At 39.5% G+C, this 72,089-nt stretch overlaps 2 protein-coding genes and 1 non-coding gene across 4 annotated transcripts in view; 2 read left to right on the top strand and 1 right to left on the bottom strand.

Moving 5' to 3' along the window:
* Positions 1 to 35,219: 35,219 nt before the first annotated feature.
* LOC133092846 (U6 spliceosomal RNA) lies at positions 35,220 to 35,326 on the top strand. Its single transcript, XR_009701197.1, has one exon. It is a non-coding gene; the product is annotated as a U6 spliceosomal RNA (small nuclear RNA).
* A 3,874-nt stretch (positions 35,327 to 39,200) lies between these two features.
* Positions 39,201 to 46,970, bottom strand: NPY1R (neuropeptide Y receptor Y1). 2 transcript variants are annotated; one of them, XM_061191760.1, is made up of 3 exons: positions 46,887 to 46,970; positions 40,346 to 41,195; positions 39,201 to 40,232 (listed from the first exon to the last, which is right to left on the bottom strand). In XM_061191760.1, the coding sequence occupies exons 2-3, from the start codon at positions 41,042 to 41,044 to the stop codon at positions 39,780 to 39,782; spliced, it is 1,152 nt and encodes a 383-aa protein (XP_061047743.1). In that variant the 5' UTR covers positions 41,045 to 41,195; positions 46,887 to 46,970; the 3' UTR covers positions 39,201 to 39,779. The 2 variants fall into 2 exon arrangements, with proteins under 2 accessions (XP_061047743.1, XP_061047742.1); XM_061191759.1 differs by lacking the exon at positions 46,887 to 46,970 and adding an exon at positions 43,142 to 43,219.
* Positions 46,971 to 71,410: 24,440 nt separating this feature from the next.
* Positions 71,411 to 72,089, top strand: part of NPY5R (neuropeptide Y receptor Y5) — a 1,371-nt gene continuing 692 nt past the window's right edge. The window contains exon 1 of the mRNA XM_061191757.1: positions 71,411 to 72,089. This exon is cut by the window's right edge and continues 692 nt beyond it. Coding sequence (XP_061047740.1) covers positions 71,411 to 72,089 — 679 coding nt within the window.

The raw sequence follows: 72,089 nt of genomic DNA, 5'->3' as shown, positions 1-72,089 counted from the left end.
TGTAGTTTTGATTTGCATTTCTCTAATGATTAATGATGTTGAGCATTCTTTCATGTGCTTGTTGGCAATCTGTATATCTTCTTTGGAGAAATGTCTATTTAGGTCTTCTGCAATTTTTGGGTTGGGTTGTTTGCTTTGTTGATACTGAGCTGCATGAGCTGTTGTATATTTTGGAGATTAACCTTCATCAGTTGCTTCGTCTGCAAATATTGCACATGGCCTTTATTATGTTGAGGTAGGTTCCCTCTATGTCTACTTTCTGAAGGGTTTTTATCATAAATGGGTGTTAAATTTTGTCAAAAGTTTTTTTTCTGCATCTATTGAGATGATCATGTGGTTTTTCTGCTTCAGTTTGTTAATATGGTGTATCACATTGATTGATTTGCATATACTGAAGAATCTTTACATTCCTGGGATAAACCACACTTGATCACACTGTATGATCCTTTTAATGTGCTGTTGGATTGTGTTTGCTAGCATTTTGTTGAGGATGTTTGCATCTATGTTCATCAGTGATATCGGCCTGTAGTTTGTGTGTGTGTGTGTGTGTGTGTGTGTGTGTGTGTGTGACATCTTTGTCTGGTTTTGGTATCAGGGTCATCGTGGCCTCATAGGATAAGTTTGGGAGTGTTCCTCCTTCGGCTATATTTTGGAAGAGTTTGAGAAGGATAGGTGTTAGCTCTTCTCTAAATGTTTGATAGAATTTGCCTGTGAAGCCATCTGGTCCTGGGTTTTTTTGGTGGAAGATTTTTAATCACAGTTTCAATTTCAGTGCTTGTGATTGGTCTGTTTATATTTTCTATTTCTTCCTGGTTCAGTCTCAGAAGGTTGTGCCTTTCTAAGAATTTGTCCATTTCTTCCAGGTTGTCCATTTTTTTGGCATATAGTTGCTGGTAGTCATCTCTCATGATCCTTTGTATTTCTACAGTGTCAGTTGTCACTTCTTTTTCATTTCTCATTCTGTTGATTTGAGTCTTCTCCCTTTTTTTTCTTGATGAGTCTGGCTACTGGTTTACCAATTTTGTTTATCTTCTCAAAGAACCAGCTTTTAGTTTTATTGATCTTTGCTATCGTTTCCTTCATTTTTTTTTCATTTATCTCTTATCTGATTTTTATGATTTCTTTCCTTCTGCTAACACTGGAGTTTTTTTGCTCTTCTTTCTCTAATTGATTTAGGTGTAAGTTTAGGTTGTTTATTCGAGATGTTTCCTGTTTCTTGATGTAGGCTTGTATTGCTATAAACTTCCCTCTTAGAACTGCTTGTGCTGCATCCCATAGGTTTTGGGTCAGCGTGTTTTCATTGTCATTTGTTTCTAGGTATTTTTTGATTTCCTCTTTGATTTCTTCAGTGATCTCTGTGTTATTTAGTAGTGTATTGTTTAGCCTGCATGTGTTTGTATTTTTTACAGATTTTTTTCCTGTAATTGATATCTAGTCTCATAGTGTTGTGGTAGGAAAAGATGCTTGATATGATTTCAATTTTCTTAAATTTATCAAGGCTTGATTTGTGACCCAAGATATGATCTATCCTAGAGAATGTTCCATGAGCACTTGAGAAGAAAGTGTATTCTGTTGTTTTTGGATGGAATGTCCTATAAATATCAATTAAGTCCATCTTATTTAATGTGTCATTTAAAGCTTGTGTTTCCTTATTTATTTTCATTTTGGTTGATATGTCCATTGGTGAAAGTGTGGTGTTAAAGTCCCCTACTCTCACTGTGTTACTGTCAACTTCCCCTTTTATGGCTGCTAGCATTTGCCTTATGTATTGAGGTGCTCCTATGTTGGGTGCATAAATGTTTACAGTTGTTATATCTTCTTCTTGGATTGATCCCTTGATCATTATGTAGTGTCCTTCTTTGTCTCTCGTAATAGTCTTTATTTTAAAGTCTATTTTGTCTGATATGAGAATTGCTACTCCAGCTTTCTTTTGATTTCCATTTGCATGGAATATCTTTTTCCATCCTGTCACTTTCAGTCTGTATGTGTCCCTAGGTCTGAAGTGGGTCTCTTGTAGACAGCATATATATGGGTCTTATTTTTGTATCCATTCAGCCAGCCTACGCCTTTTGGTTGGAGCATTTAATCCATTTACATTTAAGGTAACTATCAATATGTGTGTTCCTATTACCATTTTCTTAATTGTTTTGGTTTTTTTATTTAAGTCTTTTCCTTCTCTTGTGTTTCCTGCCTAGAGAAGTTCCTTTAGCATTTGCTGTAAAGCTGGTTTGGTGGTGCTGAATTCTCGTAGCTTTTGCTTGTCTGTAAAGGTTTTAATTTCTCCCTCAAATCTGAATGAAATCCTTGCTGGGTAGAGTAATCTTTGTTGTAGGTTTTTCCCTTTCATCACTTTAAATATGTCCTGTCACTCCCTTCTGGCTTGCAGAGTTTCTGCTGAAATATCAGCTGTTAACCTTATGGGGATTCCCTTGTATTTTATTTGTTGCTTTTTCCTTGCTGCTTTTAATATTTCTTCTTTATATTTAATTTTTGATAGTTTGATTAATATGTGTCTTGGCGTGTTTCTCCTTGGATTTATCCTGTATGGGACTCTCTGCACTTCCTGGACTTGACTGACTATTTCCTTTCCCATATTAGGGAATTTTTCAACTATAATGTCTTCAAATATTTTCTCAGTCTCTTTTTTTTCTCTTCTTCTTCTGGGACCCCAATAATTCGAATGTTGGTGCGTTTAATGTTGTCCCAGACGTCTCTGAGACTGTCCTCTATTCTTTTCATTCTTTTTTCTTTATTCTGCTCTGCCATAGTTATTTCCACTATTTTATCTTCCAGTTCACTTATCTGTTCTTCTGCCTCAGTTATTCTGCTATTGATTCCTTCTAGAGAATTTTAAATTTCATTTATTGTGTTGTTCCTTATTGTTTGAATGCTCTTTAGTTCTTCTTGTTCCTTGTGAAATGTTTCTTGTTTTTTCTCCATTCTATTTCCAAGATTTTGGGTCATGTTTACTATCATTACTCTGAATTCTTTTTCAGGTAGACTGCCTGTTTCCTCTTCATTTGGTCTGGTGGGTTGTTACCTTGCTCCTTCAATTGCTGCATATTTCTGTGTCTTCTCATTTTGTTTAACTTACTGTGTTTGGGGTCTCCTTTTCACAGGCTGCAGGTTCGTAGTTCCTGTTGTTTTTGGTGTCTGCCCCCCATGGGTGAGGTTGGTTCAGTGACTTGTGTAATCTTCCTAGTGGAAGGGTCTGGTGCCTGTGTTCTGGTGGGTGGGTCTGGATCTTGTCTTTCTGGTGGGCAGGGCTGCATCTGGTCGTGTTTTTTTGGGCATCTGTGAACTTGGTATGATTTTAGGCAGCCTCTCTGCTAATGGGTGGGGTTGTCTTCCTGTCTTGCTGTTTGTTTCGCATGGGGCGTCCAGCAGTGGAGTTTGCTGGCTTTGGGTGGAGCTGGGTCTTAGTTTTGAGACAGAGATGTCTGGGAGAGCTCTTGCCGATTGATAATACATGGGGCCCTGTGGTCTCTGGTGGTCCAAAGTCCTGATCTCGGCTCTCCCACCTCAGAGGCTCCAGCCTGACACCAGGCTGGAACACCAAGACCCTGTCAGCCACATGGCTCAGAAGAAAAGGGAGGAAAAAAGAAAGGAAAAATAAGTAAATAAATAAATAATAAATAAAAAATTATTAAAATAAAAAGATTTTTAAAAATCATAATAAAAAAGAAGAGAGCAACCAAACCAATAAACAAATCCAGCAATGATAACAAGCGCTGAACGCTAAACTAAGATAAACATAAATATCAGAAACAAATCAGTTGCAGACAGTAAATCCCAAGTCTACATTTGCTCCCAAAGTACACTGTCACAATTTTGGGACAATTTGTTTTCTATTCAGGTATTCCACAGATGCAGGTACATCAAGTTGATTGTGGGGATTTAATCCACTGCTCCTGAGGCTGCACGGAGAAATTTCCCTTTCTCTTCTTTGTTCACACAGCTCCTGGCCTTCAGCTTTGGTTTTCGCCCCACCTCTGCATGTTGGTCGCCCTCAGGCATCTGTTCCCTGCCCGGACAGGAGGGCGTTAAAGCAGCAGCTGATTAGGGGGCTCCTGCTCATTCAGGCTGGGGGTAGGGAGGGGTATAGTAGTTATAATTGGAATGTGGGATAAGCCTGTGACAGCAGAGGCCAGTGTGACGTTGCAACAGCCTGGGGTGGGCTGTTTGTTCTCCCAGGGAAGTTGTCCCTGGATCACGGGACCCTGGCAGTGGCGGGCTGCACAGGCTCCCGGGAGGGGCGGTGTGGAGAGTGACCTGTGCTCGCACACAGGCTTCTTGGTGGCGGCAGCAGCAGCCTTAGCGTCTCATGCCCGTTTCTGGTGTCACACTGATAGCCGCAGCTCGCGCCCGTCTCTGAAGCTCATTTAGGCGGCGCTCTGAATCCCTTCTCCTCGCGCACCCCGAAACAATGGTCTCTTGCCTCTTCGGCAGCTGCAGACCTTTTCCCGGACTCACTCCCGGCTAGCCGTGGCGCACTAGCCCTTTCAGGCTGTGTTCACACCGCCAACCCCAGTCCTCTCCCTGCGATCTGACCTCCGAAGCCCGAGCCTCAGCTCCCAGCCCCGCCCGCCCCGGCGGGTGAGCAGACAAGCCTCTCGGGCTGGTGAGTGCTGCTCGGCGCCGAGCCTCTGTGCGGGCATCTCTCCGCTTTGCCCTCCGCACCCCTGTGGCTGCGCTCTCCTCCGTGGCTCCGAAGCTTCCCCCCTCTGCCACCCGCAGTCTCTGCCCGCGAAGGGGCTCCTAGCGTGTGGACACCTTTCCTCCTTCACGGCTCCCTCCCACTGGTGCAGGTCCCGTCCCTATTCTTTTGTCTCTGTTTTTCCTTTTTTCTTCTGCCCTACCCAGGTACGTGGGGAGTTTCTTGCCTTTTGGGAGGTCTGAGGTCTTCTGCCAGCGTTCAGTAGGTGTTCTGTAGGAGTTGTTCCACATGTAGATATATTTTTGATGTATTTGTGGGGAGGAAGGTGATCTCCACGTCTTACTCCTCCACCATCTTGAAGGTTCCCCCAGAAAGCTTAATCTTAAGCCAAGGTCGAAGACAGCCAGGATCACTTAGATGACACCGTTTCTTTCACAAGGCCACTGAAAGAGAAAGACAATAGTTTCAAATAAGTATGTTCTTCTTGTGAGTTTTTCTGTGCTTTTCTAAGTATGATGCATGCACACGTGGCCAAAACAAGATTCCATGGTTAGCCTTTTCTGTATCCAGTCTTTCACAGACAAGTGGAACTAAATATAAGGTGCTACCAAAAGTTTACATAATCCTAAATGCTTTGCTCTTAATGGCAGGTCTATCGTAATAATAGCATAAGTTTTGTTTTTAATAAAGATGTTTGCTGCATTTAGTTGCAATATTACCTTCTATTTAATAATAACTATTAAAAAGAAGAAAGGGAATATTTTATGCTTAACCAATACTTTTAAATAAACATTTTCAGCATGTAAAAATCTATAAGAATATAGATAAGCTTATTCTAAAATTTATATTGAATAGTACAGACCTAACACAGCTAACTCAACCTTGAAAAAGAAGAATATTGTGGAATGATGCTCTCTGACTTATACCAAGGCTTACTGATAGCTGCAGTAACCAAGACAGTGTGGTTCTGGTGAAAGGATAAGCATTGAGATCAACGGAACAGAATAGAGAATCCAGAAATGGACTTACACGAATATCCCAACTATCTTTGAAAAATGTGCAAAAGTAATTCAGTGGAGGAAGGATAGCCATTTTTTAAATTAAATTTTATTGGAGTATAGTTGCTTTCCAATGTTTTGTTAGTTCCTACTGTACAGCAAAGTGAATCAGCTATACGTATACATATGTCCCCTCTTTTTTTGGATTTCTTTCCCATTTAGGTCACCACAGAGCATTGAATAGACTTCCCTGTGCTATACAGTAGGTTCTCATTAGTTATCTATTTTATGCATAGTATCAATAGTGTATATATGTCAATCCAGTCTCCCAGTTCATCCCGAGGATAGTCTTTTATAAAAAACAGTGCTGGAACTATAATACATTCATAAGCAAAAAAAGAAAAAAAAATGATATTGACCAAAGCCTCACACTTTATACAAACACTAACTCACAATAGATCACAGACATAAATCTAAAACATAAAGCTATAAATCTTTCAGAAAAAACTAGGAGAAAATCTACAAAGTTTAAGCAAAGAATGCTTAGACTTGACACCAAAAGAACTATCCATAAAAGGAAAAATTGATATATTGGACCTCATCAAACCACACTGTCTTGGTTACTGCAGCTATCAGTAAGCCTTAGTATAAGCTAGAGAGAATCCTTCCACTGTATTCTTCTTTTTCAAGGTGGAATTAGCTATGCTAGGTCTGTACTATTCAATATCCAGAACATGTGAAGAACTCTCAAAACTCAACAGTAAAAAAATGAAATAATCCAATTGGAAAAGGAGCAAAAGACATCAACAGACATTTCACCGAAGAAGATATACAGATGGCAAAGAAGCATGTGAAAAGGCATTTAACTTCATTAGCCATTAGGAAAATACAAATTAAAACCATGATGAGATAATCATTTCACTCATATCAGGACGACTAAAATAAAAATAATGACAACACCAAATGGTGGTGAAGATGTAGAGAAACTGGATCACTCATGCAATGCTGGTGTGACTGTAATATGGAGAACAATTTTCCAATCTGGAAAACAATTTGGCAGTTTCTTATAAAACTAAACATGTAATTACCATGTGACTCACCAATTGCATTTTTGGGTATTTACTCCAGAGAAAGGGAAATTCATGTTCACATGAAAAACCTATACACAAATGTTCATAGTAGTTTTATTTATAATAACCAGAACAAGGAAACAACTCATATCCTAAAATAGATCAATGGTCAAATAAACTGTGATACATTATACTAGAAAATACTGCTCTGTAATAAAAAGCAATAAACCAATGATACACAAAACTCCCTGGATGAATCTCTGAGAAATTACACTCAGTGAAAAACCCAGTCCCAAATGGTTACACACTGTATGCTTGCATTTATGTAATAATCTTGAAATAAACAAATTAAAGAAATGGCGAACAGATTAGTGGTCATCGGGGCTAGGGCTGGAGTTAGGAAGAGTGGGCAAAATGAGTGAAGTTATAAAAGGGCCACACAAGGGATCAAGTGAGGGAAGATTTCTATGTTCTGTGGTGGTGATCACACATGTGATAAAGTTATATAGAATGAAATACACAAAGGCACACAAATGAATGCATGTAAAACTGGTAGAATCTAAGTAAAGTCAATGGGTTCTTGCAATGCCAATTTTCTGGTTGTGATATTGTATTATAGTTATGATACATGCTACAGTAGGGTGAAATTGGATAAAGATTTTCTGGAACACCTCTGTATTATCTCTTATGGCTGCATGTGAATCTCAGTTATCTCAAAAGATGTTAAAAAGAAAAAAGATACCCATTTCCTCAGAGAAAAAATCTATAGCAGTGTTCTAGCAGAACACAGAAATGATTAATTTGCAGATATGTGACTTAAGGCATATTTATATGAAACTCAATTATAGATGTATAAACTAAATGTCTGGTACCTAAAGTAAAAGAAAATTGTATCTTTGGAGAGACTTAAGTTTATTTTATTTTTATTATTATTATTTTGCCACACCACATGGCATGCAGGGATCTTATTTCCCCGATCAGGGATCGAACCCATGCCCCCTGCAGTAGAAACACGGAGTATCAACCACTGGACCGCCAGGGAAGTCCCTTATGTTTTATTTTAATTCAGTAATCTTCCCTACCAAACACTGAATTCTATCTCCATCATTCATCACCACTAGTTTTATTCACAATAAATGGACAGGAACGATGGATACTGGTAAGTCACTCACAGAGTTTCAGAACACACTGGATCAAAGAGTTGGCAATAGAATTATTTGTTCATTGATGCTTCACTTGCCCAGATGCTAACAGGATAGGCTAGGTGGTTTGTAGTTTTTGTTCTTTTAGGTCCTGAAGCATTTCATTAAAAATCTCCTTAGTTGATGCTTCTCTCAAAGCTTCTTCCTAATTATTAGGAAATTATTTTAGTCTAGGTAGGAGGGGGAAAATAACCTGTCTTAAACGCTCCAAATTCTTGGTTCAAAGTGAATGAAAAAAAATAAATGGAGAATTCAAAGCTCAAGGCAGAGATTCATCATTTAATTATTCTACATTAGAAACTGAGGAAACTAGGTGGATGTTCATCCAAGGTATCGTGTCTGAGAAACAGGAATGCAGGAGCCAGTGAAGGAGGGAGGTGGGAAAGGATCAGGCTATGGAGAGCAGTGGGTTTCTGTTGGAGGGTTTCCACCAGGGTCTGACACTATGTATTTTTAAAAGCTCACTCTACCTGAGCTTGGGTAATAAACGGAAGAAGTCCAAGAGTAGATGTGGAGGCTTTGTACGTAGTCCTAGGAAAAAATTAAGGAGAGAGAAATCAAGTGAGCTAGGTCTCTGTACAGTTTTTGAGAATTTAGAGATAAAACTTAACTTTGTTTGCAAATCTAACTCTTTTTATAGTTAATACTCAAATAGAAACGAATCCTTTATTTCACTTCTTTGAAGATTTTTGCAGACTTACCTTTGCTCCTGCTTTTTATAAAGTTGTACTTACAGGGTGCGTTTGGCTTCATTTTAAGGACATTTAAAATAGGCAATCCTTTAGAAGATCATTCTTAAAAATAGAATTTGTGGAATATTTTAAAGCGTGTGCACTTCATTTTTTACTCTAGGTAATCCTTATCCTTGTACACCAGACCGACAAAGAGTTGTGTGCCTGCCTCACAAGATTAAAAGCTTTTGTGAAACTGCCCATATTTACCTGTGCTTTTGCATTGTGCCCATGCCCTACACTGAGGAGCAAATGATCTCATGAAGCTCATTGCTAAATTAATTGTAAGGATGCTGTTACAATTGTTGTTTCTTCTAGTATACAATGTCCCTTTTAAAAGGACCTTAAGAGAAATTCCTCACTGGTCTCAGTACAATAAGTGAGTTTCTCCTAAAAATTGATTGCTTTTATACTTTCTGGACCCTAAATTACAACTCAACTATTTTTACTGCTGGACACTTTCATACCTCTTCTATCAAGTGTACAGAAACTTACGGAATAATTTATAAAAAGTATACAACTGTCTACAAAGAATGCAAACTTTAGTCTGTTTGGGCAGGGATTCCAGGGTCCTGAGTACCCGGAGAGTGGTATAAAAGGAGGGGCATGGACTCCACATGGCCATGGGCATGTCCTGTTGGTCTGTGGCCTCCTTCTACTACAGGTAGAGCAGAACTGAAAGACTTCTCAGCAATGACAAGACTTATCAGCAACCAGCTCCTAGCAGCTGAAGGGTATTCATGATTGAGTCTTGCAGGAGAAATTGTCTGGCTGGCATACCAGAGTATGCCCTACAAGAACAGATCAATACCAACATTTCCAAAATATGTCTTCTGTGAGTGAGAAAACAGGCTTCGTGGCTAATATCCACACCTAGGAAAACCAAAGGAAGATACCATTACTAATTCAAATCCCCTTAGTGGAAAATAAACAATTCCTGAAAATCTACAAGAGCTAAATACACTTCAGAATAGAAATCTGAAGCACTGCACTTCTTTGTTTGTAAACCCGCTGTTTGGATCCATTGACCTAGGTATTAGAAAAATAACCTGGGTGTATGAGTGGAGAACAGGCATTTGTATATGTCCTTTAAGAAGCAGCTTATGTTAGAGGTATGCAATACCTCTAACACGCAATAAATCTCAATAAGGTCAAAGGGAGGTTCGTTTAAAAGGGTGAGGGGGTATATTTAATCCACTGAATGTGAATGCTTAGGCTTAGATTCAAAAGCTAGGATCAGTGAGAAGGAGAAAAATACTCCCTTCTGAATGGAAAAGAATGCATATAAATGATACACCCTGGGACTGCATTCATTGAGTGTCCTTTTTTAATTGTAGCTAATTTGGGTTGAGTGTCTTACTCTATCAAATGATTCAGACAAAGCAGCAAAGACAAATGAAAGCCATGGATAAGTATTTCCAAGTAGCCCCAGAAAAGAAAACTAGGGTAAGCCAGCCTCCTTAAAATTTTCATATTCAAGACTCCGTTGAGATTTCTGATAAGAGTTATGGACTCTCTTTCTTGAAAATTGTGCCTGCGCTAAAATATTTACATATGAAGTGCCAGGGGCTTCTGCATCCCTGGAGATATTTCTGTGGACTTTACCATTTCAAGACCAGCTTGAAACTTCTAGTCATCCATTATTTTCCATTCCCAGTGTCACCATCCTAATTCAAGCCAATTTTATAACACTCCTGTTCTATGTTATTCTCTCCCCTGTGGAGTTCACACTTCCTGTTGAATATATCACTATCCAAAATAAAATTGCAAAGGGTTTTGCCTCAAGTGCAACCCCCTCAGTGTTTTGATCAGAGTTTACCTTATCTCCCTATAAATCCTACTGTTCTACCTGCTTTATTTCTTGTATATACGTAATAGAATTTTTTTCATCTCCATGCTCTTACTTTGAAAGTTATTTTTTGCTTTTAAATGCCTTCATCTGTTTCTCAGCCTTTCAAGCTTAAGGTTCAACTCAAACATCAAACAGTCTTTAAAAAATGTTGCCCTCATAGCTTTCCATAGTCTGTCTATAGTCCCATGACATTTAGTTTATGTCCTTCATATGGTATTTGGTACTTATTTATTTATACTACTATCATTTATATATATATGATTTCTCTCCTTTTCAGAGAGTCAATATTGGAAACTCAGATCAAGATGGTGGGGTAGGGGACGTGGAGATCACCACCCCCCAGCAACGCATCAAACATACATCTACATGTGGAACAATTCTCACTGAAAGCTAACTGGAGACTGGCAGGAAGTCTCCCGTACAACCAAGGCTGTAAGCAAGACACACACACAATCATGTAGGAAGGGAAGAGAAGTGATCAGGTCGGGACCCGTGCCCCTGGGAAGGGACTCAGAGGAAAAGGGAGATCACATGGGCAGAGAGCCTCCCTGGGGAGTGAGTGGTTCAAGCCACACATTGGGTGTCACATCCCTGGGGTCTGACACAAGGCAGATGAACCCCCTCGGCTGGTGGGACTAACAGGAGGGCTGTGGGAAGCCTAGACTCTGCACATGAGGAGCACGGGCTTGCTTGCTTGCTGCTGAGCGAGGGCAAAGGGGGTAGGTGGAAAGCACATAGGTGGCGGGCTGGTTTCCCACAACCACCCCAGCGTGTGTCCCAGCCTGAGCTGAGGGAATGCTCCAGCCCCGCTCACCCCACATCACAGCACCACACTGGGACGAGGGCTGCCGCAGCCGAGGACAGAACCCCGCTGCAAGACACTGAGGTGGCTCAAACCCAAAGTGGAGACTGAGCAGGGTGGTGACAGCCACTATTGGCGCTCACACAGGCGGCACATCCAGGGCAGTCTGCATCTCTGACGGTGGCCAGACTGCCACACCTCACACCCCAGCCCTCGCCAAACACCCACACCAGTCCCTCGTGTTGCAGCACTGCTCCCCTCTAAGGATGAGGCTGGGGGTCCTGGGAGAGGGGAGAGCACACACCTAAAGGGAATGGGCCAGCTTGGACCTGAACCTCAGGGCTTCTGCTTCAACAACTTGGGACCCACCCTCACCCCTGATAGTGTGGTGATGAGCACTGAGCAGAGGAGAAGCCCTGCCTCACAGCTGGCTCCAGCCCCAACCCCTCCATCTCCAGCCTCACCTCCTACCAAGGTGATAGCTGTCAGCACACCCTGGGAAAAACTGTGACTTATGTTCATGTCAGATCCAGCTCTCCCACCAAAGCCACTGGGCACATGCAGTCTGTATAAGGATGCTCCTACAGAAGGACACCCATTTAAGACCACCATGGGAAACTGTTTTACCTAATTTCACAGAGACAGAGAAAGATAAAATGAGAAGACAGAGGAATTTGTCTCAATTGAAAGAGCAAGAGAAAACTCCTTTAAAAAAAAAAAAACTAATGAAATAAAAATAAGCAATTTATCAGGTAAAGAATTCAAAGCATTAGTAATAAGAGTGATAACTAAATCAGGGAAAAGAATAGGTGAATGTAGAATTTTAACAAAGAACTAGAAAATATAAAAAAGAATGAGTCAGAACTGAAGAATGTAATAACTGGAATGAAAAACACACTAGAAGGAATTAATAGCACACAAAGCAATACAGAGGAACACATAAATGGAAGATAGAATAATGGTGATACTCAATCAGAACAATAAAAAGAAAAACAAATTTAAAAATGAGAATAGTTAAAGTGTCCCCTGGGATAACATCAAGCATACCAACATTCCCATTGGAGGGGGTCGCAGAAGAAGAGAGAGAGAAGGGGGTTGCAAATGTATTTAATGAAATTATTGCTGACAGTGAATGCTTTGGGTTTGGTATGTGTCTTCTATATCTTTTTTACCCACATTTACTTATTTAATAAAACTTTATTAATACTAATCTTGTGCTTGGTAGCAAAACATACATGGTACTTGCTATCATAGAACATACAGATAAACAAACAAAACACATACAATAAGCTAACAAAGAAATAAATAATCAGAAAATGTAAAATTCTATGAAAGAAAGAAACAGCTTGGTCAAAAATTAACAGAAAGGGACCAACTTAGAATGACCAGGAAAGGCCTCCCCAGGTAAGAGACATTGAATAGAGAGCTGTGGATGAGCAGGGAGCTGGTATAACCACAGCCTATGGAAGAACATTCCAGAAGGAAGGAACAGTATGAGCAGAAACTCTAAGATGAGAAAAAGAAAACCTTTGGAATGTTCTAGAAACTGATAGGGTTCATGTGAATAAAGCATAGTGAGAGAGAGGAGGAATTGCACCACATGTCCAGATGTAGTTGTAGAGAAGCAGGGGCTAAGTGTGAGCTTTTTACATAAAAATGCACACAAGCTCTTATGTGGAGAATAAACTGAAGGTGCCAGAGCAGCAAAGAATCAGGGAAACTCGTCAGAAGGCTGGTGCTCGAACAAAGTGGTGGAGAGAGACAGTGGCAGAAATGAAGGTAAAGTGCAAGTTTTGAGATGATTTATGAAGGTAAAATAACAGACCATAGGGATGGATTTGAGATGGGGATGAGAAAAAAAGAAGAACGAGGGGTGATTTCTGAGCTTCTGGATGATTAATGATTAAATTCCAGTCTTCTGGAGGAAAAGTGGATTTGAGGAATTAATAATTTAGCCTCTGATTTCTTCAAAAGTCACTAGGAGATTCTGGGACGCTTGTGGCTTGAAGATGACTCTGCTGAATCCCCTGCTACTCCAGTTCAGCTACTAACTCAAACCCTGAGAAGGGCAGTGGCTGGAGCCTGTCTACAGGCCTGGCTGGAGAGTGAGAGCTGGGACCAAGCCCTCGTGGATCCTGATGAGGGTGCTGGTGCAGGCTCCTCCCCTCTTGGTGGACAAGAACATTGAGACTGGAAGTTCTTGGAAGAGACCAAAATGCTGAGGAAAAGCTATGAACTCTCTCCAAAACAAGGGGAAGATTGTTTCTGAGAGGACGTGTGGGTCCACCTGACCTCAGCAGGGAAAAGCAGAAAGTTGGCCAGAGTCCTGCTCTCCTCCGAGTCTGCATGAAGCGTGGGTGTTAGATACAGAAACAAGGTGTCTGCTATAGCAATGAATCCTGCAACACACACACGCAATTTTGAGTTAATAATGTCATATTGTTACCAAACCAAACTTGGGTCCACTTGCCTGCATGCAGTAAAGCCAATCTACTGACACCGGGTTAGGGTGAAGGAAAGTGCAACATTTATTGTAGGGCAGCAAGCAAGGAGTCCAGGTAGCTAGTGCTTAAAAGGCCCCAAATCCCTGAAGGCTTTCAGGGAAAGGTTTTGAAAGAAAGGTTGAGAGGAGAGGATTGTGGGGTGTGTGATAGCTCGTGGACATTCTTCTGATTGGTTGGTGGTGAGGTAATCAGGAGTCAACATCATTAACCTTCTGGTTCCAACAGGTCTGGGTCTATGTTCTTGTGGGCAGCATACAGTTAATTTCTTCCACCTGGTGGAGGTTTCAGTATCTGCAAAACAGCTCAAAGGACATGGCTCAGAATATTATCTATAGCCCTCGAGGAAGAGCTAAAGGTCCTTGACTTTGTTTAATGGTTAAACTTGTCTTGCTTGACTGTTTTCCTTTCTTTCTGCATTTTCTCATTTCTCTGATTAAATTTACTCTTTGGAACTTGGGGAAGGCCCAGAAGGCTAAAGTTTTCCCACAGACAAGAGGCAGGCAGAGGACATGGGGGTGGGGTCTATTCCGGGAAGGCCCCATAGGGTCCTTCTGTATTACAATATGTTAAATAATGGTTCTTAACATAGAAAAGACACATAAGGGAAATACTGATAAAATCAAGACTATCTAGAATTACAAGTATAAAATCATCTCAGCTAAAATCTAGCATATTTAGAATTAAAGTATAAAACCACCTCCGAAAAACCTCGACAACTGCACGGTTAGGATCCCCACGTTACAGATACAGAAACTGAGGGGCAGAGAGTGTAAGTCACTTGCCCGAAGTCATATGGCTATGAGGTGGTGGAGCTGAGTTTTGAACTCAGGAAAACAAATCTGCTTACGAATTGTTTACAGTGATAAGGATGCCCCCGGTTTTTCACTCGTAACTGGTGGCCTTAGCGAGCAAAGCATTCAGTCTTACTTCAATCAATCATCTATAAAGTATGGTGTGTGGATTAGATGATTTTTTTAAATTATTTATTTATTTATTTATTCTTTTTTTTGGCTGTGTTGGGTCTTCGTTTCTGTGCGAGGGCTTTCTCTAGTTGCGGCGAGCGGGGGCCACTCTTCATCGTGGTGCGCGGGCCTCTCACTATCGCGGCCTCTCTTGTAGCGGAGCACAGGCTCCAGACGCGCAGGCTCAGTAGTTGTGGCTCACGGGCCCAGTTGCTCCGCGGCTTGTGGGATCTTCCCAGACCAGGGCTCGAACCCGTGTCTCCTGCGTTGGCAGGCAGATTCTCAACCACTGCGCCACCAGGGAAGCCCCTTAGATGATTCTTATGGTCTTTTCCAACTCCAGCATTCCATGAGAAGCCCACATTTATGTCCTTAAATAAATGAACATTATGGATTTGACGTAAGGATCATGATCAATTTAGTGTAGATTTAATAAACTTATAAATTTCTTAAATCAGGCCTTTTTTCCTTCTCAGTTAAGAACAAAATTTTAATCACAGTCTAGAGCACTGAAAATGATTCTATCAACATTAACAATCTTTAAATGAACCAGTACATGTGTTTCGAATGAATAATATCAGGCAAAGTAAAAGAAGAACCCAATGTGGAGGTTTAGGTACCTAAATGGTACCAAAAATGGCCTGAATTAATGAAAAAAATATATTTGACATTTATTTAATTCACTTGTTTATGATGCCTCTATTGGAAATGAGCCTACATTGGATTCCAGATAGTGCTAAAAAAATAAGAATGTAACAGCAGAAGAAAAAGACCAACTGACACTAACATAAGAGCAATTGATCATGATATCAGTAGGTCATGAAATGATGTGTAATGAGTGTACGTTAGTTAACTTCCTCAAGAGTTAGTTTTATTCTAACTTTTTATTTGGAAATAATTATAGATTCATAGGAAGTTGCCTTTCACCAAGTTTTCTCCAATGGTTACATCTTATATAATTATGATACTATTTCAAAATTAGGAGTTTGATGTTGGTAGAACGTGTGTGTCTAGTTCTACATCATAAAATTTCATTTTAAACCCTAGAAAAGAATGCCTTTACTTCTTCATAATTAAGATGCCTTTCCACCTATGCTGTTGGCTGAAATTTTCACAGGATAAAGCCTGTTTTTGAATAATGGGCTTACTTCATGCCCTTGTTGTCATATTTAGCACCACTTAAGGTATTTCCAGCATTAGCTAAATTATATCCTCATCTGTCCAACAGACAGATTTTCTCCTATTTTTATAGGTAAAGTTGCTACAAAGAAAAGAAGCATTTGAGAAGTCCACTAAAACATTTTTTTTAATGGTAGAATTAGTCCTGGAGAACGTTTCTATCTGAAGTCAGAACAGTTGTTTCAAATTCTATACACTATCAATTCACAATTCTCTTTTCCTCCAGCTGCTTTGAGATCTTATCTGCTGCGGGATTGTTCGTAACACTTTCCTCTGCACCCCCTGCTCTCGTGAAAATTCATTTTATTGTAATTGTTGGAAAAAGCAGTGCCTGAGTTCCTGTCAACACACAGAGAGGGTTACTGACCCTCAGCCCGCCTCCACAGCCTGGTGTGAAGGAAGAGCCCATGGCAGCCCTAAACCCAGCCCAAACCCAACCCAGCCTCCATTTACCCATCTCTAAAGTGTAAGTTATAAGTACAAGATCTTCCAAGATACTTTCTCTCTTTAATTCAATAATTCTGCGATGTCTCCAATTCAGGTGGCACATGCAAATTCAATTCCATAGCCAGCATTCCCTCGTGTAGGGTATTATCAGCAGAAATGCAGTTTCATTTCTTTGAAAGGATACAGTTGATACTCTCGAGGCATCCATGGTAGCTTGGATGATGGGCCAGAGAATCTTTTTGGCTATGACAGCCTGGCTTGGCCATGGCCTTGACTTCTGTACCCTGTAGGCTTCGAGCTGTGCCAGGACACGAGCAGCAACAAACTGAGATTCCACTGCTCAATTGTCGAAAACCTAGGATAATGGTTGATTTGGAGCCAGCCTTTCTATTGAATCCCAGCCCACCTCTCACCAGCTGTGTCTATAGGCAGAGAGTTGGATCAGGAAGGAAGGAGGACCAGGGTAGGCCAACTCTGGACAAGCACAGAGATGGTTTTACCCTCTGCCCCATTTCAAACACCTTCTGGAGAGAGCTGCTCCTGGACCCAGCAGTGTGATTTCCAGCCAGGCAGGAGTCAAAGACCTGAGAGTGGATCCTGCCCTTAAAAGATGAAGTCAAGGGTGGGTAGGAGGACCTCACAGCAGGAGGGCACAAGCTAGGAGTACAAATGAACATAAGAATCATAGAGCTTCAGATTTGGGGAAAGGCTGTAACTATGACCTAGTCCCTGACATCCTGCTATCTCCTGACCAGCGGCAGTTGGTATTCTGCTTCAATATCCCCAGTGGTAAGTAATTCACCACCTACCAATGTAAACGGTTTACTTTTTGCCTGCCTAATTCAATCCTTCCCAGTTAAGGACTATCTTTAATTTTATTCTATTTTTTTGCACGATTGTTTGAATGGGAAGTAAAAGGGAGAATGCAAGGGAAAACAATAGCAGCTCTTGCTGAATCTTGGCCTAGCAGTTTGACAGCATCACAATTTCACTGGTTTTATTTGCAGGAATAATTGCACCTCACAATCCATAAATTGCTATGGATACGCAGTTCTTGGTGAGCATTTCCTTTGGACTGTTTTTGAATTGTATCACTTTAGAGAAAGCTATTTTATATTTCTCAAAATTTCACATTATTGGGACAAATTTTGAAAAAAAAAATTCCAGAACAAGTGGTTTCTTTTTTTGTATCCATTTCACATACGTGGTTTGATGTTTTACCCAAGCTCTTGCTTAAAGTGTGAAATTGTTCCTCCAACTCTGGTAATGCTCCTTAAATTTCTCATTAGTAAAAAGTAGAAAGCATACTGTCTAGAAAAAAATTAACTTTAATAAAAATGGTCAGTCTTAAATGGAACCAGACCACAATGTCTGTACCATATTCCAGATGGTTAATGGGAATGATTTTATTCTTTCCTCAACTTGGAGACATCTTTGCATTATTCTCTATTTCCTTAGATAAGTGGAGATTGTATTGGAGGACAATCAGAACTATTAAAAGCTAAGCGACTGCATTTCAGAAGAATAATTTGTGTTTTCTGTCACCCAGTGCCATTGTATTCTGATATCTCATACGCAGTCAGCAAGGATGTGTATTCACCGTTCAGCTCTTCAATCTTTGCCCTCCAGGAAGGAGAAGCATTACTCATTTCTCTCCACATGCACTTATGGAGCAGGGTTACAGCAAAGTTGAAGGGTCTAACTCTTAAGGAATCATCCATCCAGGAAATTAAAGATATTTCAGGAGGCATTTTTATCAATACTAACCTACACAGTGAAGATTAGCATAAAGTCATATAAAAAAGAGAGCCGACCAATTAGTCAGTTAGTCACCAAAAACATGACTAACTTTTTCTAATAAAACTTATTCATTTTAAGACACGAGAACAGGGCAGTGCAGAGTTTGAGAGGGAAGGCTCCAGAATCAGCCAGTCCTGAGTTTGAATTCTGGTTTCACCGTTACTAACTATACGACCCTGAGCAAGTTATTCTTAGTTAAACCTAAGCCTATAATTATATGCTTAAAGATAAAGCTAACATGAGACCTTCACCCCATTGGATTCTGTGAGGAGTAAATGAGATAACACACAAGAACATCTCCTGTAACACCTACCTACCACACAGTAGTGCCTAATAAGTACAAGCACTGTTACTATATTATTGCTTAATCCGGGTTCTAGAAATATTTATCATGTCTGCTGTATTCCAGATCCTGGGCCAGGTACTGAGGACACAAGAATTTGAAGTTTGTTCTTTAATTGTTTTCAAGATCTAGTAGAGACAAGCAAAAGGTAAACAAATGACAGGGTAACGTGAGAAGTGCAGTGACAGAGGGACATGGGAACACAGCTGGGGGCGGGGTGTGTCAACTGACAAGACAGCATGAAGCTTTTGACGGGTTTACAAAGGAAAGTCTTCCCGTTGGTGCAGAAATGTCTCTGGTTCTTTATCACCCATGCTAGACTCTCCATGGATAAAATTTCTAGGAGTAAATTATGTGCTTCTAAAATCTGCCATCATTACTTGAGGTTGTTAAGGATGCTGTCCGGGCACTATCCTAGTGACAGTCTTCAAGGTGCAGCCTCTGGAATCTTTAAGGTGTGGCCTCTGGAATCAGGCTCCTGGGATTAACTTCCGACTTCCCTGAGCCCTGGTTTGCCGTGTGCAAAATACTCGATCTCTCTAAGTCTCAGTTTCTTCCCCCGTAGAGTGGAACTGTAATGTTGCTTACTTTATGAAATTTTGTGAGGATTAAAGGAAATAATATATATAAGGCACTTGACGGACGTCAAATGACAAGTGGATGTTGACTCCTGCACTTGGTTAAATAAAGAGCTAAAAACTGCTCTCATTTCAGAAAAGTCATCATTTTCTGTTTCGTTTGTTAGGACCATGACCCATGAATCAGAATTAAAAAGGGAGTAGTACATCTCTTGGCAAAAAGGAAAAATCTAGAGATGATGGAAAGAATACCCCTATTTGTTTGTAATTTAGTTCTTTTCTATTTCCCTGGGTGGTGAAGGGTGAAGGATCCTGTTAAGTGTCAAATTAGATAAGGGCTGGTTTCCATTTACATTGCCGTGCTACCTCTATTTTCTGTGTGCGTGTTCATAATATTCTCATTTAATGTGTAAATATGTTTTAGTCCTGACACAGTGTGCTCCTGGTTTTATGACCAAATCTGTTGCCATGCTGCCCATAGTTTTATTTTGTATATTTTAATAAAAATCCATTGGTTTATCCTTTTTATCAGACTCTTGTGGAAAGATTCATGGGAGAATCAGCCGGCGGTAAATCACGACCATTTCCTAAATACCCAGGACAACAAAAAAGAAAGGAAAGGCCTTGGAAGGAAGCTATGTTACCCACAGAAGTATTAATAATACACTCTGGACACAGGAAGTAGTGGGAGTATCATTCATACCAAGGTAAACGTGCTGATTAATTAAAATCTCCCTCACCGTGCCTTGCCTGCAGGAGCCTCATTGTTACTTTCACCAGCAGCAAGGCTGTACTGTCACTTTCTGATTTCTATAGATTATTGTCTAAAATTTGTATTTTAGCTGAAAAAAGCAGCTCCAGAATCCCCAACCACTCCCTACCACATGGCAAAATACAAAGGTAACCCAGTTGATGGGTGCTAACAATTTTACATATACACAACATTTCACCAGTAAACCAAGCATAAGATTTATCCTTACCCCAAATTCTAATTATGCTCAGATTTGATGGTATTTATGTGAGGTTTTTCTGCTTAAGCAGTCTTTTGAAAGCCATTTCAAAATTGCGGAACAGAACACACATACAGCATAATTGCTCGTATAAAGTGTGATTGAAGAACATAATGAATAATTATAAAGAGAACACCAGAATGAGAAATGAAATATGCTGCCCTCCAAGGAGTCCTCTGCCCCACTTTGTGCCTCTTCCAGATCCCGTTCCTTTCCTGCCATTTGAGGTAACAATTGCCCTGATTTTACAGTAACACTTTAGCTATAGTTTTCCCAAATATGTGTGCATCCCTAAAAATGAGGTTTAGTTTTGTGTTTTTTTGAAATTCATATGAGTGAAATCATACAAAAGGTATGATTTCTCGTCTAGTTTCATTTATTAAATATTAGCTGTGGAAGATTTGGAAAGGAGACAGGGTTTATTTAGTTTTGTTGCTAGAAAATATCCTGATCTATGAATATATTATGATTATCCATTCTAATTGGACATTCGGATTGCTTCTAGTTTGGATAATTAAGGGCAGTAATGCTACAGACAGTTTTTACATCAAATGTATTCTGTTCCACATGGGCAAGAGATGTTACAAGTTCTATCCTAGGGTTAAAATTGTAGGATGATCAGATATGCATTTTTTCAACTTTACTAGCCAATCCCAAATTGTTTTCCAAAGTGGTTGTACCCACTTACACTCCCGCCAGCAGTGTAGGCAACTCATACCATTTCCATTTTGGCCAACTTTATGGATGTGCAATGGTATTTTATTGTAATTTTAATTCACCTTTTCCTGACTACTGATGATGTTGAACACCTTTTATATGTTTAGCAACAAACTGAATTTCCTTTTTGTGAAGTTCAAATATTTTGTCAATTTTTCTAGAGTTTTTCCTTTTTCTTAACAGTATTTTAAATAAAATATGGATATCAGTACATTGTTTTCCCCCCAGCTTTATTGCGGTATAATTGAAAAATAAAATTGTAAGATATTTAAAGTGTACAGGATGATGATTTGATACATGTATACATTGTGAAAGGATTCCCCATAGAATTAATTCACACGTCCATCACCTCACATATTTGCCTTTCTTCTTTTTTTCTTGTCAAAACATCGAAGTTCTCCTTTCTTAGCAAATTTCAGTAATTCGCTACAGTGTTATCAACTATAGTCATTAGATCCTCAGACTTAATTCACCTTAGAACTGGAAGTTTGTGCCCCGTTACTGACCTCTTCCTGAATTTCCTCATGTGAGAACTACACTGAAAGACCTCACTCCCTGCTCTGTAGGAACACTTCTGTCAGCAACAACAATAATGATCCTGAATTGGGTGCTCGCTTTATATACCCAAGTATATACTCATTCAGTTAAAAATGTGGACATCTCCATTGGTGTATTGTCTATGTGTTTTACTGACTTATTTCTATACCAATATTGTCTTAACTGTTAAATTTTGTGCTTAAGATGTTTTAAGTCATTATAATATAAAAACATATCTAGGGTATTACAGGCTAGTAAAAAACTGGATATCTTTCAGTCAAGTTTCATAATTATTAATGATCAAATTGATGATCAGAATTCCATGTAAGATGTTTAAATGTAGTTCAATTAAGAAGTCATTTTTAAAAGATGATTAATGATTCTTGATGATCTAAGTCTAGTTTGATCTTGATGATCTAAGTCTAGTTAGATCTTGATGATCTAAGTCTAGTCTAATTTATAATAAAGAAGCAAACGGGGAAGCAGTGGGTCTTAACCAGCGTAGCACATTAGAATAAATTGCAGAAGCTTTCAAAATTCACATATGATTGCTTAGTCCCAAAGAAGTCTGGGATATAAGCTAGACACGTGAATTTTAATTTAAAAATACATGATTCCAATCATCTTTCATGTTGATAATTATTCCAGAGTCAAAAAGTTGATTTCAAGTGCCAGATCCACCATTTACTAGCTTTATGACCATAAATATGTTAACTTAAACTTCTAGTTTTTTCACCTATAAAATGGGGGACAGGTGTCCCCCTAGAACGTAAAAGGGCTTTTAAAGACTGGTAGGCATAAATACATCTTATTTCTCTCCCTCTTTTAATCTCAGTTTCCTGATCTGTAAAGTGGAGCTAATAACAATTATCTAGTATGAAGAGTTGAAAATATCTAAATAAAGCAAACTATGTAGAAATAGTTTATGAACTGCAAAACATTATTTAAATATGAAGTATTTTCATCTAAAAAGTTAACAAGTCAAGGAAGAGCTAGGGAACAAGGGGTAGTGGATTTACTTAATACAAGGTATGAATGCAAATTTTAAGGGATTTAGTGTCAGGCTTTAAGCAACATTGAAAATGGCCTTTCGTGGGTCTTCTGAGGCTTCATCTTCTTTCGTGTGTGGCCGTTTGTCAGTTAATATAACAGCAGTGAGAGCAGTGGGCAATGCTCTTTCTTTAGCCCTAATATCAAGACAGCCATACTACTGGGTCTCCCTGGTGCAACTCACCTACAGGCTCTGCCCCTTGATCTCCACTTAGTTTACTTGGCTGTTATAAAGAGACTTGGACAGCAAATTGGAATGAAATACCTTTGTCACATAAGTCAAGATAATTAGAAATAATAGTAGCCACATAGCCACAGAGAACCCCAAGATTACCCTAACTAGGAAAATTGCTTCTGTTCCCAAAACTGATTGTTTGAATAAAAAAGAATTTCCACTTAAAGCAAGGAACTTCCCTGGCGATCCAGTCCAGTGGTTAAGACTCTGCCCTTCCACTGCAGAGGGCATGGGTTCGAAGGCCAAAAAAAAAGAAAGAAAGAAGCAAATGAACGTGCCCTGAGTGTCACATGTACCTACCCCCTTTGAATTTCCAACTTACACCACAGATACCCAGAATGATACCACATCTTCCTCAATCAACCTAAATGTATTTAACCACCTCCTGACCCTCCGCCACTGTCCTAGTGCTGCTCACGTGACAACAGCTGTATCCGAGGAAGAAACATCCCATCAATGACCGGACTTGGAACCAACATGTTCAAATGAAGCAGCATTCTTGGATGTGTTATTTTTCCAGTACTTTGAACATCAGCTGATGCTTCATTTACATTTGTCTTTTGATTAATGTTAGCTCCTTTCTCCACTAAAATAATTCTTGTTCGTATTAAATGTTTAAAGATAACTTTTGTTTTGAATGCATAAGTTTGTATAACATAGGCAAAGAAAAAAAGCAAAAAAATTCTGATAATTTTGTTTTATGCTCTATTACCCTGGCCAAGTGAAGATCCTCTGTAATTCTTCTCACACAGTAGACAGACTCATGCTAATACTCTTACTCACGTCCAAGGCTTGATTCAGGTGCCTTCAAGAAACTTCCTTCAGTTTTTAGTTAAGTACCTCCCAGAAAACGGTGACTATACATCTGGGGTTACGCTCACCATCTGCTACATGTCAAAAAGATGCATTTCTGTGTAGGTTTCCCATCGAACTTAATGCATGTCAAGAGTGAGGACAGTCTTGTTTTACTGCCAGCATCTTCCACAGAACTTGGCTGGTACCATTTGGGCTACTCATTAAGCGTTGGTTGAATGGAACTGAACTGCTACTACCTTTTGCCGAGATCCATTCTTCTACTTCTCAGATAAACTGATAGTGAGATGAGCATATTCTGCTAAACAAAAGTTGACTATAAATTCTTCACTTTATAGTCTGCTGTTTCTTCCTCACCCAGTCTCCAGCCAAGACTACTGTATCAAATTGTTCAGACAAAGCTAGCTGGAAAGGGAATATTATGTCCAAACTACAGGAAGCATGACAAATAAATAAAAGAAGTGTTAAGATGACTTAGAAACCGGGAGCAATTGAAATATTTCCAAAGTGCCAACTTTGTGATTTCCTCAAAAGGAAAATGTGTGAATAAAGCTCTTAACTGAACCCTAGTATACAGCTTCTAGCATTTTAGCTTACTTTATTTTCCCCCTATTTTTCTTATTTGGGTGACTTTTTTCTAATACACTCTAGTAATACTGAGGTATTTAGAGTCTTAATCATGGCCATTTAATTATAAATTCTAACTTTATTTGAGATGTGATTTTTAAAGTTTTAACACATTATTTAATTATATTCAGGTGCAATTTTCCCTAACGAAACACTTAAATGGGAAGATGATATTTCCTTGAAAGAATTTGCACTTTTTTTTCAAAATTGTCTTGTGTTCTTTTTTTTTTTAATTTATTTTATTGAAGTTTAGTTGATTTACAATGTTGTGTTCATTTCTGGTGCATATAGCAAAGTGATTCAGTTGTACATATATATATATTCTTCTTCCTATTCTTTTCCATTCTGGTTTATTATGGGGTATTGAATATATTTTCCTGCGCTATAGAGTAGGACCTTATTGTTTATCCATTCCATATATAATAGTTCACATCTGCTAATCCCAAACTCCCCGTCCATCCCTCCCCCACCTCCCATCCTGCTTGGCAACCACAAGTCTTTTCTCTGTCTGTGAGTCTGTTTCTGTTTCATAGATAAGTTCATTTGTGTCATATTTTAGATTCCACATATAAGTGATATCATATGGTATTTGTCTTTCTCTTTCTGAATTGTCTTTTGTTCTTATTTAGCATTAAATATAGGCTAACCATAATATCTTGAGATTGAAAAAAATAAGACTTATTGTATACAGGTGCTCAAGCTGAAAGCCAGGTATACAACTTTAAAGACTTCCCTTTGGCTGTGAGTGGGAAGTATAGTAATTCAATGTTTAGGTAGACGTGCTGTGGAGTCACCCAGATGTAGGATTAAATTTGCCTTTTGCAAATTACTGTGACTTTGGGGGAATGCTCTGTAGTCTCTGTGAGCTGCAGCTTTCTCAGCTGTAAAATAATAACATTATCCAATTTATAGCTTATTGTGAGGCACTAAATGCTCAATCGGTAACTATTGGTGTAGCCTCTATGAAACAATTAGTCACTTGATAACCCCTTTACTCCATTCAGAATGAAATGGTTTTATTGCAATTGTTATTGCTGTTTGTTGTCATTTTGCATTAGTACTTTCTAACTGAATGTTTTCAAATTCCAAGCCTTTGATTGGAAAGACAGATCACAGTCTTCCTTTTAATACTCACTGCCGGTGTTCTCGATTTCCCTGAGCCATACCACAAGCCCCGGCCTCTGTGACCCTATGCTTAGTATAACCCACATCAATTCTGAATTCCATTTTGTGTATAGGCTGTTAGTTTGGTCCATTTGCTTTCCTCTCCACAACTTCATTCATACCCAAATATATTTCTAAATATTTTGTTCTGTTCCAAGGTGCAAAATATCCTTTATATGACCTTTAAAAATATTGTCTATTTTGAAAACTAGGTGCATTCTCCTCATCAACCCTTCCACACCCTCCTGCAGTCTACCTCAGCCTTATGTTGGCATCTTCCCCAGTCTGCTCATGTATGGCACAGCCATCTCTCTTACTTTGCTAAACCATGTCTCTATTTTACAGGATACTTCCTCTTACAGGATTTGTTATCAGTAGAATATTGTATTGCAAACAGTCCCTAACTAGGTCTCCGCTTTCTATTAACTCATTCTTAGATTTACTTAAATGGGATCACATCATTTTGGTGCTTATATCTATCTTAGATATTATTTAGTCTAATCTCCTCATTTTGCAAATGAGAGCACTGAGGCCCAGAGAGATGGGTGCACAGAAAGTATTGCCTGTCTTTTCTTTCAATTAAATTAAATTTCATTTAAAATTACCCCTTGAAAGCAAAGATTACATTTTATGCATATCCCATGTGTCTATAGAATCTAAGTTGCTTTGGTGCTAATAAAATAATTCAACACTATAAAAGATTTTGATGTAATTTTCATGCCTAATTATCAAAGCAGTGTGCCTATAACAGGTGATGCTTGTTTCAATGGATAATGGCAACAGCAGAAGGTTACCTGGAACTTTTCCTGAGCCATATTTCTATGGTTGTCCCCTGCCCTCTGTTAAGTCTTTGGATAAACTCTATGCCCATAAAGGGCAGTGTGTTATGTTATAGAACAGAGTTCATGAGCTTTGAAGCTAGACATATCTGAATCAGAATTTACCACTTGCTACCTCACGGCCTTGGTTAAGTCATAGAACCTCTATGAGCCTTAATGGGAACAATAATACAAACCTGAAGTGGGAATTAGAGATAAAGTATAATAAGCACCCAACAGATAAGTGTTCCATACCTGGCAGCTATTATTATTAAAGTTTATTTGATATTACCTAGGCGGAATGCATGCAAAGGATAGATACAGCAGTCTTCAAAATAGTCTTCCAAAAGGAAGTAAGAGACAAAACAAAACTGATGGAACTAGAGAAAATGTTTGATATGGATGCTCATTCATTTCATTAATTTTTTTAAAAGCCATAAAATACTAAGGCTCAGGATGAATACATATATACATACATAAAGGAGTGGGGACCACAACAACCTGTAAAATATAGTTTAGAAATAAAAACAAAAACAAGAAAAACAAGTCAGTCACACCTTTTTTTTTTCCTTGTTATTTGGGAAAAGCACAATATTTTGCTTGATTGCTTTTACTACTCACTTTTCAACCAGTCATATGGATTTTATGGACCATGGGCAAAATAAGTAAACTGTATTATGTTTTTTTAAAAATATATTTATTTATTTATTTTGGCTGCGCTGGGTCTTATTTGCAGCATGCAGGATCTTCGTTGTGGCATGCAGGATCTTTAGTTGCGACATGTGGGATCTTTTAGTTGCAGCATGCAGACTTCTTAGTTGCGGCATGTGGACTTCTTAGTTGCAGCATGCGGACTCTTAGCTGCGGCATGCATGCAGGATCTAGTTCCCTGACCAGAGATCGAACCCAGGTCCCCTGCATTGGGAGCAAGAAGTCTTACCCACTGAACTACCGGGGAAGTCCCTGTATGGTGCCTTTCAATTGTTCACTGGTGTAAAGGTAAAGAAGAACAATCCATTGATGTTGCAATCACATAGATCTAGGTTTGAATCCTATCATCTCTTATGGGCATCAACTTATTCACATAATATCACAAGATAATGTACAAATAAAGCATCTGGCAAAAGACTGAGTCAGATACATATTTTGATGCAATATTCCCAAGAGACAATTTTAAGCAACAAATCTTTCTCTTCTATCTCACTTCAGAGTATAAGAGGCAAATGCAAAGCTTATCTTCAGTACAAGACTGTAGATCTGTGACACTGCCTCTAGGGGATAGTTAGTGCATATCCAGTGAATGCATATGAGCATTAATGCTGAAGCTTTCAGGGGAAGAAGTTGAAGCATTGCACAGAATTTTCTCATTAAGGTCAAATAGTAATCATCTGAATAATATTGTTCTGATCGAGTTTAGAAATGTTTAGAAAATGAGGGAGGTATTCAGATAGACCAGAACTGGCACAAGCCTTAGAGTCAAACATGTGATTAAATCTCTGCTTTGCTCTTTATGAATTCAAGTGTTTGGAATATTATTTAATATGTTTGAGCCTCAGTTTCCTTATCTGTGAAATGAGGATAAAAGAGGCTGCTTTGAAGATATTTTGTGAAGATCAAATGAGATAACATATATCAAATTTCTGGAACATAGTAGGTGCTCAAATATTATTTCTCTTCTGGCTTTCTGTACCTTTTCCTTCCCTTTAGAAATTATCTTAAAAATAAAATGAGATTTTGATGATAATTCTAGTGACTCATGTCAGTTTTCCTCCGAGGAACTTATATTTTAAAATTAAATTAAGAAAGGCAACCCACAGAATGAGAGAAAATATTTGTAAACCATACATCTGATAATGGACTAGTACCTAGAATATATAAAGAACTCTTACAGCTCAAAAATAAAAAAAGAAATAACTCAATTTAAAAATGGGCTAAGGATTTGAATAGGCATTTCTTCAAAAGATATATTCATGCCCATTAAACACATGAAATGATGCTCAACAATGTTAGTCATTAGGGAAATACAAAGCAAAATCACAATGAGATACCACTTTACAACTCTAGCATGAGCATAATCAAAATGACAGGCAAGACTGGAGAAACTGGAAATCTCATATATTGCTGGTAGGAAATGTAAAATGGGCAGCTGCTTTGGAAAACAGTTTGGCAGTTCCTCAAAAAGGTAACCATAGAGTTAACAGATAATCCAGCAATTCACCTTTAGGTATATATCCAAGAGAAATGGAAACATACGTCCACACAAAAACTTATACATGAATGTTCAGAGCAGTATTATTCATAATAACCAAAAAAGTGGGAGTACCCAAATGTCCATCAACTTATGAATGAATAAACAAAATATGGTATATCCAAATATTGGGATATTATTTGCAGTAAAAAAAGAAATGAACTATTGATACATGTTGCAACATGGATGAACCTTGAAAACATTATGCTAAGTGGGTCAACACACAAAAGACCACATATTGGATAATTCCATTTAGTGAAATGCCCAGAATTGGCAAATTCATAGAGACAGAAACTGGACTAGTGTTGCCAAGGAGAGAGAGGATAAAGGCATAAGAAGTGACTATTAATGGGTATGGGATTTTTAACTTCAAATTCCACTTGTTCACTGCTCATATACAGGAAAGCAATTGACTTTTGTATATTTACCTTGTATCCTGCAATCTTGCCATAATTGCTTATTACATTCCAGAGCTTTTTTGATTGATTCTTTTGTATTTCTACATAAATGATAATGTCATCTGTAAACAAAGTTTTATTTCTTCCTTCCCAATCAGTATACCTTATATTTCCTTTTCTTGTCTTATCACTTTAGCTAAGACTTCCAATACTATATTAAAAAGAAATGGTGAGAAGAAACATACTTGTCTTGCTCTAGACCTAAGTGAGAAAGCTTCAAGTTTCTCATCATTAAGTATGATTTTTAACTGTAGGTTTTTATGTAAATATTCTTTATTAACTTGAGGAAATCTTCTCTAGCCCTAGTTTGCTGAGAGTTATTATCATGAATAAGTGTTGGATTTTGTCAAATGCCTTTTTCTAAATCTATTGATATGATATTTGTCTTTTTTAGCCTATTGATGTGATGTGTTACATTAATTGATTTTTGAATGTTGAATCAGCCTTGAATACCTGGGATAAAACACAATTGATTCTGGTGCAATATTCTTTTTACACTTTGTTAGATTCAATTTGTTAATATTTTGAGGAGTTTTTTGTCTATGTTCACAAGTGATATTGATATGTAGTTTTCTTTTCTTGTAATAACTACGTCTCATTTTGATATTAGGGTAATGTTAGTTTCATAGAATTAATTAGGAAGTATTCTCTCTGCTTCTATCTTCTGAAAGACATTGCATAGATTTAGTGTAATTTCTAACTTAAATGTTCAAAAGAATTCACCAGTGAACTCATCTGGGCCTGGTCCTTTTAGTTTTGGAAGGTTATTAACTGTTGATTCACGTTCTTTAATAGACATAGGCATATTCATACTATTTCTTCTTGTGTGTGTTTTGTCTAATTGTGTCTTTTAAAGAATTGGTCCATTTCATCTAGGTTATAAAAGTTGTGGGATAGAGCTATTTATAGTATTCTTTTATTATCCATTTAATGCCCATAAGATCTGTAGTTATTGACCTTCTTTCATTTCTAACATTAGTAATTTGTGTCCTCTCTCTTCTTTTTTAGTTACCCTAGCTATATTCTTATCCGCCTTATTAATCTTTTCAAAGAATAAGCTTTGGGTTTCACTTATTTTTCCTGTTGATTTCCTGTTTTCAATTTCATTGATTTATGCTCTAATTTTTACTTTTTCTTCTTCTGCTTATGTTAGATTTTATTTGCTCTTCTTTTTCTAGTGAATGGGGTGAAAGCTTAGATTATTAATTTTAGATCTTTCTTATTTTTTTAATATATACATTCAATGTTATAAATTTCCCTGTAAACACTGCTTTCACTGCATCCCACAAATTTTGATAAGTTGCATTTTCACTGTCATTTAGTTCAAAACTTATATTTTTTCTTTTGAGATTTCTTTTTTAACTTCTGTGTTACTTTGAATTGTTTTGCTTAATCCCCAAGTATTTGGAGATTTTTTAGCTATGTTTCTGTTATTGACTTCTAGCTTAATTCCATTTGATTTCAGAGCAAACAATGTATGATTTCTGGTTGTTTTAAATTTGTTAAGGTTTTTTGTTGTTGTTTGCTTTTGGTTTTTTCATTTGTTTGTTTGTTTTTTTGTGTAGCCCAGATTGTGGTCTATCTTGGTGAATGTTCCATGTGAGCTTGAAAAGAATGTGTAGTGTACTGTTGTTGGATAGTCAATAGATGTCAATTTAATCCCGTTGATTGATGGTGTTGCTAGTTCATCTATGTCCTTACTGACTTTTTACCTACTGTATCTGTCCCTTCCTGACAGAAGACTCTTGACATATCCAACTATAATAATAGATTTAGTTATTTCTCCTTGGAGTTCTATACATTTTTGCCTCACATATTTTGTTAGGTGCATGCATATTAAGGATTGTTATATCTTCTAGGAGATATTATTATTTATGTAATAATACATATTATATAATTTTTATTATGTAATGCTTTCCCTTAGCCCTCATAACTTTCCTTGCTCTGATGTATGCTCTGCTTGAAATTAATATAGTTATGCCTGCTTTCTTTTGATTAGTGTCAGCATGGTATGTGGTACACACATTTTTCCAACTCTTACTTTTATTCCACTTTTTTATTGTGATAAAATACACGTAATAAAAAGTTTACTATCTTTTAACCATTTTTACATGTACAGTTTAATGGCATTAAGTACATTCATACTGTTGTGCAACCATCACCACCGTCTCCAGAACTCTTTTCATCTTGCAAAACTGAAACTCTATACCCTTTAAACAGTAATTTCCAACTGTCCCCTCCCCCAGCCCAGGCAACCCCCATTTTACTTTCTGTTTCTATGATTTTGACTACTCTCAGTAACTCACATATGTGGAATCACACAGTATCTGTGCTTTAATGACTGGTTTATTTCACCTAGCATGATGTCCTTAAGGTTCATACATGTTGTAGCACATGTCAGAATTTCCTTCCTTTATAAGGCTGAATAATAATTCATTGTGTGTATATATATCACATTTTGATTATCTATTCATCTGTCAACAGACACCTGTGTTGCTTCCATGTTTTAGCTATTGTGAATATTGCTGCTATGAACATGGGAGCACAAATATTTCTTTCAGACCCTGCTTCCAATTCTTTTGAGTATATACCCACTAATGGATTACTGGGTCATATAATAGTTCTATTTTTAATTCTTTTATGAATCACCACACTGTTTTCCACAGCAGCTATTTATATTCCCACCAACAGTGCACAAGGGCTCTAATTTCTTCACATGCTTACCAACACTTTATTTTTATTATTATTATTATTTTATAGTAGCCATCCTGATGGTATGAGATGGTATTTATTGTAGCTTTGATTTGCATTTCCCTAATGGTTAGTAATATTAAGCATCTTTTCAGGTGTTTATTGGTAAATTTTGGGGTAATTGGTAATTTGGTAATTGGTATTTTCTCTTTAGAGAAATGTATATTCAAGTCCTTTGTCCATTTTTGAATTGTGTTTTTTGTTACCATCCCTTTACTTTTAATCTAAATTATCTTTCTATTTAAAGTTAGTTTCTTGTAGACAACATATAAATGGGTCTTCTTTTCTTTTTTGATCAGTTCTGGCTATCTCTGTCTTTTAATGGGTGTATTTAGACCACTGACATTTAAAGTGATTATTGATATAGTTAATACCCACCATAATTGTTTACTGTTTTCTATTTGTTGCTCTCATTCTTTGTTTCTATTTTATTCTTCCACTCTTTTACTGCCATTGCCAGATTTAATTGAGCAATTTATATGACTCCATTTTCTCTCTTTTCTTAGCAGATTAGTTATACTACTGTTTTAAACTTTTTAAAATGATTGCCCTAGAGTTTGTAATATACATTTACAACTAATCCAAGTCCACACTCAATTAACACTTCACAAGTAGTGCAAGTACCTTATGATAACAAAATAATCCCTTTTTTTCTTACTTTCTCTTTTTGATACTTCATCGTTAGTGTAAAGCAATGCAACTGATTTCTGTGTGTTAATCTTGTATCCTGCTACGTTGCGGAGTCTGTTTATCAGTTCTAGTAGTTTTTGTGTGGAGTCTTTAGGGTTTTCTAAAACCTAAAGTCTTTAGAGTATCATGTCATCTGCATATAAGGACAATTTTACCTCTTCCCTTCCAATTTGCATACCTTTTATTTCTTTTTCTTGCCTGATTGCTGTGGCTAGGACTTCCAGTACTATGTTGAATAGAAGTGGGGAGAGTGGGTATCTTGTCTTGTTCCAGATTTTAGTGGGAAAGGTTTCAGCTTTTCACTGTTGAATATTATATTGACTGTGGGTTTGTTATAAACAGCTTTTACTATGTTGAGGTATGTTCCCTCTATACCCACTTTGGTAAGAGTTTTTATTATGAATGGATGTTGAATTTTATCAAATACTTTTTCTGCATCTATGGAGATGATCATGTGGTTTTCTGTCTTTTCTTTTGTTGATGTGGTGATGATAATAACAAAATAATCTTCATTCCTCCCTCCTGTCCCTTGTAAAATTGCTGTCATTCATTTTGCTTATATATGTATATGTTTATGCATAAGCATATATATTGATATGTATTCAATTATGTGTGTTTACATATATAGGTAAAATAATAACTGCAATTGTGTAAATTATTTTGTATTTTTATGTATATATATAAATTGTTGCTATTTTTGTTGCTATTACTATTCTTAACAAACTGTTATTTGTTAGATCAATTGAGAATAAGAAAAATAAAAGTTTTTATTTTATCCTCACTTGTTCTTTCTCTGATGCTTTTCTTTTATTTATGTAGACCTGAGTTTATGACCTATTTTTCTTCTCTAGGAAGAACTTCTTTTAATTTGAATATGCTATGCCTAGGTATAGTTTTGTGTGTGTGTTCCCTTGGCATTTATCCTCTTTGATGTTTTTTATGCTTCCTGGATCTGTGGTTTGGTGTCTGACGTTAATTTGGGGAAATTTTCCCTTATTATTGCTTCAAATATTTCTTCTATTACTGTCTCTCTTTATTCTCTTTTTGGTATTCCCATTACACATAGGTTATACATTTTGTAGTTGTCCCACAGTTCCCGGATATTCTGTTCTGTTTTTTGTTTTGTTTTGTTTTCAGTATTTTTTCTCTTTGTTTTTCAATTTTAGACATTTCTATTGACATACCCTCAAGCTCAGAGACGCTTTGGTAAGCTGTGTCCAGTCTACTAATGAGCCCTTTAAAGGCATTCTTCATTTCTGTTACAGTGTTGTTGATCTCTGGCATTTCTTTTTCACTCTTTCTTATAATTTCCATCTCTCTGCTTACATAGTCTATCTGTTCTTGCATGATGTCTATTTTATTCATTAGAGCCCTTAGCATATTCATCATAGTTATTTTGAATTGCCAGTCTAACAATATCAATATTCTTGCCATGTCTGAGTCTGGTTCTGTTGCCTGCCCTGTCTCTTCAAGCTGATTTTGAGTATGCTTTGTAATTTTTTCTTAATAGCTGGATGTGATGGGTAAAAGGAACTGTGTTAAATAGGTCGTTAGTGACGTAGTGGTAAAGTGTGGGCGGAGAGGATGTATTCTACAGTCCTAAGGTTAGGTCTCAGTCTTTGAGTGAGTCTCTGAACTGTGAACTTTACAAGTGCTTCTCAGTTTGTTCTCCCCCCTTAGGAGGGGTAGGGTGCTTACATTTGGCTGGAGTTGGGTATTTCCCTTCTCTAATATGGAAGGCTAGAGGTAGCTGCAGTTGGGTGTTTTCCTTCCCCCAGGCCAGTTAGACGCTGATAAAAATCCAGCAGGTTAGGCTCTGATAAAATAATTCCCCTCAAGGGCAGGCCTTGTTATGAAGCACAGAATGTTCTGGCATATTTTAAAATGGTTCCTTTTCCCCTCCTCCTGCCAGAAGCACAAGAGGATTTTTTTCCAGTATTCACGGTGGAAATGCAGTCAAGCTCCTGAAGGTAAAAAACATAAAGTGTGCCGCGCCCCTCACCCATAACTGGTTCCCTTGGAGTTTTTAACTCTCACACTTGTCCACTCTAAGTCTCCACCAATTCACCTATTAGAGTTCAAGGTTTTCTGCCCCAGCACTGATTCCCGTGGAAGCTTCTCCTCCAGTAAGTTGTGAGTCTCTGTATCTGCTTGTCTCTCCAATTTGGGGCCAGAGTTAGTTGAAAACACTTCTAAAAAGTGAATTTTATGGTATGTCAATTATATCTCAATAAAACAGTAAAGGAAAAGATTGGCCAGAAATCCAGATGACCCTCATTGTTTTCATTCCTGATGCCAAAGCAGAGAGAACCTTGAGCAAGGCTGCTTTTGACAAAGGTAGTCCTGTAAGAAAATATAGTTGTTGTTGCTTTAAAACTATGTCAAAAACCACAGTTCAAACGTAATGCTGCTAAGTGAAGGGGTAGTTGTGTAATTCCATCAAAAAACTTTGCTTCAGTATGTTTTTTGGTTTAATGAAATACTGTTCACCCTTGGTCAACAATTTTAATTGATGGTCCTTCATGTTCTCTCCCAGGCAGGATTCAAAAATTAGGAGTCAGGTAGGCACAGTCCTTACCCTAAGAAAGCACTCATGATGCTCCAGGATCCAAGGAGGATGGTTGGCAGAAATTAGTCAGGCTTCAGCCCTACCTATTTATTGGGAAAATAGTCCTGGAAGATGACTCAAGCATTGGCTGGGAGACTAGAAAGAGTAGGGGTGTATAAACCAGGAGGGCAGAAGAGATCAAGACCTGGAGAAAGGGAAAGCAGATTTGTACTGATAACCCTTGCGTGGGATAGATCTGTGTCTCAACTCTGCAACTGGGACTGAATCACCATGATTAGGAATCTGTGTTAGCTCTTAGAGGACGGCTTTGAAAATATCTATATTTTACCTTTCTGAGGTTGTTTAGGATTAGGGCAAGCCTGCACTACAGATAAAGGTTAAGAATGATCCAATAACAAAAAGATAGGGTGGTTGCTTGGGCAGCACATATACTAAAATTGGAACGATACAGAGAAGATTAGCATGGCCCCTGTGCAAAGATGACATGCAAAATCATGAAACATTCCATATTTTTAGTAAGTCAGAGAAAAACAAATATCATATATTAATGCATATATGTGAAATCTGAAAAATTTGGTATAGATGATCTTACTTACAAAGCAGAAATAGAGACACAGAGGTAGAGAACAAACGTATGGATACCAAGGGGGAAGGGGGGGTGTGGGTTGAATTGGGAGATAGGGATTGACATAAGGATACTACTGATACTATGTCTAAAATAGATAACTAATGAGAACCTACTGTACAGCACAGGGAACTCTACTCAATGCTCTTTGTTGACCTAAATGGGAAGGAAATCCAAAAAAGAGGGGATATACGTATATGTATATGTTTAGCTGATTCACTTTGCTGTACAGTATAAACCAACACAATATTGTAAAGCAACTACACTCCAACAAAAATTAATTTTAAAAAAAGGTAGGGACACAGAGGTGGGGGAATCAGGCAGAATCTGGCATATGGGAAACATTCTCAGTGTATGTCAAAGGCTCATCGTCAGAAGCCAAATTGCCTGGATGTGAATCCTGGCTGTCATTTACCAGCTGAGAGACATTGGACGAATTCCATAACATCTCTGTGCCTCGGTTTCCTCTTCTGAAACGTGAGGAAAGCATTAGCTGTACTTTATAGGGTAATTTGTGATAAGTGCTAAGTATGTGATAATTTTGATTGGAAATAATAGCAATGAAAATAAACCCATTGTAGAATTATATGTTTAAAAATATATATGTATTCACATCCATACAATGTGTTGCATGTACACACACACAAATATATTAATAAAGGAATCATTAAATGAAAGAAATTTGAGAAATCTTACTCATTTGCCCTAGAAAGCTATGCTCTCCTTCTCATAGGCTCCAACTCTTAAGTCTGACATGTTGTTTGATGGCCCACGGGGATAAGTAAACAAAGAAAATAGGGAGACTATGAAAGAATTCATGGTCACTGAGAAACTACATTCCAGAAGAATCCCTGATTGCTGAGCAAGCAATCCCAGCTGTGAGGAAAGACCTAGTAGTGCCCAGGAACTCTCTGAACAAGGCCAGAGTTATCCCTGGAACTCCAGCTTAAGTTGGCCTCTTTCCACCACTTTCACTGTTGTGGAGGAATACTTTGTCAAAACACACATTTACTTGGCTGTTAAATTTTGAAGGTAGAGTATAATATGCATGTATATATCCTTGGAAATTTGTGGAATAGAAGAGTATAATGTGCATGTATATATCCTTGGAATATTTGTGGAATATAATATGCATGTATATATCCTTGGAAATTTTGAAGGTATAGTATAATGTACATGTATATATCCTTGGAAATTTGTGGATGAGAATATCCAGTTAACAGTAAAGAAATAAAGGTGGTATGAATAATCAAATACTATTTTAAGTGGAATTATCTGAAAAGGGAATTCTTGTAATCATCACGGCCATTTTCCCTCCACTCTTCCACGTCAGTCTTTTCTGCAGCTAAAATCAGAAAGAAGGTGAATGGTATGATGTCCTAATAATGTCACTTGTAAGGAAAGGAAGAGAAATGATCTCCTAAAACTCTATCATAGGTTCAGCACACTGATGGGCTTGGCGTCACTGGCCAGACCTTGGTTTTGTTCCTGCTGCACCTGCTACGCAGGGAGGGGCTCAAATTTTTCAGCTTGAGCTTCGGTTGTCTCTTCTGTAATGTGGTCACATCAGTCATGCATCCTCCCAGGTACTTAAGCCCTTGACATAGTACTTGCACAGGTAAGTGTTTTAAAATGTTGGCTATTATTTTCTTCTAAATTTATATAAGCTACATTATAATTATGCTCTTGTACTAAGCCAACAATTGATTTTTATTCTAAAGAAAACCCAATGGTTTGTTTGTATTTATTTTTTTATAAATTTATTTATTTATTTATTTTTGGCTGCGTTGGGTCTTCGTTGCTGCGTGCAGGCTTTCTCTAGTTGCGGTGAGCGGGGACTATTCTTCCTTGCGGTGCGTGGGCTTCTCATTGAGGTGGCTTCTCTTGTTGCGGAGCACGGGCTCTAGGCACGCGGGCTCAGTAGTTGTGGCTCGCTGGCTCTAGAGCGCAGGCTCAGTAGTTGTGCAGGGGCTTAGCTGCTCTGCGCTATGTGGGATCTTCCCTGACCAGGGATCGAACCCGTGTCCCCTGCATTGGCAGGTGGATTCTTAACCACTGCGCCACCAGGGAAGTCCTGGTTTGTTTGTACTTAACATGCATGTTTATTTCTTCTTGAATCACAGTGGATCTGTGGTCGACCCTAGACTTCACCACTAGTTCATCGACATCTTTGGATAAAAGAGAAGAATTTGGTATTCAGGTCATTATTTATGAAAAGCTAAGGAATCAGCAGCCTACATGGCTAAATGAAGATTTTGGAAATGGTATCTCAGCAAATGTGCTAACAAGAATGCACCTGCATTTTCAGGCTGTTCTCAAGCAGCAGTTTGTTTCCATAGCACCTAAGTAGAGAAAGACAAAATCTCCCATTCATCCCCCAAAGCAGAAAACACCAGGTAGTTTCAAATTCCAGGTTTTGGTAAGGAAAGGTGATGATATTTTCCAATACGCATTAAAGGTTGGTTTTAGAATTTTTTTCCTTTGTTAACTAAAAGTCATTCTTAGGCTATAATTTGAACTCATATTAACATTCAATGCAAAAGACTGATACTTGTCTTAAAAGACAAATCGTGCAAGTTTCTAAAATCTAAAATGTCATTTTGCTTAGTTTAGAAAGGAGAGTGACATAATAAAAGAGAAAACACCTCTTTGCTAAAGATGAACTTAGGAGGAGGAGTCCAAGAAAATTTCAGAATGTAAAGTCAGTACGATCAATAATGAGAGGAAAGGATTTGTGTCATTATGTATTCATTCAATTGTTTAAAAAAAATTTTTTTTTAAAAAACCTTCTAGGTACTTGGCACTTTGCTAAATGCACTGGGACACAGAATCATGTAAAACAGTCTCTGCCTTCATGAAGCTTCAGGAAGCCAAGGAGAGAGGCTGGACCATCAAGGGTTATACCACAGGGTAGAAAATGCTTCATCAGCAAACAGACAGAGGATGCTGCAGAACTTCATGGGAGGGAGGACAAGGGGCTAAAAAAGGAAAAAAATAAATAAAAGAAGCTAAAGAGAGTCACAAAAGAGACTATTCAGAAAAAGCAGAAACAATTTTAATAAAGAAAATGTCTGCCCTTCTAAAATCAAACACATTTAATACTATGTCTGTATAATACATCAAAGATATGTCTTGTTCTTTAAAATATCTTCCCTCCCAATGATTCTGAGGCTTGATCATGATTACAGGGTACATGAAATGAAGTATATTAACATGACACAACCCCTCAGTACATAGTGCATGATTGGTAAGATTCCACAGGCACACAGTTCAAACAAGTTAACATAAGCTACGTGAAGTGTCCTCAATTTTCCTGTATTTACCCCTGCTACCCAGGGTGGACATTCTTTCAACATTGTACCTTGGTGTCCTTTGAAAGATGGGCATTGAAAGTTAAAAATGAGTTAGTATATAGGCACTGATGTATAGAAAATACACTTTGTGGTTATATATATTTTAAGCTGGAAATAAGTGCCTTTGAATTACGTGTATATTTATGCTAGGAAGCTTGACAAACACTGAACAGTCTGTGAAGAATGGAAAGCCTCTTGACCATCAATTCAAATAAATATAATCCAACCATATGAAGCAATACTAATTTACTTGTTAAACTAACTACTCTGAAATCATTTGGTTGTCAGGTACCAAAATAGTTTTAAAGTTAGGGAACTGCTGTCCCACTTAATCCTTGTGGGTGGCCCAATTCCCCAAGATATTCACAGCTGAGAAGTATTTTTAAATGTATTTTTTATCTTACGTGCTAATCAATTAGGAGCAAATGAAATCCTGTCTTAAAATTTCAAAAAAATGCAAATCACTTTTGAATGACTTCAGACTAGGCATACAGGACACAGACTCTCTTTTAGCTCACACCCTGAATGCTGCTTTTGCATGCCATCACCTCTGCAACAGGCTGAAGCTTGATGCCCAACCTTACCCAGGACTGCCCAATCTACTGACAATCTCATCGAACAAGGATGGCCCAATCAAGCGAGAGCATCAGGTGTAGTGCTTCTAAAGTCAGTGAACAGTAATACTTTCAAGAAATTTCCTCCTAATAAATACAATATAAAAGCCTTTCTATTCTATGCATAAGTTTACAAAAAAGCACTTCAAAGATGTCTGGTCAAAACTATCGCCAGAAGGTTCCAAAGCCCACAGGTTTTGTTCCAAATATAATTATGACAGCTACTACAAAAGCAGTAAGAAGCAAGACAAGAAAATCTTGATCTTTCTTCAGTGATTTCAACCCTATTCCTTGGGAGAACAGGGAATTAAAGTCTGTTGCGGGTTGTGCTTGGTTTTAAGCAGACGTCACCTGGGACCAAATGCTACGGCAGGTTCAGATTTTTTCATTATCATCAGTGTGGATCTTTTTAAGCGTGACTGGGCTTGGCTGCTTCAGAGACGTCTTGGAAACATCCGTGTGCACGGTGGACATGGCGATGGTCTCGTAGTCGTCATCCTGAGACCGGAAATCACAGAAGCTAAAGAAGAACTGCAGGTCTCTCTGGAAGTTTTTGTTCAGGAAGCCGTAAAATATGGGGTTGACACAGGTGGAGATCATGGCTGTGAGGTGGCAGAGCAGGAATAACAGATTATGGTTGCACGTAGCAATGATCTGATGATTCCAGTCGAACACGGTGTTGAAGATGGTGAGCGGCAGCCAGCAGACCGCAAACGCCACCACGATGGACAGCAGCATGATGTTGATTCTTTTGGTTTCGCTGGACCTGTACTTATTGTCTCTCATCTTGTCCATCATGTTGTTTCTTCTTTTTAAGCGTATATATATCTACAGGAGGAAAAAAATAAAGAGTTCAAATAGAATCACTCATTGAATGAGGACTCTTGGAGAAAGAAGGTAAAAATGGAAATGGTGGCGGGGGGGCAGGGAGGTTTTCTTACCTTGAAGTAGCAAATAAATATAAAACAGAGTGGGCCAAAATACTGCAGCACCAAGAGGAGAGTGGTGTAAGACAACCGGTGAGAGTCTGATGGAAATTTATCAAAGCAGACGTACTTGTCCTTGAACGCATCAAGGGTCACATTTTGGAACGGTTCATCCGTCAATACTTGGTAGATCAGGAAGGGCAGAGAAGAAGCCAAAGCAAGGACCCAGATGACAGCAATGCCTACATAAGCATGTCTATTACTTGGTCTCCAGCCCCGTGGATTGATGATCAGCTGATGCCGTTCCACGGCAATGAGGACCAGAGAGAAGATAGACACAGTGATGGAAACACACTGCACAAAAGGGTTCAACTTGCACATTGCCTCACCAAAAACCCAGTGGTCCATCAACGTGTAGACAAACGTGAAGGGGAGACACATGATAGCAACAAGCAAGTCTGAGAAGGAAAGGTTCACAATCAGGATGTTGGTGACATTTCTCAACTCCTTTTGTTTCAAGATGATGATGATCAAGGCCAGGTTTCCAGAGACCCCAAGAATGATCACAGCTCCATAAGCAAGAGCTAACATGAATATCATGGCCAAGGGCAGATGACAATCGTCATTTTCAAAAGCCAAAAACTGGGAATTCTTCTCTGAAAAATTATAATAGATTGAACGATTTTCTACCTGGGAAAATAACGTTGAATTCATTTTCACTGGTTTGGCTATTACAGATGACTTTAGACAAATGGACAATATGTTTCCTCAAAGCAGGTCAAAGACTCAACTTATTTTTATTCTCCATATTGGAATCCATTTCTCAAAACTATTCTGAATTCTTCATTCCCTTGAACTGAACAACCTGTAAAGAGAAAATGACCAATTGCATTACTAATTTTATTGAGGGCAGTCAAAACGAATTCTGACTCATAGAACTGTTTAAAGTGAAGACACTGAAATAAAATGTATTCTATATATACATCTTTTTTTAAATAGTAGAAAGAGTGCAAACAATTAGAAAAAAAACTTTAGTAATACTTTTAACTTGATGTGCTTTCACATTGAGTTTCAGCAAAATGCAGTGGTCTGTACATTAGTAAGGTGTGTATAAATCTCATGCCCAAAGTCTTACATAAACGACCATCAGCACATTCCTAAACATTGTAGGAATATGAAGGTATAAAAAAAAAAACAATGCACAGATTAAAACATATGAAAAAGATATGACACCAACAAAGGAAAACAAAAAAAAATTTTACCTAATTCTACCTCTTACTATAAAAAAGAAAGAATGTATCAAGTTGTAGTAATAGCCCCACCAACACTGAACTGCTTTTTAAGGCAGACTATTTGGCACAAGGACTTTAAGGAGATGATCGATACAGTGAAACATCAAGAAACCTTGTCCTATGAAGGACTGCTGAAGGAAAAGAAGATGTTTAATCCAGAAAAGACTCACTAGGAACGGTACAAACATCTTCTCACATTGGAATGGGTAGCATGTGGTCCCTGGCTTGTGGCTCAGAATCTTATGTCCACTCAAGTTAGAAGTAGGACCAAGGGAAGTGGATTACATTAAAAATATTTCACATCATTATGAGGAACAAAAGTTTAATCAAATGGAATGAACTGCCTGTAAACCAGCAAGTTCTCCACAGGCAACAGTTTGTAAGTACTACTCGAAAGGCTTGGGGAAGTTCTCACATTGTGTAGGAGATTCAACTGGGTAACTCTGAAGCTCTTTCTGACTTTAAGATTCTATAATATTATTAACATGTCAGAAGCTTTCAAAGGATTTCTAAGGTTTTCTTCATGTAAATATCCTCCCTCCCCACTAGACTATATACAGATACAATCCAGGGATCTAAATTTCAGTCGTACTTTTGATCTTTCACAGCATTTTGTGATAGGAATACTCTTTTCTTACCAACAAAACAAATCACAGACAACAGTCCTGTAGAGCTTAAAACCTCCTTTAAAAAAAAAAATCTCTGATTTCCCTTACGTTATTAAGTAAATATATGAGATGGGGTTTCTTATGTTAATTAACAGGCCATTGTGCCTGTGTTAAGAAACAGAATTGCATTTCTTTCTTCTGTGAGAACGATAAAGAAAATCATGCAGAATTACTTCCATTGAAAAGGAGACAAGAACTTTAATGAACAAAATATGCTTTTGCCTTTTAAGAGATGCCACTATTGAACCTTTCCTTGGGTGCTTTTGCTTTCTAGAATATGGGGTGTTTTTTATTATAAAACTACAACTTATAAAACTGAAGAATAAAAAGAAAGGTTGCTACCACTTAGTGAGAATGAAAGCATCGGGACTAGGAAAGGTATCAAGTGTGAACGTTATAGAAACGTTCTCCCCTCTTCTTGTCAACAGCCTGGAAAGACTCCTGAACCTCCCTGGTAACACACTTTTCTCTCAAGAATACCAAAGAGAGAGAATATCTGTGTCTCTCAGTGTCTGAGAACAAACCTGGAGCAAGCAAGTGCTAATCTAAAAATTCTTTGGAAATTTCGCACTAGAAAATTCAAGAAAATTTCGCATCATACATCCTAGTCAGGTTGCTGGCAAGATATTTAATAACGTCACTGCGCAGTTATCTGAGTTTTTCTTCATCAGTAGAACTAGCATGACAGGAAAATGCATCCTCTAACTCCCTACCCATGGCTCCCCGTCTGCACACAGAGCCAGGTGAGACACACAAGGTAGGGACCACTGAGCCTCCTGGACCTGACACTTGAAGACCGCTACTCTGCCTTACACTCCCGGTCTAACAACCCCACGGGGCATGTTCTGTACCAGGCGGGCAGGTCCCTTCACAGTCACCAAGTGCCCTGGCCCGTTTTAGCTTCTGCTTCTTCGCCTCTGCAACTCCTCATCACGCATCCAAATTCTACCCATCTTTCAAAGCACCATTTAGTCCCTTGGATGCTTCATTGGCTCTTCACAGCTGTAACATTGCCTCTTGAAGGTAGGTACTATGTATATTTCATACTACTTTGCGAATATTAGATTTAGAATAAAAATGTCTTGGTGACACAGCAGGTGCACAGATGGAATAATAGGTTCTTGTGTGATTGACATTAACATCAATAGCTGAATTCTATTGTCGACTGAAAAAAATCCACAATCTAAAAGGTGAGAGTTATGTTTCATTCGGCGGACTCGCTGAGGACTCAAGCCCGGGAGGCAGCCTCTCAGACGCTCTGAGGGACGGCTCGGAAGAGGTCAGGGAGCAGCCAGGATATACAGGAGTTTTTGCAAGAAAAGGCAGGTAGCTGGAACGTCAAAAGATTGCTGTTAATTAAAGAAAACCAGACATCTCAAGTTAATGAATTTAGCACTTTTCTATGTATGGGAAGATACAAGAGTCTGGGCTCATTGAAATATTATCTGGAGCCAGTATCCTGTTCTTTCCCATCCAGAATCCCCTCAGGTGCACCGTCCAGGGTGACTACAGGGGCTGATGGCTTGATGCCCACAATATCCTTTGTTTACTGATACGGCAGGCGGCAGGGGACATCCTTGTCCACACTATCATCGTCCTTTGACGTGCAAAATGGAGGTTAATTATAAGAGCGATTTTACTAGGTCAGGTACATGGTGCGGGGGGGGGGAATGTTCCACTTTGTGCAAAAAAAAAGGAATTGTTTCTGAAAGAGAATTCATTCATCCAATAAATATTTATTGAACACTATTTTGTGTCAGGCAGGGTTTTAGTGGAGACAACAGTGAGGTTCCCATTGAGTTTCTAGTCTTGTGTGCAGAAGCAGACAAGAAAAAATAAATCAGTAAAAGAGACAGGACACAAGACGGTAGTAAGTGCCCTGGAGAAAAATAAAGCAAGGAAGGGGACCTGGGATTGTTGGGAGGGCAGCTGTTACCGGGGGGGCGGGAAGGCCGGAGAAGGTGGCGTGTGAGTTAAGACCCGACAGCAAGGAAGGAAGCCAAGCAGATGCCTCAGGGATGCATCCCCTGTGGAAACAGCAAATATGAAATCTTTACGACTGGAGTGCGCTTGGTGTGCTGAACAGATGAGAAGCGAAATAAATGAGGGAGAGACTATCGGGAAGTAGCTGGGAGGGTAAGCAGGGGAGAAACAGACTCTGCAGGGCCTTACTCCGTGGGACAGTCTTTGACTTTTTCTCTGAGAAAGACGAGGACTCCCTGGAGAGTCTTTGGTAAAGGCATGAAGTTCTATGACTTGTTTTAAAATTATTGCTCTAGCTGTTGTTTGCAAGGACTTAAGACAGGAGAGAGAAGTAGGGAGATTCATTTAGAGGCTAGTGCAATAATCCAGGTGAGAGATAATGGAGGCACAGACCAAGGTGGTTGCAGGGAAAAGGAAGAAAGATAGAAAGTTTCTATCTACCAGCTGACTTTGACAAAATTCACTGCATATGGGACTTAACGCAAACACTTATTAAATTATTACAATTTATGGGCTACAAAGTTTTCTTGCAGATGAATTTAGGTTAAATATACTGAAACTCTACTCTGATCCCTTTGAAATCACACTTGCTAGACATACCCTGTGAGAAATAGCATTTTTCTTACTAAGTAGAAGTTAGCTATACAGAAAATGCAAACTTTACATTTTTTTAATGTATTTGAAATCAGACTCCTTCGCTAAGCGCATGTCATTCCAGTTGGGTAAAACAGTTCTGCATTGGATAAAATGTGTATTTCCAGCCTACCTTAGTATAATCTCAAGGATGAATAATTGTCAGAAAATAATATTGAGAAAGAATTTACATACGTCATCTTTGACAAGGAAAATGATTTGATATTTACTATTTCAATATATATTTCTAAAGTAAGGTATGCAACTACAGACGCTGCAAAAACTGAAAGGTTGTTGCATCTCACTATAGCTGCCTTGTGCCTTTAGAGACAAAACAGAGACACTACATACATCCAGCTGGCAAATTAGCCCCCTTCCAAAGGGAAGTTTGCTTCTCCATTCCAATTAGAATGCTGGCCTTTACTGTTTGCTGTTCTTAGAGCTGTTAACTGCCTGAGAATACAGCTCTCTGGTCATAACCTGCTGCAGATAAATTTTGTCCTATACTCAGAACTGGCTGCTTAACTCCCTCGTTTTTGGAAAAGAAATGTCAGCCTTGCTACATGCACCCTCCCAAAGTTACTGCTAGTTTATTCACATGAGTTACATAATTCTCTGTTCCTTTCCCTTCCAGGAGGGTTTGCTCAACTGACAGTTGCCTTAAAACAATAAGGAAAGACTAATAAAGCAGTAGGCACCCACCGAAAAGCGCTCAGTCTTTGGTCCTGGGGGAGGAACCCGGCCGACAGCCTCCTGCTCTCACCGGGGAAGCAGCCTGCAGTCCTGGGACTGACAGCCGCTGTTGCTGGGACTCCCCTCCAGGCAGAGCCCGGCAAGCTCCGTGTTCCCCGCCACCACCACCCCCGCCCCGCCTGTGTGCCACCCGACAAGTTACGCTTTCTCACACGGTCCTGGTGGGCACGGCAAATCTGAGAACTCTTTAAAAAAAAAAAGGAATGTCAAGACACACTTCCTCACTCTCCCCTCCCCTCCCCTAGGTTTTTCCTGAGTTACCAAACTCAGGAAATGGGATGTGTTAAATCAAAATTCCTGTCGGCACGCTTACGCGCCCACCTTTTTCATATCGTGTAACTAGGTGAATTGCCCCCAACTGTCCTCATTCCTAATACTCCCTCCCCGCCCGCCCCCCCCCCCAATACACACACACTTGCCACCCATTTGTCAGATGTCTCTACCCATAATGATGAGACTGGCAAAGCAGAAAACATCCAAAACAACCAGAACCAAACAAGCACAGCCCAAACTTAGTTGACTCTGGCCCAACATCAGTCCTTAAAACATTGGCCTCTCTGCCATCTACCTGGAGACCAACGGGCCACTCTTAGGCCACCCCCCTCTCCAGTCCGTCCACAGTCTCCTACCCAGCCGCGCTCCACCACCACCGGTGCAACGGAGCTGAAGAGTTGGACGATGGAAACTCGGAAGTAGGGGACAGTACGATGTCTCCTGGGGACGCAGCGCCAGGCTGGAGGGGCCAGCACCGCGGGGCAGGGCTCGACACAGCCCGCGCGCGGGGCGCCCACCGGGGCCCCGGGCCGCTCCGCGCGCACAAGTGCGGCGCGCAGGGCGAAGGCCGACCCGCGAGCCCTCCTCCCCCGGCCGTCCCAGCCGCGCGTTCCTCCGCAAAAGCTCGGCGCGGCCGCGCCGCGGAGGCTCGGGAAAGATGCCAAAGGCAGCGAAGGAGGGAGGACGACGTCTCCCCAGAGCCCGAGGAGGGGGACTCGGACCCCGTAGAGCGGCGTCGGCCCCGCACCGCGGGCGGTCCCGGGGGGGCCGGCGGTTTGGAGCACCTCGCGACCCGCCCGCGCGGGGACCGAACCGAAGGCTGCCTGCGCGCGCGCCGCTCCCCAGAGCTCGTTTCGGGACTCGCGTGCCCTTTCTTCCTCTCCCATCCTTCACCCCATCAGTGGCAGATTCCTCTAAAGTCAGTCCTTGCAAAGGGGTGCTCTTGAAACTTACCCTCTCTGCCGGATGATGATTAACGCGGGGAGGGCGGCCGTGGGAGGGAGCGCAGCGGGAAGGAAAGCTCGCGGGCGTTTCTCCGGCTCCAAGCCTAAAGGTTGGTGGGGAGGGGAAGAGCCGCCCTCGAAGCGGAGCTCCACCTCGTCCCGGCCACGTGACAGCCCCCGGGCGGCGCCGCAGCCCCCCGCACCCCTCCCCGGGGATTCGGGGGGCAGCGCGGGAGCCGCGCGCGGGGCGGGGGTGCGCGCTCGGCGCTCGGCGGGGCCGGGAGGGAGGCGCTGCGCCGGGCGGAGGTCGCGCCCGCGCGCCGTCGCTGGCGGTCGGTGCCACCTCGCGGCGGAGGCCGAGCCGGCGGTGCGGGCAGCGGCGCGGAAGCCGGCTCCGGGGAAGGGGGCGCGAAGCCCACCGCGACTGCGCCGCTCGTGCGTGCCTAGCCTCTCTTGTGACGTCCGGAGGTTTCTCACGCCGGAGCCAGAAGTTTTTCCTTTTCAGCAGTGAACAAAGAGAAGACCTCAGAGAAGCAAAAGGAGCGAGTCTCCGATAAGATGGAAGGGGCTTTTTTTTTTAAGTCCTTCTTTCTCTCCGCTAGAAAAATGCGTTGAGGCAGATTTGTTCCCGGCACCGAGCTGCTCCTTTCAGGGAAGCACGAGGAGAGGAACATTTTCTTGCGGGTCAGAAAGAGTCAGTGCCATTTCCTCGGTACTTAATCTACTACCGTGCAGAACAGTATGAAGGAATAAAAGAACAGATTGTACACAGAGCACGTTGACGGTGCAAAGCCATCCTGGTGCCTGATGATTCAGGCTAATTGCTGATACACTGACCTCAGGTGTTTTACATAGTTCTACTCTACTTCGAAAAGCCAAAGTTGTGTAACACACACACACACAGTGATTACTGATGTAGATGAATACAACTTCTTCCAAATCAAACTTTCAAGTAATAAAGAGCCTTACTAATAAAGATACAGGACACTGCCTAGGAGATGCATACAAGTTTCATTACATAACAACCCTGATCGCAATCTGTCTTCAAACTAAAAGCAGAACAAATTCTGAGACAAATGGAATTACTTGAACTTCGTTGAAAAATGTTTTATTTTTCTAGTTATTAGACTGAATAAATACTATTTAAAGCTCAGTAGAAACTCTAACTCATTCATTTATACAAATAATGATGTACACAATCTCTGTTGTCCCCGCCCCGCACCGGGAAAGGTTTCTAAAATATTTGTCATTAGGTATATTTTTATGAAATTGGAAAGGGATTATGACCAAGAATCGATATATCACAATCAGGTAATAAATGCACTATACAATATATATGAGCATATATTTTTAAAAAGCCCACTAGTGATTAAGGAATAGTAAAATGGCACATATATTTTCTTTCTTTTTCTTTTTTTTTTTTTAAACCCAGGATGAAAATATAAAACATAATTTAGGAATTTCAGTTATTTAAAGAGCAATAACTCATTTGGGTTTCTATTCACTCTCTGTTTACTCTATCCCTTAAGTCACATTCTGTTCATAGAAGCAAATTTACCCCAAGGTCTTCATCATCTAATTGGCTCTTTTTAGTCTGCTGCAAGAATTACAAATGAAATAATTTAATTCTCTGAAAAGAATACATTTTTAGGTCAACGTTTTTGCTATATCAGCAAATATTTTGGATTTAAGAATATAATTTGGACTCATTAAATGACACTTTCCTTTCTGTGTTTTCCAAAAATACTAATAAAAGCATGTCTGCAAGAATACCTGAATTACTGTGGCCATTGTATTTTGTCATCTTATTAATTTTTATAAAGTACCCCCCAGTCCAATTTATAAAACTGTATTCTTTTTTTTTAATTAATTTATTTATTTTTGGCTGCGTTGGGTCTTCGTTGCTGTGCGTGGGCTTTCTCTAGTTGCGGCGAGCGGGGGCTACTTTTCCTTGTGGTGCGCGGGCTTCTCATTGTGGTGGCTTCTCTTGTTGCAGAGCACGGGCTCTAGGCGCATGGGCTTCAGTAGTTGTGGCTCACGGGCTCAGTATTTGTGGCTTGCGGACTCTAGAGCGCAGGCTCAGTAACTGTGGTGCACGAGCTTAGATGCTCCGCGGCATGTGGGATCTTCCCGGACCAGGGATCAAACTCGTGTCCCCTGCATTGGCAGTTTGATTCTTAACCACTGTACCACCAGGGAAGTCCCTAAATCTATATTCTTGAGACATTAATATCAAATACCAATCTTTGAAAGATCATTGCTCTCAAAGACTTTTTTTTTCTATGTCAAATTTTGTGATACAAAGGGAAGTTTTGAAATGCTGAACAAAAACAGCAAATTTATACAATTCTCTAGGACTATCATTTACTAAAGACTCTTTCCAATGTGTAAACTAGGAAACTTAAGCATAGTATAATAACCAAATACAACATAAGATCCTTGTATAATGTAATCTAATGGAAGATTTGAAATAAACAAAGTAACGAGTTGCTCAGAAAATATGTGTTAAAGAATAATCTGAATTCCTCAGAAGATGTGTTTAAAAGAATATGTGTGTTAAAGATCTTTTTTTTTTCTACTCTTAAGTGAACAGTCAGTTGCATACTTTCCTATTTGGGATTCAAGGTAGATAAAACTTCACCTTTGCTAGAGAGAGAGAATTTTTTTGCATCTTGTGTATTTCCTTCTGAAATTTCACAGCAGCCAGAGAATTAAACTAATGACTTATTCTCATGTTCTGATGGGCAATAGGTTTGTTCTGTCATTTAAACAAAGGAATAGGATCTACTCCTTAAATCTCTGTAGATCTTAGTTTTATCATATAAAAAATGGAACAACTTTATGGTCTGGCCCTTTAAATTCCATGATTCAGTAATTGGCTAGATAAAATTATTTATCACTATATTTACTGCTGGAATTTATCCACTGTAATTACCTTACTGGTCTCCTGATGAATTTCTGCTGCAAGGGTTAAAGTTCCTGAAATGCTGTTAGGCCTTGATTCATGAAAATTATCATAAATTATCTTTCAGAAAAACCCTGATAGTCATTAACACATGTGAAAACTAGAGTGTAGCTGATATTGATTAGGAGGAAATTCCATCAAGGTAGAACTTACTACGAAGTATGTTATTCTAGGAATTAATGGAGTGCCAATTTTTCCTTCTTTCGGTGACTTACCTACGGCATTTCTTTGAATCTATGATGCCATAGAATGTAAGTTGCAATGTTATTTTATGGACCACTAACAAAGAAAAAAATCCTTCCAGTAAAGCAATGACATACAGTCAATTGTAAATGAATCTTAAAGTTAGAGAACTAAAACGTTTTTAAAAGTCCTCATCTTAGGACCAATAAAATACAGTAGGTAAAGAGCTTGACTAAATTGGTTAGTACAATCAAATAGTCAATACGATCACTTTATTCAACTCTTTTTGAGAGAATTAACTTAGCAGAAAAAAGTGACAATTAATTTACTTAAAATGTTAGTATACAAGTATATAGACAATTCAATTATCTTCCTTGTGTAGAAGACACCAAATACTATTTATGGATTCGCTCGATTTAAAATGGGAATGCACTTCAAGAAAGTTCTCATTTGGTTACATAGGCTACAAATTTAGAGCTTTTGTTATACAACTCTGTCAGAATAGATTCCATACGACCAGTATCTTAAAATTACTTAGTAAATATTCAAACATTTTCCTGCAGATTTCATCCTGTTTGACGCCCTTTAGACATTCAACAAACGTGTAATGTTATTTGACAAAAGCGTAATGTTATGTATTTATTGCATGGTATAATGGAAGGAACTTTGCCATTATTTTTGATGATAATTATTATCACTCCCTTCTTAGGTGTAGGCATAGCTGGTGAGAAGAGCAAGTATGAATGCCACCACTGACCTTCCTTCATCCATGACAAACATCCTGCCCACCTCCACTCCCCCCCACCCCAACCCTGAAATCTCAGGCTTGACATCAGACCCCATCTCAACATCAGCAGATCAGACTTGGCCCCATGATGTAAAGCTATTTCCCATCCTGAGATGGGACAATATTTCCCAAAGATAGGAGAAAGATTCCTTATGTGCACCTAAATAATATGACAGATGGGCACAGAGGTGGTGAGAAGTGTTGCCGGGTATCACTTTGCTTAGGTAACTATCCCTTATTCATCCTTTTACTTAAGGTCTAGCTGTTGCTTTTCTTTCCCCAGATACATATAAATCTAGAAAGAGGTTATATAGCCAAATACGGTCTGTGGTATAACCCGATCCTTCTCATCCTAAGAGACTGCTTAGCTGCCACTCTCTGCTAGTACAGCATGTTGGTGGAATTTACTCAACTATGCAGGTTATTGCAACTACAGATTCAAAACCTCAGTTGAGCTTAAATGTCACTCAGAGATTCCCAGGCTTGGGTGACTCCCGATTCCTTTCCTCTTAGAAGATATTTCAAATAGCCACCCCTCTCCCCAGCCTCCCACCTCATACCCGCAGCCTCAGTGGACTCCTCCTTCCTTCTGAAGGGAGTAAAAGCCATAGGGTATTTTTTTTTGTTTTACTGAAGTATAGTTGATTTACAATGTTATGTTAGTTTCAGGTGTACAGCAAAGGGATTCATATATATATATATATATATGTATGTTTTCAGAATATTTTCCCTTACAGGTTATTACAAAATATTGAGTATCATTCCCTGTGCTATATAGTAGGTCCTTATTGATTATCTGTTTTATCTATTTTATATACAGTAGTATGCATGTGTTAACCCCAAACTCCTAATTTATCCCTAACCCCCTTTCCCTTTTGGCAACCATAAATTTGTTTTCTATGTCTGTGGGCCAATTTCTGTTTTGTAAATAAGTTCAGTTGTATCATTTTTTTTTTTTTTTTAGATTCCACATATAAGTGATATCATATGATATTTGTCTTTCTCTGTGTGGCTTACTTCACTTAGTATGATCATCTCTAGGTCCATCCGCATTGCAAAAATAGAGCTACCATATGATCCTGCAATCCCACTCCTGGGCATATATCCGGAGAAAACCATAATTTCAAAAGATACATGCACCCCAATGTCATAGCAGCGCTATTTACAATAACCAAGACATGGAAGCAACCTAAATGTTCACAGACGGATATAAGGATAAAGAAGATGTGGTACATATATACAATGGAATACTACTCAGCCACAAAAAAGAATGAAATAATGCCATTAGCCATAGGGTATTTATTCCCTTTCATGTCCCTCATTTTGGCAATGGATCCTCCAGCCCAGCTGACCCAGTCTCCAGGCACTGAGTCGCACCAGCCCACTGAGTTTTCCCAGCTGATGCCCCAAATGCCATGTGACAGAGACAAGCCATCGCCGTTGTGCTCTCCTGAGGTGCTGACCCACTCAATCCGTGAGCATAGAGTCCGTGAGTTTTTGGTTTTCCATTAAGTTCTGGGAAGATTTTTACACAACGATAACATAACAAAAATACCTGTTTATTTGACAATTCATTTTTCTTGGCTCCACACTGAAAACAAAAACAACAAGACAAAATTGCTCACCCTTCCTCACTGTAACTCCCTCACCCTTGTCATAGCTTCTCTAGCTGCCTTCTCTGTCCTGGTCGCTCCTCCAAGAATAAGGCACATTTCCTGTCCTCTCATTGCTTCTCATATGGCCCACTGGAACCTGCTTCTGCCAGGGAAAACAATGACTAAACCGGTGGATACAATTCAGACTTTAATTCTTTATATTGCATTTGACTCTTTTGACCATCCTCTCCTGGAATCGTCTTTTCCTTTGACTTCACTAACTACATTTCAGATGGTTTTCTTTCCTTACTGGCTGTTTCTCAGTCGTCTTCCCAAGGATCTGCTGTCTCCATCTCCTCCTTAGGTGATTTGCTCCCTAGGATACTGTTATGATCAATCGGCCAGAGATGGCCCCTGTGTATTCGTTCAAAATGGTCCCCATATTGTTTACTTCTTCACAGCTGGCAGGACACAAATGCCAGACTGCATCAACCTCAAATTCTCACAAATCTAATTGCTTTATATGCAGTCCAAATAAATATATTTTTAGTTATTTAGAGCCTACCTACTTTATACACTGTGAGAAACTGCACCAAACATCTGCTAACCATGGATAAGACAAATCCTGTAGCCATAAAAGACACCTATCCGATGATGCCCTTCAGAGCTCTCTGACCCAAGTCTCCCCACCTTGCCACTGAGTGGTGTCACCTAGACACTAAGACTCCCTCTGTTTTCTCCTCCCCGGGGATTCCCTTGTCCCATCCCCCTTCTGAATGGTAGCTCATACTACTGTCTCTGGAAGGTCTCCTTCTGGGAGAAACTTCCCTGTCATGCAAGCCTGTCCAGGACCACCCAAATAAAACTTGTGTGTCCTGCCTTTCGTGGTCCTGTCTCTTCCCTGATCAGCCCTGAAATTCCCAAGTTTACCAGAGACCTCATTCTTAATCTTCTCCGTTTTTTCACTTTCAAGCATAATCATACCCTCTGCCATCACTGACACGCTTGTACATTTGTAACCTTAAATCTCCATGTAAAGTGCGGACCACTCCCAGGTTTCCTTGGCAAATGTGCTTCACAGCTGGTGGACCCGATACAAACCAGTGTCATCATCTCTACACCTCAAGCCAGAACCTGAGGATCATCCAGTATTTCCCTCTCTCACACCCTCAAATTCAACTGGTCTCAAATTCATTGGGTCAGTTGGGAATCGGTCACACATTCCCACTGATTTCACAGCATAATATCTCTCAAATGTGTTCTTTTATATCCATCATGCTCTAGCTAATTCTCTACTCAATGGTCTCTCTGCCACCAACTGCTGTCATGGTCATCCAGCGATGTCACCGCCCAGCTTAAATCATCTAGTTGCTCTCCAGATCCTTCAAGAAAAGTGCGAACAATGTCCTCGTGAACCAACCTTTTCAGTAGCATCCTCTACCCATTCCCACACAGACTTCAGTCAAACTGAACTACCTGCAGGTCTCTGAATATTACTCTCTATCACCTTCATGTTTCCCCCCACTTCTTACTTGCCCATCCCCTCCGTCTGCTGGTTTAACTTTCACCAATTCTTCAAACTTCAGTTCAAGTATCTTCTCAACTACAAAGCCCTCTCTAATGTCTCTCTCTCCATCTCCCCAAATCACCCCACAGGCTGAGTTTGTATTTATATTCCTATTTTTATTCCTACTAGTCTCTGAGTTTATTTCTAACACAGAATTTATCACACTATATTACAGTCAGTTATGTATTTGCACAGCTACACTGGGATCTCTGGAAGGCAGTGATTATTTTTTTTCACCTCTTAAAGCTTAGAGCCTAGAATAATATCTGGCATATCATAAGATACTGAAAACAGTTTTCTTGAGGGATTGAAGAACAAGAAATAGGATAGGACTATATAAATTATAAACATCACAAATCAAGCCCATTTGTTCATCTCAAACATTAAAAAATATCTTTAGCATTTGTAGCTATGATGGATTATTGTTATTTTTATACATATGCATAACACATGTATATATTTATACATATTACTATTATACTCCTCTTGATTCTTATATTTTTGGATTTTCTTATGTGTTGAATTCTGCTTTCCCCATTCAATGTAAACTTGAGTAATGGACCTCACTGCCTTTGAAAATGCATGTAATGTCTAGTAGAGAATATGTCTCATATATTTTTCTACCTGCTGAATAACATACTTTCAAAAGCTGAATTACCTATGAGCATAAGAGTAAGAATATGGTAACAGATGCAATTTTAAAGAGGATATTATTCAACCATATCCGCTTTTGATTCTGAACTTATGCTTTGAAAATTTCTCTAAACATCCTTTTTAAAGACTATTAAAAACAAACTGACATACCAAAAATAAATAAATAAACTGTTTCCCTTTCGTTTCCACTTAAATATAGCAAAGCTATATTTAGCTTTATAACTAGATTTAATTTTTTAACCTTGTAAAATTAGCTAAGAAATGAAAATTTATCTTAAGATGATATTGAGGTGATATTTATCAACAACACTTTTTGTGTGGAGTTTTAACCTACAGAAGGGAAGAATATATGACCTATGTATGAATTTGTATGATAGAATATTGTGTCTCCAAAGGAATCCATGTTCTCTTCCTTTATATATTTTGTAATAAAAATTTTAAATAATGTAATTAGATATAAAATGATTTGCTTTAAGACACCCACAACTTTTAAAAAGAATGAATTAAATATCATTATATAGTTATTACTAGCTGCAGGGAAGAGAATGTACACTAATAATCGGAAATTTTATCAACAATATTTCTTTCTTCTTTTTCTTCCCCCTAATATGGAGGGTAAACAAACAATGTTTATCACCATTAAATTTTTCTGAAGATCCAAAAAAGTTATTTTTCTACCCATATATCTGTAATATGTGTTTGTTAATGGCATAAAGTCATAGGTTTTCAGAGCTAAAAGGGGGCTCCAGATCTGCTAGTCAAAACATTTTGTTTTACAAACAAAGAAAGTTAAGGACTAAAAAGATCAAGTGCTTTGTCTAAAGCCACACCATTCATTTGGGATAAAACCTGGCTGCAATCCAGGTGTTCTGACAAACTACCATTATACAAATACGTATGTGATATTTGATTATATAACTGTATACGTGGGTATCACACATAAGTGTGTATATATTTTTAACATGAAAAAATTACTTTAGAAAAAGAACTGGAATCAGTCACTGCTTTATAATGAATGCTTTAATCATTAGGGCATCAAAGAGAAAGATAAAGTTTTGCTTAAGTACCACAGTGTTGGTCAGAAGAAGGCAATGAAATGTTTATAGTTCTCCCTTAGCACTTCAAAATTATGATTGAATTCCCTGGAAAAAATGACTCTATGCACGCAAATACTTTAGGTTAACTTATTTTTAAAAAATATCTTCTGTTACTTAAAAAATTGCTTGTATTTCACAATTATAAGTTAGTTCCTTGTTTTAAGTCCCGAATATTGATTATATAACAAATTATTATGATTCCAGAGAAATCAGTGCAGCAATGAGCATCATAAAAATATTTGTAACACACAGAGATGGCCCTTTCCATACCTTTTAAGAATTAAAGATTTAAATTTATCATGGTAGAAACAGTGGACAAAGAAATGTTTACCCTTCGTGAATATAACAAAAATCTTCAGAGGAAAAGAATGCAACAACTAAAATAATATTTTCTTTAGTTTATTCACTCCCACTATAACTAATATTCAAGATCACATATCATTTGAGATTACATCAAAGCACTTTAGTAACTGGCCTCCACAAATGGTAGCTGTTATTAAAATGCAGCAATAACTTTGATAAAAACAACAGACATTCCTCAGAGAAATGTTACCCCAGGCATTGTCTGGAGAGTGTTTTATTATTCAATGATTTGTCTTAGGAGTTACCTAGCAATTTTAAGTTTTACCTTTATAGATATGCTTCCTTCCATAACTGATAAAGAACCACAAGAACTGGAAAATAGCCAGTTTAATTTTGTAACACACATAAAACCCAACTTAATTTCCCAAATGAGCATTTTGCAAATAGTGAGTGGGAAAAATACATAAAGCAGAGGTGGACATTACTATTTTTGTTCCCGTGGTGGTACTTCCTCTGTTTGAATATCACTCCATCAAATAGAAACGAAATTATTATGTTCTATAAAGAGTGATGATGAGTCTTGAGTCCCTCCTGGGAAATTTGAAGATAAAAGCACAGTTATCTTTGTATTTTCTTCTTTATGTAGCATATTGTTGGAATTTTTCAACTTGACAATTAAAAAAAAAAAAAAATCCTAACAATGTGTTCACTCCATGTATAGCAAGCGTGTATTTAAAGAAGAAATTCTGACTCCCCTTTTGAGGCTTGCATGGCTGTGTGCATGGTGAGAAGAGAAATGGTGGGTTAACCAAAATCTTCATATCAAGAACATGGTGGCCTTTTATTTTTACTCTAATAACGATAGTTACTTCAAACCTAAATGCATATCATCGAAAGAAAAACCCCAAATTGGTGGAAAAGAAAAAACTACAATTCATCTTGTATTTTTAATATACAAAAGCTTGTAGCATAGCCTAGTTGTATTTGTTTTTGGAAGCTTGTGTTAGGGCTCAGGATGGGCCACCCCAAAATATGCCATGATGGCATATTGGTTACTTCGAATTAAAGTAACTTAAGAAATGACCAGTGCAATAGGGACACTCTGACCCTCCTTTCTGTCTCTCTGAAGGCAGCAAAGAAATCTCCCATGTGAAAGGGGCTGTCCCTGCATCTGGAGGTGGAAGGACACCCTCACTACCAGAGATCCGGAATTTGGCCGAGAAGCCTGTATAAACAAAGTGTGTTACTTCTTTACTGTATCACCCCAAGCCCAAACTCTGTTGAGATTCCTTACTAATTAAGCACCCAAAGCCTACATTCCCTTGTTCCGTCAATTCCTCACAAATTTATTGTTTCTTTGTCTAAAAACTGTAAAAGCTGCTTGCTTTGGCCACTTCTTAGGTCTCATTTCTATGAGACCTCCATGCATATGAATTAAAATTTGTTTATTTTTCTCCTGTTAATCTGTCTTGTGTCCATTTTATTATTAGTCCAGCCACAAGAACTCCGGGAGGGGACAGGGGGAAATTTCCCCCTCCCAAACAATAGTCACAATGGGGTTCGTTTGGAAGTTGTTTTAAAGCCAATATGTCCTAGAAGTAGGCATATATTGTAACTGTACAGGGTATGGGAGGGTAGAAATTTATGTGGTAGGTGTGGTGCTTTACTGTACAGATGCTGGAGTTAAGAAAGTCTAAGAACCAAGCTTTCTTTTCTCCCCAGGCACTGCTTCTCGACACTTCCATCTTTCCCTTCACCCACTGCAGAATCCCATAGGCCTTCTCAGAATGCCTATCGTGCTAAGACAGCGATGAATGAAATAGGAAGTTTATATACTTGGGTATTTAAAGCTCTTGGATGACTCTGGCTGATACAACAACAATCTATACAGGTCCCCTGAGTATCAAATACTAAAATTCAGCAGAAAAGGGCCACATGAATTTTTTCTCTGGCTTCTGGGGCAACAGCTAGCATTTACTGCCCCCAGAAATTAGGTTTACAAGTAGTATCACCCCCAAGGGATACAGTCCTCTGCAGTTTAGAGAGGGCTAGTCCCACAGGATTGCACTCCTCACCACACACACCATGCTGTGACTGTCACATAGCCGTCTTTACCTTTAAAGTGTACAGTAAAACACCCCTTCTCAGTCTCGGCTATAGTCAAAGACATATGGACCTCTCCCTGTTACACAAACAAAGTTGGGTTCACTTGCCCGCGGGAAGTAAAGCCAATCTACTGACACTGGGTTGTGGTGAAGGAAAGTGCAGCGTTTACTGCAGGCGCCAAGCAAGGGCAACAGGCAGTTCATGCTCAGAAGACCCCAACTCCCCGAAGGGGAGGAAGGGGAAGGGGTTTTAACGGCAGTGGAAGGAGGGGGCGGCAGGGTGTGTGATCAGCTCATGCACAGTTCTCGGATTGGTTGGCATCAAGGTGAAGTTTCAAGCATCATCAACCTTCTGGTTTCAACCGGTCTAGAGTCTAAGGGCTTGTGCTCAGCAGTTTTCATCTGGGGATCTGCTTCCTGTAAAAACAACTGAGGAATGTGTGCGGGGCCTTTATTTGTATCTTTCAGGAAACTGGGAGTTCGGTGATTTTGCTGTGGCTGGTTTATGGTCTGAATTGTCACCAGTTTCTCCACCCAACAGCTATTCTTTGTTTCTGCATGTTCACGTTCCCAATCATTAACTCTGGAGCAGCCTTTAGAGATTCAAGGGAGGCTCCAGAGACTAAAGCAAAAGCCTTTTACTTCAAACGACAGGGACCCAGGGGCTTGTGCACGGTTTCATCCCAATCTCTCTTGCCTCTTCTCTCTTCTTTTTTCTCTCTCCCTCCCTCCCTCTCTCGCGCGCGCGCAAACACACACACACACACACACACACACAGAGAGAGAGAGAGAAAAGCATTAAGCACCTGACAACTAATAACTAAAAATAAGGCAAACCTGCGCGATACAGATTTGGACGCCCTGGGGATGGAAATCACGTTGAGCAGAAAAGGAGGACAAGTTCTCTTTGCTTGGGACTTTTAACGTATGACAACTCTTTTCATCCCAGCCCTCTTTAGCTGCCACGCGCAGCCTGGGAAGCGTGGGTTGGCTCCAGCCTCCCGGGCCCCGCGCCCACGCCTGGTCCCCGCGGCGCCCGCAGGAACCGCGTGCCTACTGCGCCCGAGCGCCTCCGCCACCCCGCGCCCCCGCGTCCCCGCGTCCCCGCGGGTCAGGCCGACCCCCGCCCAGACGCCTCCCCGCCGCCCTCCGGAAGGTGCGAGAAAGACCAGCGCGCTGCTTTGGTTTGGTTTTTATTATTATTTTTCGAACAAAGAGAAAACCTGGGCCTTGCGGCGTTCCCCGGGCGCCCACGCCGGCCGCGGACCCCGACTTCCCTGCGCGGCCTCGGCGGGCCCGGCCCGGGAGACGGGGTGCCGGGGGCTGCCGCCTCTCCCCGGCCCACGCGAAGGTAGGGGGCGCCCCGGGCGGGCTCGGGGAGCAGTCGTGTGCCCGGGCGCCCCCTGCCCCCGTCCCCGCCGCCGCCGGGCGCAGGAGCGGCCGCGATCCCGGGAGCCGGGGCGCCCCGAGGTACGGGAAGGGCCGGGGCTGGAAGCGGGGGTCCGGGCGACTTCGGGGCGCGGAGGGAGAGCGGAGGGACCCGGCGGGGCTCCCGTGCGGCGCAGGAGCCCCCCGGGTGGGCGCGCGGAGCTGAGCCGGAGGAGAGTGTCGGGGGTCCCGCCGGAGCCGGGGCGGGGAGGACGCAGCTTCCGGGGAGGGCGAGCCCGCGGCGGCCCGGCGGCGGCCGGGGCTGGGGTCCCGGGGCGTCGAGCACCTGCCCCGCCGCCCGCTGATGCCCGGGACCCCGAGGCGGCGCGCCCCGGTCTGCGCTCCGGGGACACAACCCTGCGCCTCGACTTCCGACCCCGGGGATTCATCCCCGAGCTTGCGGACCTTTCGGTTACCTTTTAAAGGGCCCGAACCACCGCGTTGGATCGAAGCCCAGAGACTTTCTGATAGACCGTGGAAATTGCCTAAGGCGCTCTCAGCGGAATTTGCAGCCCGAATGAAATTTTAAATTTCAGGTTTCTCAAGGGAAGAGAAACTCTACTGTTAGAAATGGGAAGAGAGGGTGGCTGTGCCTGCGTGTTTATCAGCTGAGCGGAGCAGTATTTCTTTCCGATTCAAATTTGGCCAGATTCTGGCTTTAAAAATAAATCGTGGGAATATTTTAGAACGTGGAATCTCGCCATTGTTCCAGGATCACAGCAAAGTAGGCAATAGTTGATATGTTATCATTGCTGGAGGGAAAAAAAATTACATGGATTTTATTCTTTTGTGTGATTCGCATCTCTTTTGAGATGAAAGATGTGCATTTACATACGGCAGGTAAAGATCCTAACAAAGGGACCTTACTTAAATGTACACGCTCAGTCCTTCATTGTCCTGAGTTCCTGCAGTTCTTTTTTAAGAACTATCTATTCAACATACTTAAAGTCTATTCACGAGATTTCATTTCTCTTGGTGTCACATATAGATCAATTTTTATAAACAATCACAACATAACAAAATTACAATGTCTTTACAAGACATTGCTTTTTTAAAAACAGTCACCACAGTTTAACCAGGAAATTTTTTTTTTTCACTTTTACTCTGAGGATTAAAGTTTGGTGTTTCAGCCTAGGAATTCTGAGGGTAGAGGGGTTAAAACTAGATATAAAAGAGAAAAACAAAATCTCGTAATTAGGCACCACAAAGGTTTCACACAGTCAATATCAGATTTCTTCTAAAATAATATTTCATTTTAAAAACATTCCCTATTTCATAATTTCTCTAGTGATCTGAGATGAAGTTCACATCTAACATTATTTTTTATTATGTATAAAATATTTATGTTGCATAAAATTGTACAACGTTCATTATGACACTTGTTGCAAAACAGATCATTATTAAAGAGATTTACATTTCCATTATAGGCTTCCTTACTGTACTTTTCAGGAAAAAAGGATGTGAAGGGCTAAGCTGGAGGAAAGAAATCCTGTGTGCTTTTTTTCCTTTCCTTAAACTTCTGTTGTCATTTCAACAATCTTCACAGCATTTTTACCATCTCAAGATGGATCTTCTTGAGAAGATTCCATCTCAAGAAACCACTTTCTAAGTTCATCCATAAGAAGCAACTCCTCACCCGTTAAAGTTTTATCATGAGATTATAGCAATTCAGTCACATCTTCAGGCTCCATGTCTAATTCTAGTTCTCTTGCCGTTTCCACCACATCTGCAGTTCCTTCCTCCACTGAAGTCTTGACCCCTCATAGTCATCCATGATGGTTGAAATCAACTTCTTCCAAACCCGTGGTCATGTTGATATGTTGACCTGTTCTCATGAATCACAAATATTCTTAATGGCATCTAGAATGGTGAATCCTTTCCTGAAGTTTTTCAATTGACTTTGCCCAAATCCATCAGAGGAATCACTGTCTATGGCAGCTCAAGCCTTACAAAAATGTGTTTCTTAAATAATAAGACTTGAAAGTCGAAATTACTCCTTGATCTGTGGGCTGCAGAATGGATGTCGTGTTAGCGGGCAAGAAAACAACATTAATCTCTTACATCTTCGTCAGAGCTCTTGGTTGACCAGGTGCATTGTCAACGAGGAATACTGTTTTGAAAGGAATCCTTTTTTCTGAGCAGTAGGTCTCAACAGTGGCCTTAAAATATTCAGTAAACCCTATTGTCAATAGATGTGCTGTTATCCAGGCTTTGTTGTTCTATATATAGAGCACAGGTAGAGTAGATTGATCATAATTCTTCAAGGCCCTAGGATTTTCGGAATAGTAAATGAGCTTTGGCTCAACATAAAGTCACTGGCTGCATTAGCCCCTAACAAGAGGGTCCTGTCCTTTGAAGTTTTGAAGCCAGGTATCAACTTCTCCTCTCTAGCTATGAAAGTCCTAGATGGCATCTTCCAATATAAGACTGTTTAGTCTACATTGAAAATCTGTTCTTTCGTGTATCCACCTTCAGAAGTACCTTAGCTAGAGCTTCTGGGTAACTTAATGTAGCTTGTATATCAGCACTTGCTGCTTCACCTTGCACTTTTCTGTTATGGAAACGGCTTCTTTCCTTAAATCTCATGAACCTCTGCTGGCTTCAGACTTTTCTTCCAGCGTCCTCACCTCTCTCAGCCTTCACAGAATTGAAGAGAGTTAGGGTCTGGCTCTGGATGAGGCTTTGGCTTAAGGGAATGTTGTCACTGGTTTCATCTTTTATCCAGACCACTAAAACTTCCTCCGTATCAGCAATAAGGCTGTTTCTCTTTCTTATCACTCGCGTATTAACTGGAGTAGCACTTTTCATTTCCTTCAAGAACTGTTCCTTTGCATTTACAACTTGGCTAACAGTTTGGTGCAAGAGGCTTAGCTTTTAGCCTCTCTCGCTTCTGACGTGCCTTGCTTACTGAGCTTAATCGTTTCTAGCTTTTGATTTAAAGTGAGAGACGTGAAACTCTTCCTTTTCATTTGAACACTTAGAGGCCATTGTAGGATGAACAACTGGCCAGATTGCAATACTGTTGTGTCTCAGGGAACAGGGAGGCCCAAGGAGAGGGAGAGAGATGGGGGCATGGCCAGTCAGTGGAGCAGTCAGAACACACACAACGTTTACGGGTTAAGTTGTCATCTTACACGGGGAAGTTTGTGGTGCCCCAAACTACTACAATAGTGCATCAGAGATCACTGATCACATATCAACATAACAAATAAAATAATAATGACAAATTTGAAATATCGAGAGAATTACTGAAGTGTGACACAGAGACACGAAGTGAGCAAAGGCTGTTGGAAAAATGGTGCTGATAGACTTGCTCTACACAGGATTGCCCCAAACCTTCAACTGGTAAAAAACACAATAAGTGAAACAAAGTGAAGAACTATAAAATGAGGCCTGCTTGTAATTTAAAATTGTAAAGTGGTAAATCATCACAATTGTTTATGTAGGTACTCTTCATTTCATTTTGGGACCATCTGAAACCTTGTCTACTTTCAGTGGTTCTCATATATGTATATATGTACAGACATACACACACACACACACACACACACACACACATATATATATACACATATATATACATATATACACATACGGTTATACTTTACCCTGAATTTGCCCATATTCCCAGGATGATTCATTTCTGTTATTTTAAAGCTGGAAAAATTAAACTACTTTTCTAAAATTATTAAGTAACAGATACTTAGCATCCACTATGTGCAACATACTCTATTAAGCATCATTAAAATTATGAACATAATTAAAACATTTTTCCTTCTCTCCATTAGAGTCTAGCAGAGAGAACTGACCATGCATTGGAGGCACTCTGAGCTTTAGACTCAAAACCACATTCTTTCTATTACCACCAATTGTGCTGCATAGCCTCTTAGGATTGTTCCCCAAAAGTGAGTCCAGAGAAGAATAACTAAGCTATATATATACACACAAGGATCATGGTAAGAAACAGCTTGTACAGATTATGAGTGTAAATAGGATTCTGAACAAGCGAGGTGGAGCCAGGGTGTCATCATATCTCAGGAAATGAGATGAGAAAGCCAGTCTGGGCTTTGATTAGGGGCTCACTGAGCTGTCCAGGGGAGTGGCAGGAAGGCCATTGACTGATGGCCTTATGATGAGTGGGATGAATCAGTAACCCTGGTGAGTCACTTTGGTACCAGTTATCTTTTTTAATTTGAGGCAACATCAGTGTAAATTGTCGGTTAGAGCCTAAGAATAAATGAATAAGATCCTGAGCTTTTGAATTCATTTATCTTTAAAGGGATGTATTGATAATTAGCTTTCAGAAATTCAATCAACATAAAATCGGTTATAGAAGTTGTGAAAAACTTAAACTTTTAAATTTTCTTATAGCACAAAAATGCTTATATTATCCTATTTGAAAATTGCTATATATAAACTTAAAGTTATTTATGATGAATGTGTGTACACAGTAAGATTTTCTACTTGGAAATTTATTGGACCAGGACCTGTAATTCCCTTATAAATTGAAGATAATAAGGTTTACTACTAATTTAAATAGGTATGTATTTTTACAGTTTTAAGTATAATTACCCAACTATAGATCTAGAAACAGGTTGATAAACATACACTGATATGTAGTGAAAATGCCTTTTTAAGCTATATATATATATCAGGATCTCTATAACAAGGTATACTCATCAGAATTAACAAACTGTTGCTGTCCTGAGTATGCTGTAGGATATTCTTGTTTAAAAAAAATGGCAGTGCTTGCTTTTTTAAAGGGGAGAAAGCATTCCTTTTGCCTCTTCTTGATATATTATAGGCAGTTGTGTACTTCATTAGGCAATACTGCCAAATCTCTGCTAGGTAACAGTAAATAAGTAACATCAGCAGAGTCAAGAGGGTGGACCGGGAAGACGCAGAGGTCACGTCTGCACACAACTAGGGCACCTACCAGGCCCTGCTGGGGGACCACGGACACCTAAGGGGATGGGAGGAACCCCCGAGCGACTGGGTAGGATGAGGTGGGGAGGGAGGGGGGAGGAGAACTTGAGGCAGGATGGGACCGGCACCCTTGAGGGGCAGCTGGGGGAGGGGAGGGGTTCCCACGCCCAGAGCGGGAACGGGGGAGACCCTCGGGAGGGCAGAAGATCGGAAGGGCATGCGGCCAGCGTTCCCCCTGCCCACTTGGGCCCCAGGGAGCCTGCTGAGGTCCCGAGCCTGATCTGCCCACCGGCCCCCCTCCAGCCGCGTGGGTCCTGTGGGAGTGGGAGGGAGGGGGAAGGAAAAGTAAAGGCCGGATGGACAGGACTGGTGCCCCTGAGGGGCGGCTGGGGGAGGGACGGGGTTCCCACGACCAGAAGGGCCCACCCACAGTTAGGGAATGAACAGGGATGGGGGAGACCCTCGGAAGAGTGGAGGAACATAAGGGAGTGTGGTGAGTGCCTCCCCTGCCCACCTGGGCCCCGGAAAGCCTGCTGAGGTCCCGGGACTAAACCTCTGCCCTCGGAGGCTCCCTCCCGCCACACTGAGCCTAAGCCCCGCCCACACCCCCGCCCAGGGCCTTACCTCGGAACTCCGAGGTGGGGGGAACTCCAAGGCACACCTTTCCCAGCAGCGCAGTTCCTGAGCCTGGGCCCTGACCCCCACCCTAAACCCCGCCCCTGCCTAAGCTCCTCCCCAAACCTAAGCTCCACCCCCCACAGCCCATGCTTTTTCTGGCCTTTTTTTTTTTTTTTTATGTTGTGGTTCTGTTTTACCTTGTTAATTCGTTTATATTTTTATTTTTTCTGATAAGTTTTTTATTTTTCTAATTTTATTTTACTCTCTATAATTTGTTATTGTTCTGCTCCTTTCGGCTCCTTTGGGGTTCCCCCACCTTTTTTTTTTTTTCTGTTGTGGTTCTGTTTTACCTTGATGTAGTTGTTTCACTTATATTTTTATTTTTCCTAATATATTTTTTATTTTTCTAATTTTATTTTATTTTTATTCTTTGTTATTGTACTGCTTCTTTTTTTTTTTTCCTTTTCTTTTGCTGTGCTGCACGGCTTGTGGTAGCTTGGTTCCCAGGCCGAGGATCAGGTCTGAATTCCTGTGGTGGGAGCACTGAGTCCAAACTGCTGGACTAACAGAGAACCTCAGATCCCAGGGAATATTAATCAGACTGAGGTCTCCCAGCAGTCCTCATATCGGCACCAACCCGGCTCTGCCCAACTGCCTGCAAATTCTAGTGCTGCATGCTTCAGGGCAAACAACCAGTAAGACAGGTATACAGCCCTACCTATCAGAAAAAATGAAATGACAAACAAATATGTTACAAACAAAGGAGCAAGGTAAAAAGCTACAAGAAAAAATAAATGAAGAGGAAATAGGCAACCTACCTGAAAAAGAATTAGGAGTAATGATAGTAAAAATGATACAAAATCTTGGAAATAGAATGGAGGCACGCATTGAGAAAATACAAGAAATGTTTAACAAGGACCTAGAAGAACTAAAGAACAAACAAACAGTGATGAACAACACAATAACTGAAATGAAAAATACACTAGAAGGAATCAATAGTAGAATAACTGAGGGAGAAGAGCGAATAAGTGAGCTGGAAGGTAGAATGGTGGAAATAACTGCCGAGGAGCAGAATAAAGAAAAAATAATGGAAAGAATTGAAGACAATCTCAGAGACCTCTGGGACAACATTAAATGCAACAACATTCAAATTATATGGGTCCCAGAAGAAGAAGATAAAGAGGAAGGGTCTGAGAAAATATTTGAAGAGATTATAGTCGAAACTTCCCTAACATGGGAAAGGAAATTGCCACCCAAGTCCAGGAAGTGCAGAGAGTGCCATACAGGATAAACCCTAGAAGAAACACACCAAGACACATATAAATCAAACTAACAAATATTAAATTCAAAGAAAATATATAAAAAGCAACAAAGGAAAAGCAACAAATAACATACAAGGGAATCCCCATAAGGTTATCAGCTGATTTTTCAGCAAAAACTCTTCAGGCCAGAAGGGAGTGGCAGGATATATTTAAAGTGATGAAAGGGAAAAATCTACAACCACAATTACTCTACCAGCACGCATCTCATTCAGATTTGATGGAGAAACCAAAAGTTTTACAGACAAGCAAAAGCTAAGAGAATTCAGCACCACCAAACCAGCTTTATAACAAATGCTAAAGGAATTTCTCTAGGCGTGAAACACAAGAGAAGAAAAAGACCCACAAAAACAAACACAAATCTATTAAGAAAATGGTAATAAGAACATACATATCAATAATCATCTTCAATATAGAACATTTAATGCTCCAACCAAAAGACATAGACTGGTTGAAAGGATACAAAAACAAGACTCATATATATGCTGTCTACAAGAGACCCACTTCAGGCCTAGGGACACATACAGACTGAAAGTGAGGGGATGGTAAAAGATATTCCATGCAAGTGGAAATCACAAGAAACCTGGGGTAGCAATACTCATATCAGATAAAATAGACTTTAAGATAAAGACTGTTACAAGACATAAGGAAAAACCCAAAATTAGTAGAAGGAAAGAAATCATAAAGATCAGAGCAGAAATAAATGAAATAGAAATGAAGAAACAATAGCAAAGATCAATAAAACTAAAAGTTGGTTCTTCGAGAAGATAACCATAATTGATAAACTTTTAGCCAGACTCATCAAGAAAAAAAAGGGAGAGGAGTCAAATCAATAAAATTAGAAATGAAAAAAGAGAAATTACAACTGACACCACAGAAATACAAAGGGTCATAAGAGCTACTACAAGCAACTATATGCCAATAAAATGGACAGTCTGGAAGAAATGGACAAATTCTTGGAAAGGTACAACTTTCCAAGACTGAACAAGGAAGAATTAGAAAATACAAACAGACTGATCACAAGTAATGAAAATGAAACTAATTAAAAATCAACAAACAAAAGTCCAGGACCAGATGGCTTCACAGGTGAATTCTATCAAACATTTAAAGAAGAGATAACACCTAACCTTCTCAAACTCTTCCAAAAAATTGCAGAGGGAGGAACACTCTCAAACTCGTTCTACGAGGCCACCATCACCCTGATACCAAAACCAGACAAAGATATCACAAAAAAAGAAAATTACAGGCCAATATCACTGATGAACATAGACGCAAACTTCCTCAACAAGATACTAGCAAACAGAATCCAACAACACATTAAAAGGATCATACACCATGATCAAGTGAGATTTATCCCAGGGATGCAAGGATTCTTCAATATACGCAAATCAATAAATGTGATACACCATATAAACAAAGAATAAAAACCATATGATCATCTCAATGGATGCAGAAAAAGCTTTTGACAAAATTCAACAAACATTTATGATAAAAACTCTCCAGAAAGTGGGCCGAGAGGGAACCTACCTCACATAATAAAAGCCATAAATGACAAACCCACAACAAACATCATTCTCAGTGATGAAAAACTGAAAGTATTTCCTCTAAGATCAGGAACAAGTCAAGGATGTCCACTCTTGCCACTATTATTCAACATAGTTTTGGAAGTCTTAGCCACAGCAATCAGAGAAGAAAAAGAAATAAAAGGAATACAAATTGGAAAAGAAGAAGTAAAACTGTCACTATTTGCCGATGACATGATACTATACGTAGAAGATCCTAAAGATGTCACCAGAAAACTACTAGAACTAATCAATGAATTTGGTAAGGTTGCAGGATACAAAATTAATGCACAGAAATCTCTTGCATTCCTATACACTAACAGTGAAAGATCAAAAAGAGAAATTAAGGAAACACTCCCATTTACCACTGCAACAAAAAGAATAAAATACCTGGGAATAAACCTATTTAAGGAAGCAAAAGACCTGTACTCAGAAAACTATAAAACACTGATGACACAAATCAAAGATGACACAAACAGATGGAGATATATACCATGCTCCTGGATTGGAAGAATCAATATTGTGAAAACGACTATACTACCCAAAGCAATCTACAGGTTCAGTGCAATCCCTGTCAAATTACCAGTGGAATTTTTCACAGAATTAGAACAAAAAATTTTACAATCTGTATGGAAACACAAAAGGCCCCGAATAGGCAAAACAGTGTTGAGAAAGAAAAACGGAGCTGGAGGATTCAGGCTCCCCGACTTCAGACTATACTACAAAGCTACAGTAATCAGGACAGTATGGTACTGGCACAAAAACAGAAATATAGATCAATGGTACAGGATAGAAAGCCCAGAGATAAACCCACACACCTATGGTCACCTAATCTATGACAAAGAAGGCAAGAATATACAATGGAGAAAAGACAGCCTCTTCAATAAATGGTGCTGGGAAAACTGGACAGCTACATGTAAAAGAATGAAATTAGAGCACTACCTAACACCATACACAAAAATAAGCTCAAAATGGATTAAAGACTTAAATGTAAGACTGGACACTATAAAACTCGTAGAGGAAAATATAGGAAAAACACTCTTTGACATAAACCACAGCAAGATCTTTTATGACCCACCTCCTAGAGTAATGAAAATAAAAACAAAAATAAGCAAATGGGACCTAATGAAACTTCAAAGCTTTTGCACAGCAAAGGAAACCATGAACAAGATGAAAAGACAACCCACCGAATGGGAGAAAATATTTGCAAATGAAACAACGGACAAAGGATTAATCTCCAAAATATACAAACAGCTCATGCAGCTCAATATCAAAAAAAAAAACAACCCAATCAAAAAATGGGCAGAAGACCTAAATAGACATTTCACCAAAGAAGACATATAGATGGCCAAGAGGCACATGAAAAGATGTTCAGCATCACTAATTATTAGAGAAATGCAAATCAAAACTACAATGAGGTATGATCTCACACTGGTTAGAATGGCCATCATCAAAAAATCTACAAAGAGCGGAGTGGGTGTGGAGAAAAGGGAACCCTCTTGCACTGTTGGTGGGAATGTAAATTGATACAGCCACTGTGGAGAACAGTATGGAGGTTCCTTAAAAATATTAAAAATAGAAATACCATATGACCCAGCAACACCACTACTGGGCATTTACCCTGAGAAAAACCATAATTCAAAAAGACACATGTACCCCAATGTTCATTGCAGCACTATTTACAATAGCCAGGAGATGGAAACAACCTAAGGGTCCATGAGTGGATAAAGAAGATGTGGTACATATATACAATAGACTATTACTCAGCCATAAAAAGAAATGAAATTGGGTCATTTGTAGAGATGTGGATGGACCTAGTATCTGTCATACAGAGTGAAGTAAGTCAGAAAGAGAAAAACGAATATTGTGTATTAACGCATATATGTGGAATCTTGAAAAATAGTACAGATGAACCTATTTGCAGGGCAGGAATCAAAACACAGAGGTAGAGAACAGACATGTGGACACAGAGGGAGAAGGGGAGGGTGGGATGAATTGGGAGATTGGGTTTGACATAAATACACTTCCATGTGTAAACTAGATAGCTAGTGGGAACCTGCTGTATAGCACAGGGAGCTCAGCTTGGTGCTCTGTGATGACCTAGATGGGTGGGATGGGGGGGTAGGAGGGAGGTCCAAGAGGGAGCGGGGGGATATATGTATACATATAGCTGATTCACTTCACTGTACAGCAGAAACTAACACAACATTGTAAAGCAATTATACTCCAATTTAAAAAAAGTAAAAATAAAAGTAATATCATTGTGGTATTAATATTACATTATTAATTTCCTTGAGGTGAAAAAACTTATTATGGGATGTTATATTAGTATCACTTCTACGTTTAACTTTATGCCATGTTATCTTCCTTAAAAAATGTGAATTTATTTAATCATTTTAATGCTGAAATCTACTTTCAATTTTTAAATTAAAAAATAAACAGGTAAATTTTGTTTTTAAAAACACCAGCAGCCAGCTGGTTAATGGTTTAATTCATGATAATCTGCACCTCTCAGAGGACTGAGAACTGATCATGAAATGATTTTGCCATCCAGAATTGTGTTTACATAGTCAACAATACCATGTGATAAACATTTATTGAGTGCCTACTCTATACATGGAATAGTCATGGAATAGTGTTTCTACACTTGAGAAGCTCAAATCTGAAGATTATATGAACTGGATATATTTAGGATATTAGCTTTTTGTTTGAATTTCTCATTTCCCCATAAATATTTGTTTTTGTTTGAATTTTTCATTTTCCCACATACATTTATTTAACACTTTCCATGGTGAAGTTACTGTGCCATGTTTTATGGTAGACACCACGGTGAGTAAAACACAGTTTCACTTTTCCATTGCTTATATATAAATAAGGTATACTGGTTTTTATTATAATTGCAGTGCAAAGCAAATTGTGTCATGTAGCATCAGACAGCTATAAACAGAAATACATGGGGTTCCGAAAGGAGACCACATCCAGTTGAACAGATGAAGGAACACTTTAGGGCAGGTGACTTTTAAGTTTGACCTTGATTGATGTAAGAGAGGAAGGAATGTTTAAGGTAAGATTATATGACTACAACATGTATCAGGTACCTTGACTGGAGAACAATATTAATTAGCTATTATAATCTTGAAGTTCTTATCCACATTTGTCTTTTCTGTCCCTCACATTATTTATACATAAATAAAAAAAAAAAGTTCTGCTATTTTAACACGAGTCAACACACCATAGAAGTGATGATAGATTTAAACTTACTGTAATTGTTATTGGTTCACATTTGCACTGTACTTGTTGCCAGTTAAAGACTTCCCTAAACTTTTTAGTAAATGAATAAGGTAATGGGACCAAATGGTAAAATGTTACCTTCTCAATGGATTAATTTATAGTAGTGATGGAATTTTTTTTCAAGTTGCCAACTGATGTCTTTTTATTCCAAGCAGGAGAATAATATGGATTCAGAGCTCAAGGATTATTATAACAAGACACTTGCTGCAGAGAACAATACTGCTGCCACTTGGAATTCTGATTTCCCAGTCTGGGATGACTATAAAAGCAGTGTCGATGACTTGCAGTATTTTCTGATTGGACTCTATACATTTGTAAGTCTTCTTGGTTTTATGGGGAATCTACTTATTTTAATGGCTCTCATGAGGAAGCGAAATCAGAAGACAACGGTCAACTTCCTCATTGGGAATCTGGCCTTCTCCGATATCTTGGTTGTGCTGTTTTGCTCACCTTTCACACTGACCTCTGTCTTGCTGGATCAGTGGAAGTTTGGCAGAGTCATGTGTCACATTATGCCTTTCCTTCAATGTGTGACAGTTCTAGTTTCCACTTTAATTTTAATATCAATCGCCATCGTCAGGTATCATATGATAAAACATCCTGTATCTAATCATTTAACAGCAAACCATGGCTATTTCCTGATCGCTACTGTCTGGACACTAGGCTTTGCAATGTGTTCTCCCCTCCCAGTGTTTCACAGCCTTGTGGAGCTTCAGGAGACGTTTGGTTCAGCGTTGCTCAGCAGCAGGTATTTATGTGTCGAGTCATGGCCATCCGATGCGTACCGAATTGCTTTCACTATCTCTTTGTTGC

The sequence above is a fragment of the Eubalaena glacialis genome, chromosome 5, assembly GCF_028564815.1.
Source record: "Eubalaena glacialis isolate mEubGla1 chromosome 5, mEubGla1.1.hap2.+ XY, whole genome shotgun sequence".
Classification (NCBI taxonomy): domain Eukaryota; kingdom Metazoa; phylum Chordata; class Mammalia; order Artiodactyla; family Balaenidae; genus Eubalaena; species Eubalaena glacialis.
The sequence above is the reverse complement of the archived record's forward strand: the minus strand, read 5'-3'. Positions and strand labels throughout refer to the sequence as shown.

Excerpts from the sequence above, each read along its gene's own strand:
- NPY1R (XM_061191760.1), bottom strand. The coding sequence starts at position 41,044 with ATGAATTCAACGTTATTTTCCCAGGTAGAAAATCGTTCAATCTATTAT. Across the intron at positions 40,233-40,345 it reads TATTTATTTGCTACTTCAAG|ATATATATACGCTTAAAAAG; the intron begins GTAAGAAAACCT and ends TTCCTCCTGTAG.